Source organism: Pyxicephalus adspersus, chromosome 4 (genome assembly GCF_032062135.1).
Source record: "Pyxicephalus adspersus chromosome 4, UCB_Pads_2.0, whole genome shotgun sequence".
Lineage (NCBI taxonomy): Eukaryota > Metazoa > Chordata > Amphibia > Anura > Pyxicephalidae > Pyxicephalus > Pyxicephalus adspersus.
Genome location: NC_092861.1, coordinates 52,787,482 through 52,859,570, shown reverse-complemented (window position 1 = coordinate 52,859,570; position 72,089 = coordinate 52,787,482). Strand labels below are relative to the sequence as shown.

General features: G+C 37.5%; 2 protein-coding genes across 5 annotated transcripts in view; one reads left to right on the top strand and one right to left on the bottom strand.

Annotated features, from left to right (window-relative positions):
* Positions 1-11,672, top strand: part of DCUN1D1 (defective in cullin neddylation 1 domain containing 1) — a 12,430-nt gene extending 758 nt beyond the window's left edge. Inside the window, exons 1-7 of one of the 2 annotated variants that reach the window (XM_072408159.1) lie at positions 1,659-1,967; positions 2,452-2,668; positions 4,319-4,487; positions 6,069-6,199; positions 9,098-9,180; positions 9,604-9,700; positions 10,352-11,672. In XM_072408159.1, coding sequence (XP_072264260.1) covers positions 1,938-1,967; positions 2,452-2,668; positions 4,319-4,487; positions 6,069-6,199; positions 9,098-9,180; positions 9,604-9,700; positions 10,352-10,431 — 807 coding nt within the window. In that variant the 5' untranslated portion in view covers positions 1,659-1,937 and the 3' untranslated portion in view covers positions 10,432-11,672. Of the gene's footprint in view, positions 1-1,658; positions 1,968-2,451; positions 2,669-4,318; positions 4,488-6,068; positions 6,200-9,097; positions 9,181-9,603; positions 9,701-10,351 lie in introns of those variants that run through there. The other variant, XM_072408160.1, reaches the window with a different exon arrangement.
* A 10,502-nt stretch (positions 11,673-22,174) lies between these two features.
* On the bottom strand, positions 22,175-69,339 carry ATP11B (ATPase phospholipid transporting 11B (putative)). Of its 3 annotated transcripts, XM_072408156.1 has the most exons (30): positions 69,147-69,339; positions 52,549-52,659; positions 51,858-51,947; positions 50,519-50,599; positions 49,825-49,932; positions 49,613-49,741; positions 47,821-47,924; positions 47,360-47,407; positions 47,114-47,178; positions 46,403-46,484; positions 45,654-45,804; positions 43,482-43,679; positions 41,551-41,709; positions 41,063-41,238; positions 39,957-40,025; positions 38,409-38,482; positions 38,222-38,325; positions 37,330-37,511; positions 34,938-35,141; positions 34,081-34,234; positions 33,892-33,994; positions 33,585-33,730; positions 32,992-33,051; positions 31,982-32,109; positions 30,062-30,200; positions 28,616-28,639; positions 26,999-27,064; positions 25,041-25,144; positions 23,997-24,162; positions 22,175-22,787 (listed from the first exon to the last, which is right to left on the bottom strand). In XM_072408156.1, exons 1-30 carry the CDS (start codon positions 69,195-69,197, stop codon positions 22,698-22,700), a joined length of 3,366 nt encoding a protein of 1,121 aa, XP_072264257.1. In that variant the 5' UTR covers positions 69,198-69,339; the 3' UTR covers positions 22,175-22,697. The 3 variants fall into 3 exon arrangements, with proteins under 3 accessions (XP_072264257.1, XP_072264258.1, XP_072264259.1); XM_072408157.1 differs by lacking the exon at positions 28,616-28,639 and having other exon boundaries at positions 22,176-22,787; XM_072408158.1 differs by lacking the exon at positions 22,175-22,787 and having other exon boundaries at positions 23,137-24,162.
* Positions 69,340-72,089: the final 2,750 nt, after the last annotated feature.

The window sequence follows — 72,089 nt, the reverse complement described above, 5'->3', positions numbered from 1 at the left end:
GTATAGAAGCCATTGGCCACCATTAGCCCCTGTACTTGCTGGGTGGGCATGAGCGGCTGCCCCTTGGTGGACGTGGCATCGCTGGAAGAGGTAAGAGTGTGTTCTGATACCAACACATTATGGTAAGACCGCCCGCAGCAGCCACATCACACACTTACTTTTATTTTGGATGCCTTGATGACATTTCTCTTTACGTCCTGTACTGTAGACTAAACATGAAGTGAGAGGAAATTTCTCCAAAATGAAAGAATTTGTTTGTTACCTTAACAAGTTTACCTATGGGAAGCAGGGTTCTCCCCGGTACTTTTCAGTGAACATCCGGCTGTTTTTGGTTGGTTACTGAAGAGTTGGGTCACAATACAGAGGCTGCCACCCGCCTACAATTCATAGAAATCTCACACTTCCTGTTGTATTCCCAGGCAGAAGGTAAAGAGAAATCTCTGAAAAATAAATTGATGTGATCATAGTGCTTCTATATGTAATGACATTGGCAGTATATGTATCTATCTATCATGTGTGTCTATGGAAACATTCCTTAGCAGTGAATAAGCTGTGGCACTGCAGTGTATACAGAGCAGTGGTCGCTCTGTCAGTACGCTGCAAACACCAAATAAAAGTCCCAAGTGGGACGCAGGGTTCTCCCCGGCACTTTTCAGTGACCACCCGGCTGTTTTTGGATGGTTACTGAAGAGTTGGGTCACAACACAGGGGCTGCCACCCACCTACAATTTCTTCCCACCCAGCTTAAAAAAAATTCTGGGTTCAACCCTGGGAAGAATTTTGTCAAATTTTGGATATTCCCTCTCTAGCTGTGATTATAGTCACCAGGACAAATATAAGAAGTGTGTAAGCTTCACCCCTTTTCCAAATCCTATATTTAGATATAATGTAAAATTCTCAGTGTTCTTTTTTTTTTTAAGCTGGATGGGAAAAAGCTGTAGGAGTGTGGTGGTCTTGTATTGTTGCCCAATTTTTTTAGTTAGCATCCAAAAACAGCTGTGTGATTACTAATAATTTTTGTGTGGTGCACCCAAAGGTCTGGGGAGAACACTGACCCTGTCTGTGGCCTTTGTAAACTGATGATACGGGATTCCCTAATCTTATAGACATGATCACACAATGTGAAAGGTTTATTTATATGCTCACAAATACCATAATCATCAGAAGTCTCTGTATTCTCAAGGTGTATGTTTCTTGTCCTAGTTAGGACCTGTTGGACGGGTTTCATTATACCTGAAATATACACTCCGACATATAGAGTGTAAGACCTATGGTTTGGGTTAGGAAATTTACTCACCTGTGTTCACCTGTGTATGTTCTATGGGAAAATAATCACACAGACTTGTACTGCTTTTGGTAATAAAGAGACCCTGTCATGTACTAAAGCTCTAGGCAAAGCATGGATCTGTAAAGAAAAGAATAAATACTTTCCAGCTGTCTGTGTTGTAAAATCTTTTCAACCAAAGGCCATCAGGAAACAGAACCTTCAAGGATAGCCCATCTTGATGGTCCCCACAGTTCTCAGTGGTTTCTTCTGCTGATTTCCTCATTAATGCAGGAGAGAGTAATGACCGAAAAGTCAGAGGAGGGAAATGGAGAGCTGTGGGGTCCATGAAGATAAACACTCCTATCAGACTTTGGAGGACCAGTTCTTTATAATAAAAGAGCACCGAGCACTGCAGCAAAGGTAAGTTTTTGTTCTCCTTTTTAGAGTGATATTATGTGACAGGATTCTTTTAAAGATCCTAAGCTGACAAAAATCAGTGAGCTGCGCATGCACAGCTCAGTGTGGGATTCTGGGATACCCGGCACGTCTTGGCTTTCCCTGTCTGCTGGGATTGAATGAACTCCTGCATTCTCGAGCAGGATTTACATCTTCCCAGGCTGGCCAATCAAAATGGCCAAGGAATGAAAGGAGGAAGAGAAGAAGGAAGAATATGGCATCTCTCACAATGGAAAGAGGACAGGTGAGTGCTATTAAAACTTTGAGATTAGACAGGTAAGGTTGTTTTATTGCAGATGAGACATCGCCTGTCCCTTCTGCAATAATGGAGCTGCCTTTCGCATTTTTTTTTTTTTTTTTTTTTAGGTTTAGCTGTGCTTTAAGGCTAAATTCATATACGCGAGTTCTAACATGCATTCATTTCCATTGAATACTTTAAAATACACATGTGTGCAAGTGAATTATTGTGTGTTTCTTGGTGTTTTGTTTGTTTTTATATCTGTAGGCATGCAATATAAAATGGGTTTTATGTTCTTCCATTGATTTCAAACACATATGGCGAAATACAAAGGAACAGTCCATTGCAGCCTCTTCTTAATGATTGCTGCTTTATAGAGCAGGCCCTTAGGGAAATGAGATTAAATTGAGGTTGGTTGAAGCGACACAGCTACCTAAATGTCCTTTAAGTGATATAAATAAATTTGTAATGTTTTGTCTTCTTTTCACAGAACAAGTTGAAATCCTCGCAAAAAGATAAAGTTCGCCAGTTTATGATCTTTACACAATCTAGTGAAAAGACCGCAGTAAGTTGCCTGTCCCAGAATGACTGGAAGCTAGATGTTGCCACAGATAACTTTTTCCAAAATCCTGAACACTATATCCGAGAAAGTGTAAAAGGAGCTTTGGACAAAAAAAAATTAGAACAACTTTATAACAGATATAAGGGTAAGTATGGAAAGAAATCTGCAAATCATGGCAGCTGTGTGTTCTAATGCTCTATTTCCAGCAAATGTGTTTTTCTTTTGGCAACAAGTTCAATTTTAGTTAATGCTTTCTAATGGAAGTGAACACTCTGCACTCTGCAAGGTCATAAAAAGAATAGGAAATGTTTACTCTTTTGGAAGGCAGTTTTTGTTTTAGAATCATTTTTTTTGGTTTGTGTTTTTTGTGCGGCATGGACTCCTGTCCTTGATATTGTGCAAGTTTTTAAATAGAAGGACACTTTAAATCAACCCTGGCACCACCTTTTAGAATGACTAGTAAATAGTTATCTGCAGCATGCTGCATTTGGTCCTTTTTTGGGGGGAGGGGGGTGGAGAGTGGAGTATGTAACTTCAGTTAGCAGCACATGCAGACTTATATTGCAAGTAAAAGTTCATGTCACTACCCTGAAACAAGCATGCATGAAATTACTGAAGTTAGATACATTTGCATACTGCAGGCTTGCATATACAGCTCCTGCTTTGGATAGTGAGCACAGTTATACAGGGTGTCCCAAAAGACACTCTACACTTTTAAAGAATTCCTAAAAATGGAAAGAAACTAGTTTATTCAAATTTTTAGCATCAACAAAGGAGTCATTGCAGTTTTACTTGCTAGGCTTGCCATCTTGTTCAAACGCCTTGAAGACTAGTTGTATACCTCCACTTGAGCGCCTCTAGTTTCGAAAACTTTCAGCCACCTTCAGATGCAAGCCTCTTCGACGTTTTGCAGCATCTCTTCCCAGGTGTAGAAGTGATTCACACATTTCCACACAAACATCATAATTTTCTGCTTGAAATTTTTGAACAATTCGAAGTGGATACGGGTATAGCTTTATCACTCTCCGACACATCAACTGAATCAAGTTTTTGTTGATCCTGAGTTCCAGTGCAGCCCTGCGGATGGACTTTTCCTGGCTTTGCCTGAACGCCTGCTCCAGGAGTTTAGTGTTTTCATCAGTGGTGGTAGTAGCAGGCCTTCCGCTGCGTGGTTTTTCAAAAACAGATCCTTTTTCGAGAAACTTGCCTTGGATATCGATGGATACCTTCCACTTAGGAGCAGTTAGACAACCATAAAATTTCTCAAACTTGCACTGAACTGCAGTCGGGGACTGCAAAACTTCTTTCAAAGTGCCAATTTTGTAACTGCTCCAATGTCAATTGGCGAGCCATGGTAAGGGAATGATACACTTACAAAAACTGCAAAGCCTAAGTTGTCATATGATGATGGCCTCAAGTCTCCCCAAATGATACCTGGAAGGAAATAGAAAAAAGGAAGTGTGTAGTAACTTTTGGGACACCCTTTATTACTTAGTGCACACCTTACAAGACGTGTTTGATAATATGATATTTCATACCAGATATACAATTTTTTTCTCTTGTACAATTGCAGTAAGCTGTAATCCAGTAAATTGTGATGTGTCTGCATGTTGAACACTTCTTTTGTGGTTTGTGCTGCCATAATGAATATGTCATACTTTTTCTATCCTACTTAGCAGTTTTTAGTTTCATAACAATCATCCATATAGACAAGCTGTACACTCAGCCCAATCCATTCTTCCTCTGAGCTGTCTCTTCTGATATCTAAGAATGCTGACTTTTTTTTTCTACACAGACCCTCAGGATGAAAACAAAATTGGAATAGATGGCATCCAGCAGTTTTGTGATGATTTAGCGCTCGACCCGGCCAGTGTCAGTGTGCTGATTATTGCATGGAAATTCAGAGCAGCCACACAGTGTGAATTTTCTAAGCAGGAATTTATGGATGGAATGATAGAATTAGGGTAAGTTATACATACCCAGTTCCTCACTTTTTAATATTTTTGTTCCTGTTGTAATCTCATTTACATTCTCCAAGGAGAAAACTGATGTATATAATAGTTGTGTAGACTTTTCTTTAATGGCATCTTTCAGCAAATGTTAAGGGACCTCTTACTTTTTCCTTCCTTTTCTTTTTATATATTACATACTAAGGAAGAAACATTTTTTGATGTATGCTAACTCTGTTGTCATCTGCATCTTATTTGCAATATGCAGCTAAATATATATTTACATGTCATGTAAATATGGATATTTACATGTCATGTAAATGAGAAAATGAAGGTGTATAGTGGAAGAATTACTGCTGCTCACTGTGTGACTCCGACATTTCCCTAATATTATTTGGTATTTTGTGTCGGAACGAAGGTCATGGTATCCTGTGATTATATAACCAGGACAGGGGTTTGTTTAACAGTAGAAATTAAATAAGTAAGAGAAAAGCAGTGGTTAGCACCATGTGGCAGGGGGCGTAATAAAGCGGACCCCTGTGAATGTGTTTCTATTTTTTTTAAAATATTGCTTACCAGAGGGCAGTATGCAGAAGGGCGGAGTTTTTGACAACAAGACAAATTTATTACAATATTTGCAGCCTGACTGTATTACATTAGTAAAGTAGAACCAAACTAGCACAGCAACTTCCTCCTCCTAGAGACGAATTTTGGTCATCTTGATTTGCTGTGCTGCGGATGATGTAACTCCAGGGCAGGGGTGCAAGAGTTCAGTCATCCCTGACACGCATGCGCAGCTCATCTTTTCACCAGAGACCTGTAAGGGTCAGTCAGGTAAGAAACATTATTGCAGAAGGCTCATAGCCTGTTCCTATCTGCAATAAGGACCTGCATGATCAAGCATTTGTGAAAATGGAACTTTAGTGTTGGATTTAAAATTATTTAAATTTTAAAATGCATTTAAAGTGGATCCACAGTTACAGGATTTGAGTGTAAATCTTTTTAAAGTAAAGGCCTTTGAAATTTGGGGGATTTTTCCCCTCTATTTCAGTTCTAGAGATTACTCAAAATTTTGGGTTTTCCATTGCTGTTAGTCCCAGGAACACCTTGATTACCAGGACAATTACTGGGGACTAAACATTAAAACTAAGGCCCTAACCTTTCCCTACTCAAAAACTACAACAAAATCTTTAGAAGCATCTTGTTTTTATGAATATAATTTTGTCCGGTTGCTTTTTCTGCCCAGAATTTGGCTGTGATGTGATCAGTGCAATATCTTTACTGGCTGCGTGTGTTAAAATAATATAAGAAGTGCAAATAAACGTCAGTATCCTAATATTAAAATCTGTTTAGCTTGTACTGCCGTGTCTGTTACAAATCCAATTAATGTCACAGCCATATTACTAATGCAGATATTCATATGGAGTTGATTCTAGCTGCATCCATATTCCACCATATGTTAAAGCCTGCAATATGCTCTGTTGTTTGGAAGTTTCTGCTTTTGTCAGTGGAGACATTTGGCTCATTTGATGTTTCACAGGGTGTCTTAAAGTAGATTAATGTTTTTGGTTTTATTTCTCTATGGTTCGTTCACAGGTGCGACAGCATAGAAAAATTAAAAGCACAACTACCCAAAATGGAACAAGAATTAAAAGAACCAGGGAGGTTTAAGGATTTTTATCAGTTTACATTCAACTTTGCAAAAAATCCTGGCCAAAAAGGTTTAGGTATGTTGAAATGACAACTGCTATGTTTTAGCTGGATGTATTTTACACCACAAGGGCGGCAATACATTTCGGACCTGCATACTTGTTTTAAAGAAGACTGGTTATGGCATTTTAAAAATGAATTGGGATGACAAATACAGGTACTCCCCGAGTTAAGGTCATCCGACATATGGACGACTCCTAGATACAAACGGGGCTTCCCTGCTCGCTCGTGTGCAGGATGGAGACCTGAAGAGGGGAGGGGGCGGTTCGCATGACTTGCAGAAGAAATCTTGTGCTAAACACAGCTGAGGTTGTGGGTGATCTTAGGGGGGTGAGCTCTTTCTGCAGCCCCTTGTAACCCTTTAATGACCAAGACAAACTCTGCATTTATTTCTTTTTGCATATCAAACCACAGCTTGCTTCAGAAGTTAATGAATGTCTAGGCTCTATAAATAATTTTTTTTTTTTTGCTTTGTTTGTTAGGATTTTATACAGTAACTGACACCATGCTGCCTAATATGTTGAGACAAACATCTGTCCTAATTGTTTTTATTAAAATAATGTACCTGTTCTGACTTACTTACAAATTCAACTTAAGAACAGACCTACAGTCCCTATCTCGTATGTAACCCGGGGACTACCTGTACAGAGGTTGGATAGATACTGCATAGATACTTTTTCATGAATGTACATATATAATAGTTGTGAAGTGCAGCATTTTCTTTGATACTTTTCTTGCAATACTCTTGTCATCAGCTTGTCAGGTGGAAGCCATTGGGTGCTACAGGTTGTGGTACAAGTTTTTTAAAGGAATCTTCCTCCTGAATAGCTGTCCCTGGAAAATTTCTCTTTATTGGAAGATATCCAATTTAGAAGTCCTCTCACTTTTTTAATGAGACCATGGTCTCCAGAACAATAAAAGGAGGACACTCTTCCTGATGGGAACACAGCAATAAAAAATGTTAGTGCTAACCCTCCCCCATCCAAAATTAGAAGTTTAGAGGCTTGTAGCTTCTATTCGTTGACTTGAAATTGGCAAATTTGTAGCACCTACTGAATATTTGGTATAAAAGACGCTGACCATTTTCTAGACACTAGTTCCCCTTCATGTTGAATAATTAGAAATGTAAGGCTTTGGGGATAAATTTCTATGTTAGAACATCTGCACAGCCACAACACATTGTGATAATGTTAGGTTTGATTCAAATGTGCTAAGTTTTGTGCAGGAAAAACAATTAAAAAAAAAAAAAATACAAAAAAAAATGTATTTTAAAGTGGCAGTAACTAAAGCGCGTCAAGTATCAAATATTATATGATTATCGGAAAGTCATTTGCTATACGGATTGCTGACTTTCATTCTGCCAGTGTAAAATTCTAACACATTCTTGATTGGCTTTCTGCTGCTGCCTCTATACAAGGGCTGTCTGACAAGTAGTGAGCCTAACATATAAATCTTAAAAATATTTGTAAAAACTCTGTAAATTAATAAAATATAAAGCCTTAGATGAAATTTGACCAAAAGTATATCTATTATAAAAATTTTTTAAAACAAATATAAAAATTGTATGTTGGTGATTTTTTTTTTTTCGGATTTGGAAAACATTGAGCACAGAGCAGTCATCAAATTCCTTCACGTAAAGGGCCTAAACACTAAGGAAATCCATAAAGAGATGCAAGAAGTGTTAAAGGATGATTCTCTTCTTATTCCACTGTCAAAAGATGGGTCGTCGAGATTAAACAAGGTAGAAAAAGCCTTTGTAATAAAGAAAGGCCTGTAGCACCCAAAGTTGTCACAACCCAGGAAATGATTGACTGAATTCACAATATTGTCCTCCAAGACAGAAGACTGACCACTAGAAGCATTGCTAAGAGTGTGGCCATTTCAAATCAAAGAGTTTACCACATTCTTACTGAAGAACTTGGAATGAGGAAACTTTCTTCAAGATGGATTCCGAAACTTCTGACTCCTGACCAAAAGGGCGGGCGGATGAGATGCTCCAAAGTCTTTCTCGAGCATTTTAACAAAAATGAGCAGCAATTTCTTGAAAAATCCATACCAATGGATGAGACTTGGATCCATCACTTTGATCCAGAGACAAAACAGCAGTTTCAACAATGGAAACACAAAGGTTCTTCTACCCCAAAGGCAAGGATCACAAAGTCCTTAATTAAGGTCATGGCCTCTGTCTTCTGTGATATTCATGGTGTGGTGATGATTGACCTTCTTGAAAAGGGTTAAACAATCACAGGGACTTATTATTCCACATTATTATGAAAGTTTAAAGACAGAGTTGAAGGTGAAAAGATGAGAAAAGTTAACAAAAGGCGTTTTTTCATTAGGACTATGCGCCAGCACACAAGTCAGCAGTTGCAATGGCCACAATTCATGAATGCGACTTTGAATTGTTAGAACACCCACCTTATTCGCCAGATATGGCCCCATCGGACAATAGTCTATTTGTAATTTTAAAGAAATACCTTTAAAGGGAAGTAAATAAAGGGAAGACATTTGACTCTGATGATGATGTCATCAAGGCTGTTGAGGATTTCCTTGAGGGACAAGATGGTTGAGTTCTATAAAAAGGGTATAAAGGCCTTAAAAGAAAGATCTGAAAGGTGCATTCTGCTTCACAGAGATTATATTGAAAATGTATGGAAAATAAAGTTCCTAACTTTTGTCTTATGGTTTGGCTCATTACTTGTCAAACAGCCGTTGTATCACTATACAGAACATCGATCACTATGAGAAGAAATGCTTGATTCTTCCAGTGTTTTAAAATGTAATACTGTTGCTGATGTATATGAACTGGAAAGCACGGAGTATTGCACACTTGTAAAATTACTGATGGGTTTGCTTTAATATTTTACACACTGAAATAAATGCTCAGACAAATGACTTTAACTGTTACTTTTCAGATTTAGAGATGGCAATTGCCTACTGGAATTTAGTACTAAATGGAAGATTCAAATTCTTAGACTTATGGAACAAGTTTTTATTGGTAAGATTTTTTTAATATGTGGAATTATAGCTATGTGTTACTAACTGGTTTTACAGTATTTGCTAGCAGACTAGTACAGAATAAGATTAAGGTCTTGTGAATGTAATGTTTTCTGGACTATTCAGTAAGGTATTGGACACTGCCCGGGGAATGAATCCACAGTTACAGTCAGAAAGAATCTTTTATCTTTGCACTCCAGTAAACATAAATCTGGTTACCATATTTAGGTCTTTGTACCACCTTACTGAGGGTAACTGTATTCCTTCAAATGAAAATGTGAATTAGCTGATTTATTACAGTCATGTATGTTCATATGACCAAGGGTATCAATGTGTTAAAACCTTGATGCAGATTTGCATGGTATGCTTTATGACAACTGTCTTTGAATATTATTTTCAATAAAAAAATGTTTTCTTTTCTCAGGAACACCACAAACGATCAATACCTAAGGACACTTGGAACCTTCTACTAGATTTCAGCACAATGATAGCAGATGATATGTCAAACTACGATGAAGAAGGTATGATTTATTGTCATTCTAAAGAAGTCTGGTGCCCTCCAGAGGTGTCAGTATAAATCACATGACACTGCCTGCATCTTCTAATGCAGCGGTTGCCAACGGGTGGCCTGTGAGAAAATTTTGGTAGTCCATGGCTCTGGCCAGCGCCGCAGTACATGTCTCCCGGAGACATGGCAGGCTCAGGGCGGGTTGTGTCTCGAGTGGGCCGGTTCCGGTATCATTACGTCACTCAGGGGAAGTTTCTTCCCCTTTAAGTGACACACTGCTCCCCGCGCATGCGTGGTCTGGAGCCTTTGAGTTTAGTGATCCATGGGTCCGAAAAGGTTGGCGACCACTGTTCTAATGTGTTTCTTAAGCCCAAACAACTTGGCATTGTGGACTGCAGTCTTGCAGTAATGACAATGTACTACAGAAGTGAAATATGGCAGCAGGTCAGTGACTTTGGTTACATTTGTCAGTGATCCAATCTAGTGATCCTGTTTCTGTAGGCTTATAAAAAGGCTCTAAGTGTGATTTATATAACATACTCGCCCTTCTAATTCTCCTTCTTTCGGTGTGGATCAACAAAAGCCTGATTTTGTTTTTGTTTTTTTCATCTAAACTTTTGCACTTTCTGCTTTTTTAACTGACTGAATTTTTTTTGTTCTGCAGGAGCATGGCCAGTTCTCATTGATGACTTTGTGGAATTTGCACGTCCTCAAATTGCAGGGACAAAAAGTACAACAGTGTAGCACTAAGGAACCTTGTAGAATGTACATAGCCTGTACAAATTAACACAGCAGATAATTACACAGTCAGTTTCTTCTGGCTGGACTGATTTGAAGATCAACCCTAGCAGCATCTCCAGGGGGTTGAAAGAGACATTTGGAGACATCTTATAAGACCATATTCTATTTCATTCTCTTGGTGGTTTGGGCCCGTTTACTAGTCCTGGAGAGCAATTTCCACTTTCCACTTCATGTTTGCAAGTCATGGATTCATCACATATCTGTGGAACATCCTAGTTTGTCATCCCTTTTAGATCCCGTGGTTTGTTCACTTGCATAAAGCACAGTGCCACATTCATCTGCTAACTTCATCATAGCCTTGGTGATGCCTCTTTGTTTGCTAGTTCCAGAGACTATGCAGGTAGCACCTCCTCAGATAATGTGCTATTGTCCCCCCATAAGGAGACAAAGAAAAGCAATGTTAATCATCATCATCCTCATCTGTTTTGGATCTCACTGTACGTGGCGGGCAGTGCGCCGTTGTCGATACCAAAGCAAGTGTTTTGCTGGAATTGTAGAGGACTTGAAAAATCAAACTCTTGTGATTTATCCCCCCTCACCAGTGTTGTGAAACCTCTGCTGAAGATGGAAGAAAGCTGCACCCATTTCTTGCTGTAGAAAAACAAGTCAGAGGCCCATCGCTGGTCTGTGTTGGAGCCTCCAAGGATGGTTGATTCCTGTATGTTCAGCAGTTGTTTTTGTATGTGACTGTAAACATATTCATTTTAATGCCGGTACTTTTCTAGGAAGGATAAATCTAACATATCAGTGTTTGTGTATCATCTTGCTATTGTCCTCTCATGTCACTTGTAAAACACTTCTTTGTCATCCTGTATCAACATGCAAATGCCCTTTTTTATTCTATAAAACCTATGACCCAATTTAAATTCTACAGCCGTTGAAGGTGAATGCTTATGTGGTATATTCATGCACATGTAAAGTACATATCTGCATCAATATATAAAGAGAAGATGAACAGTTAGAAGTCACAGAATGAAGTTTGCCTGAAATATCAAACAGCATAACCTGTCCTTCTGTCAACTTCGTATAAAATCTGATCTTATTTCTTTTAATAATTGCACTCCTTCATAGTTTTGTACTCTCTGCAGTTCTGGTTTCTTTTTAAAGAGCTGGAGCTATCAGAAAAAGATTGAATATTGCATTTTATTTGTGACATGCAAAATAACATTTAATTTATCTAAAAACGTGCATTTTTGTTGTTGATCATCCCCAGTTTAATACAAGTTGAAAGTCTGTGAATTGTTTAAACAAAATATTCTATGGTAAAAGAGCCCTGGTTTGAATGAGTTCTTGAACCTTATTTGCCAAGCTGTAATTATTACAGTCTGACAGTACATTTCCCTTTAGATCTACAGATAACTAACTATGCTGTGCCTTGCTGAATAGTTTAGAAAGGTCCCTCATATTACATTGTTGTGGTAAAGCTGTAAATTATTGTAACATGTATAGTGAGTTATTGATAATGACCAAAACCTAAAGGTTTCCTGGACTTTCCATACAGGGTCACAGGCATTGATGATGTTTCTACACATCTAGCCTGTGACCGGCCTTGTTTGACTGTCAGCTACCCCTGCCTCTGGCTTCTTTGTAATTGTGTTCTTTGTTGTTTCTATGGAGAATCCACTGGAGTTTCAGGACAAGTTCTGTATATTGTATTGTGCATCTAGAGGACGTCACCAGAAGTTTGCCATCTGAGAAACCATAGGAGTTAAAGGAGATTTTTGTGCCAGCGTCCTGGGCAGTAGTGTAAATCCAGCAAGGATCAGGCACTGTCCTATAGCACCTAAAAAATTAAAAAAAAAATACATTTTTGAATCTAAAATTCAATGTAATTAATTGTTTTGAATATAATAATTGTTTTAAATGACTGAGGCCTCATTGACGTGGAAGATTTTGGCATCTTTGATTACTGCTTCTGTTAGCTGCAGTTGGGATGCTCCATGCAGCAACCCTTTGGGAATAAAGGTGATGGATGACTACTGTCCACCTTTTTCCCTTCCAAAAAATGGGTTGTCAACACATGGTAACTGGCAGGGTTCCTGGTGGCTGGGAACAGCCGCTCCAGTGATGTGAACCAGGCCTTATGTGGGAAATCACCTAATTTTCAACACTTGTGAAATATTAAACATAGAGTATGTTCCAGTGTGATATACAATAATGTGTGCAAAGCAAGAATGCTTTCACAGATAGATTATTTTTATGAATTATCAATACAAAGAGAATGAAGAGAAATCTAAATGAAATTGATATTTAGTGTGACCACCCTTTGCCTTGAAAACTGCATCATTTCTTCTAGGGCCACTTGCATGCAGTTTTTAAATGAATTTGGCAGGTAGGTTGTTCCTTGGAGAACTAACTACGGATCTTCTGTGGATGTTTGTGTAATCCCAGACACACTCAATGATGTTGAGATCTCAGGGCTCTCCGCAGACCCTGTGATCTTTCACATCCTTACCTTGCCAGCAGAGTTTGGCTGGTCCTCACTCATTTTAAGCCTCATACCCAATTGTTTTTGTCAGTTAATGATGTTACAACTTCCATATTACAGTAATGATCATTTGCATCTGTTTGCTTTAATTGGTTAATCATACCGCTGATTATATTCGTACAACATCCTTGACTTTCTGCAAGTGTACCTATATGAAGTGATGCTGGATGGAAGGCATCAAATCTTGATTTGATTTATATTTATCTTCTGTTTGCTTACTTTGCATATTGTAAATTAATAGGAATATTCAATTAGAAATTTGTTTTTGAATCATTCTTAGGATATGTTCAGACTGGCTGTGAGGTTGCAGTGCAGTTACCATTTTCTCATGCCAGTGAACCATTGCCTCTTGGAAGTTAGCTTCTTCCGTGACAGCCCGATTAAAAAAAAAAAAAAAAAATGGGGGTAGCAGTGATCAGTACAATAGTACTTGCTTCTATCAGGTGAGAACCAACTATGTGACTAGGTAAGGTGCTGAGAGCCACGCAGACTCACTCAATCCCAAGGAATTTTAAACTTTTGCTCAGAATTGCATATCCATACAAAATTCTCCTTTACATAAACTCCAAATATTCCCTAGCTTAATGGGCACTGACCTTTTGTAACTCAAAATGCCACAGTAATGTATTGTGTATTGTGTAGCTCTGGCTTATAATGGCTGTGGGTCAAGTTCTGGTGCCTTTCTACATTATTCATGTACAGGGAGTTTATGGGTACAAGTCATATAAGGCAGCACTCAAAATGTAAAATATAATGTAATGTCATTGCTGATGCATGCTGTCACCTTTTTAACAATTGAAACTTTTTATATTTGGGGATAACATTTTGCCTGCTGGTTGGCATCCTTCTGAGCAATGTATTTTATGTCAATGTTACACGGATATCTACATGCAAACTATCAGCGAGTATTTGTTTTCTCTATTGTTTGACAGTAAGCGAGCTACATATATGGAGGTACTGCCATTTTCCAGTGCAATGAACACAAGTTGGTGGGGAAAAAAAATTTAATAGAAGGTGACATCTTCACCTAATAGCCAGACTTCATTACTGCTAGCAAGTTCTTCCTCATATGCTGGGACAAAAGGAAGTATTTTACCAGTTTAGGACTTCTGTGTTTGTTCTTCTTAAAGCTATTCTGAGATTTAGGCAACATGAATATGGGTCTTACATTTGACAGGCCAGGTGCGTGAAACTAATTTAACAGCCCACCATGTGGCTCCTGGATAGGTAGATTTGTCACTTTGTTTTGGGGATCACTGACTTGGTAGGACAAGTGAATTGGCTTTGTGTTGTTATTCCTTTAAAGCTAGTGTGTTATTTGCAGTATCGGCACTATTTTACACCCTTTTTTTTTTAATTGCTCCAGTTAGTGCAGATTCTTGCCTCCTGGTCTTGGGCAAACCGCAGCATACTTAAGAGCCCCCTATTCCACCTTATCTTTGGGCCCAGAATTAGAAGTAGCTGAAACCAGGGAGGACAGATACAGTGAACAAATGCCAAATCTCAATAACTCAATCTGTTTGACTTTCAGATCTTTTAGTTCATGGAGTGATAATTCTATGTGTGAGTCCTCTAGGAAACCATATGCCTATCTTTTTTACAGCACATGATGGTAAATATTTTAGTGGTAAATTCCTGGGTGATAGGTGATATATTAGTTAAGAACATTTGTAACGTCGGTTCTTTGTGTTAGAAAGGATAAAGAATTCAGCTTATAATTTACTGCAACTTTTAATGTGATGCATTTTACAGAAACATCTACTTCTGTAAAAATTCTGATAAAGCTCACGTTTCCCCGAAATTGCAGGAATTTACCCGCTGAATACCTTGTTCTCTCTGAATGACATATAAAGTACCTTCCATTAAAACTGTTAAGGCTGCCTCCTTGAGTGATTTCCCAAGGCTCCCCTGGCTGGCACCTTGCACTTGCATGGCAGTGCTGGTTCAAAAACAAACATATGGCATAATACGAGCTATACTGAAACCCAGGAGTAATAATTTGCTTTCTGTAAAAATAATTTAAAGAAATTGGAAAGGTTTAAATATAATGAACGTATAGGTAAAGTCTGCTCGGTTGGGACTGGCTTCTCCAAAAGCCAACTTTCGAGTGGTTCATCTTCTAATGTTACTACAGTGGTGTTCCTGGTTACCAATTTGTTGTATTAAAACCCAAAGGCATTACTGTGCGCTATTCAAGGTCCTACTACAGCGCTTCATATCATTAAAAAGTAAGGGTTAAAAAAATCCGGAATTAGCTAATCATACAGTGTTATTTAGTAATATTAATATTACTGTATAAGATCTCATTTTCAGCAGCAATTTCTCCAGTAGCTAACTTCCTAAAGAGGAGAACTTTCATAAAAAAAAATATGAAAGACCCCTTTACGGGTGTAAAGCCATTGATGCCTCTGCAATCTCGCTGCACAAGTGAGATCAGCACTTTTTATTTTTTACATTACCTTCTGGGATCAGGCATGTGCAGGAGCAGCCTGCAACCTCCTGGGATGTCACATATGTATCCGAGGAGGCTGTAGGTTTACCATTCAGTCCTTACTGACAGGACTGAAAAGACAGAAGGGAAAGAGCTATTTTATTATATAGGGTTAGCCATCATTTTATATAATTTAGACAATGTGGCAACAGGACCACTTTAAGTAATTGAATTTAAGGTCCCCTTATATCTTCTTTTATTCTTTGCATTAACATGTACTTAAGGAAGCCTATTCATTTAAATAAGTGACCAATTCACCTTGATTGGCAAAAAACAAGAAAAATGGCACTCTAACCTTTCCCCTCCCTGCAGTCTACCACCATGCAGAATAGAGTTTCTTTTAGTGGTGGTGTATGTGGTGCCTTCCCCTTATTAGTTTGTTGGGGTGTCTCTAAAAATGAATGGCAACACAACACGTATATTGTGTAGGTGTATTACAAGGCATAGGCGTGGAATGGGCCATAAATTATAATTGGTTTTACCAAGTTTCAGTTTGACTGAAACCAGTTAAAAAAAAAGAGAAGTAAACTTTTTTTGTGGGTTGCAAGGGACTGACCCTAAGGTACTTAGGTTTTTAAGCTAAAACAGCCAAAACAAAATTTTAGGAATTATATCTCGTTTCTTCTTCTCGTTTTGTGAATTTTATGTCATTCCATCATTCAAATTGGCAGGAAACTGAATACTTTCACTACAGTCTTGAGGAAAGAGGGAAATCTGGATCCGGGCAGAATAAAGAGGCAGAAAGCTCATGTGGATATGTATCAGAATCTGAACACTGACAAAATCATTCCTTATAGGTCCTCTATTAGCCACTTGCCAAAGACTGGCGTCGTCTGTAATACTGCACAACAACGAATTTCCTACCTGGGAATAGCAGGTGCTGATTCCAAATCTGGAACTCAGAATTTGCCTATCACGTACAGATTTTAAGTTATAAGCGTGCTTTAGCTGTTCAAATGGTTGGTAAATGGGTAATGTATTTTTACATGCGAACATTATAACAGTTGCAGCTACCACTACGCCTGCTGCCCCCTCTGAATCATGTCCCCTGGTGGCATGCATGTTGAAGCAGGGGCTGGGCATGTCTGGGCAAGTAAGTGAGCTGACGTCCGAAATAGGTATATAAGGCTAGATGGACCAAGGGCTTGGCTCTAGTGTGAAAAATTTTTTTGGGATAGTACAGCTAGGCCATAGTGAGTCTGTTTTGAGCTAAAGATGAGTAGGCACAGCTGTGTTATTATACCGGACGATGTTTACTACATTTATGGCAAATATACCCCGTGTGATCAACGCAAGAACCTAACCAAGAGGGTGAGATTTGCTTAGGATGTGAAATTGGAAATCGGGATAAAAGCTGGGCGTCTTATATCAGCTGTTAGGTGTGTTACCTTAGCCTAACACAATGGTTAAAAAGGAAAAAGAATAAAATGGCTTTTGCTGTGCCTATGGTTTGGCGTGAGCCAAAGGACCATTACTCGGACTGCAACTTCTGTATGAGTAAAATTGTCAAAAATCATCTATCCTGCCTGTGAATCTGCCCTGAAGCCGGTGCCACATGATGCAGAGAATCCAGTGCCAGTCCCTCCTACATCTGTTGTTACTGACAGTGACATGTCAGATGAGGAACAGGAGGATGATGTCGATGTTAATAAATGTTATGAACCCCAATTTGAAGAAGTTAAGCTCCATTTTTTTTAAGACAATCAGATTTAGATGATCTAGTAAGGGACCCGTCTTTGTTGAAAGAGAAGTCTGAACTGTTAGCCTACAGATTAAAGGAGTAGAATTTACTACAAAAAGGAATGACAACTTTACACTCTCGTGATCGTCACACAAAGTTTGCAAGTTATTACAAGTTGGAAAACGACATTTGCTTCTGTACCGACGTGAATGGTCTTATGATGGAGTTAGGCTGTGAATACATACCAGAGCAGTGGAGAATGTTCATAGACTCAAGCAAAGCAAGTTTGAAAGCTGTACTTGCTGCATAAAGGTAACAAAAAAACTTCCGTTCCCCTTGCTCATACCGAGGGAATGAAAGAGACATATGAATCCATGGAGGTCATTTTGAAATTGATTACCTATTCAGAACACAAGTGGAACATTTGTGGTGACCTGAAGGTGGTGGCACTCCTTAGCCCGCAATTGGGATATACAAAATATACGTGCTTTCTCTGCCTGTGGAACAGTCGTGATGACAGCAACCATTACAAAGTGAAAGAATGGCCATCCAGACCTGAACACACTGTTGTTGGCCAGTACAATGTGAAACATAAATCACTCATTGATCCACAGAAAGTTTACCTTCTGCCACTTCACATTAAACTTGGAATAATGAAAAACTTTGTTGTTGCAATGGATCATGATGGTATGGGTTTTCAGTATCTGAAGGACAAGTTTGGAAAAGTTATACCAGATGCTAAACTGAATGCAGAGATTTTTGTTGGTTCCCACATGTGCAATTTGATGCATGATGGCACATTCAGAAACAAACTAAACCCACTTGAACTTGCTGCTTGGGATTCATTTGTGATAGCTGCACAAAACTTTCTGGGCAACCAGAGAGCTGAAAACCATGCTGAACTCGTGAACAACATGCCAACAGCATACCATCAACTTGGCTGCCAAATGTCACTTAATAATAATTTCTTACATTCCCATCTGGATGACTTCCCACAAAATTTGGGTAATGTGAGTAATGAACAAGGGGGAAAAGTTCCACCAGGACATTTCTGTTATGGAAACAAGATATCAAGGCCGGTGGAACCCCAACATGAAGGGCGACTACTGCTGGTTTCTGCAACAGGAGACAGCGAAGAGCCACAAATGCAAAAGCAAGTGCCTGAAACACTTCTGTGTGTTGAACAAGGCCTCAGGTGAATTATGTGTAATTGTATATGTTGTTACAACATAAAACTATGTTTTTGTAATGTCATGGAACTATGAGGCAAAAGTTAGTTATGTATAGAGATTACATAGTAAATGTAGAAAGAAAGAATGTAGCTAATTGCGTCTATACGCGTAATTAACTTAAGATCCTGATGTCCTAGGCAGAATCGAACTTCAGATTTGGATTCAGCACACTTGATTTAGTATAGGACACATGGATAAAACCAAGTAGCAGACAATATTTATTTTTTTTGATGCAGTGTAATAGTGAAAAGGTGACATCAGGAACTGGCATACTCATCTTATGGGCAGAGATTCAAGGAAAAGGCTATATTTGAGATAGACAAATGAAAAGGTTAACACACAGACATCAGACCTTGGATAGCTGAAAACTGTAATATGTTTGAATATGTAAGATATACAGGAGAAGACACGATGATGATGGAGTACTTGAGGCCTTCTGTCATGCATAGCAGTGAAATGTAATGGTCTGGGGATACTTCGGTGTTGGTAAGATTAAATATTTACAGAATACATGTCACACTATGGGAAGGCAATCAAGCAAAACTTTGTAAAAAAATTCATTTGGTATAGCGTGAGCCCTGTGGGTCAATGAAAATGTGGGATAAATGCTTTGGGTATGTCAAAGCCAAAAATACTTCAACAAGAGATGGAGGCAAAGCTTAATATGCACTAATAAAACAATTAGATTAATGGTTACATGTTATTGCATCAGTTTTATTTGTCCAGTCACATAAATTAGTCTTTGGCTTTACTCAAATATGGTTTGCATCATATATGACATCACATTTAGTGGCCTTGGTCCCTAGCCCAGCCATTCTCATCCAGGGTTCCTCCAGAAGTTTCCAGGGATTCCTCAAGCTGAGACATTTATTTGCCATGTGATGGTGCCTGATAAGCTCCAGGGCCAGTTGGTAAAGCCAGCAACATGAGCTAATGACCCTTTTAGCTGTCATTTGTCCAAATAACTGATTAGAGCAGGGGTTCCCCAACACCTGAAAATTGTTTTCAGGTCCCACAGAGGTAAAATGTTTGGGAAAGTCAGCTTTATCTACAAGGGACTGCACAGAACCCGCAATCTTGATATAGGGCAGTAATTCTATGAATATATTCCCTAGTAAGTCTATGTTAAAGAAAGAGGTACTTAAATACCAGTCTAGTGTTTTTGTTACCTGACTTTTAAAGGGTTTGTCTTTATCATCCGTTGAGGGACAAAGGAAATCTTTCACCGTCTGGTTTGCTACAAACAAATTGACTGAATACACAAGCAAAAAAAATCTGTTGTCCACCCTGGGATAACCTCTCCTAATACCAGAATGCCAAAGCATGAGCAAACAGAGGGGTGGTAATCATGTTCCCGATTGGACAAATGATTTTACAGCAGACTCAAAAAATCCTAGTTTCTTGTCCATTGGAGGAGACAGAAAAGCCTTGGAACTTCTAAAAGTAGTCCAACTATGGTTTGGCCAACACAACTATCAGAGAATCTGGAGACTACCTGAAGACCTTACACCAAAAGGTGGTATCAGCATAGGCCATACCATCCCCTCAGCATGCCTCTGTGTTTTTCTAGCACCCTGGAAGGGCAGAAGTATTTTCTTTCACTCTTGTGCTAGCTAGTTAGGTGGCTGGGTATTTTTTAATTTCCTCATCATCATGCATAGAGTTAACAATAGAGGACTGAGTGCTGAAGACATTTGTAGTTGTGTGTGTACACTGTGCTTTCTTTGCAGCCACACAATGCAGAAGAAGCACCTACCTGCTGTTCCTGATGACTACCAAGAATGACCTGGTTGTGGACCCTCCACTGCTATCATCTATTTGTGTTCTGTGAGTACCTAATCCTTTTGTTGTACCCCTATCCTAGGTTGTCAAAAAAACTAACATGTCTGGTTCTAGTCACAGAAATTTCTCATAAGAAGTTGTTTGAGACTAAGTGACTATCAATGTGATCTGGCAACCTTTTTCAAAATCTCCCCACCCTTTGCACTACCACCAAAGCTAAAAAATAAATAATTAATAAATACATTGGGAGAAGTTTCCCAGATAAGCTACATGCTCCGCTAAACATCAATGTGAACCGGGCATTCTTACCAGCCCTTCCTGCTGGTCCATATCTTCCACTGTATTATCTGCATAACCCAATGTAGAACACAAACTGGACAGTTAAAAAGCAGCAGCATGCTGATGGGATCATCCTTTTGCAACTGTCTGACTGCTCTGGCCCATCCTCTCCTAGTCAATACAGGGGCCTAAAAATGGCGTATAATAAGAGATTTATGTACATGCATAATAATTGGATTGTAAGTACTTCTTTTTAATCCAGAGCTTTGTTTCTCTTTCTTTATAAAATCCCATCAGCCTTCTGTGTTAAATGGCGCACAGCATTATTAAGCTAAGAGTAAGAACATATTGTGAGTATGGGGCATCTCTAGCCAGCCAGCTAAGGTGTGACGCCATGGCACCTTGCTCACACCTGTAATTGTGTAGAGTGGGGCACCCAAATCATCACATTAAGGCTGCTCTGTGCATTAATAGGAACCACCTACTACTGCCATTTATAGAATATGGAATATCCAGGCTGATAAGCATCCAGCTAGAAGACTTATGGACAGTGCGGGTGGCTAAGCCTGGAGTTGATCTTTAATTTATTATATCCGTCTCGACATAAGCGTTCAGGTAACAAGGAATCAGTGGAATGTAGATTGTGTATACTTTGCAGCACCACTGACCCCCTACTGGATGAGAAATCATTTTGTAGGAAGGAGGAACTAGCTTTTGATATTCTTTCACTCTCCTTCTGTAGTCCGTGTAAAGGCATGGGGACCCAAACTGGGAGGAATTCCTTTTACACAGCGGGGCAGTGGGAAGAATGTCACCCTTACAGATAGCCAAAAAGATCAATTGTATCACATAAACTGACCTAAGAGGCACACAATGCTCATTAATCAAGGAACCTCTAGCAACTTCTAGTCTACAGCATCTATAACTACTTAAACTGTATTGGAGTTCTAAGATGTCACCAGTTTAGAAGTAAGCAGTGCTTAGAGGAGTTATTTAAGGTGCAGAAGATAAATCCTGGTCACTGTCATCTCTTAAATTAAAGCTGAAGGAGAAGCTCACTGTGACAACTTGCTTTTCACCCCATTCCCCTTGCTAGTAGTGAATGAAGGGTTTATGATGTCTCCTTTGAGCCTGTATATGGGAATAATTAGTTGTGTAAAACACCAAAAATTCATACATTTTTCACAAACAATTTGACACAGAAAAGCTCCATCTATAGTACATACACAAAGAAACATTTTAATTAAATTGTAAACACAAATAAAATAATAAAACCAGATACCTAGTGATTAATCTTTGGAAATAAAAGTTTTCTTCGATGCAAATATAAAGTAAAAGATTAGGGAGAGGAAAACCTGCATACAGAACCACATTTGCCTTTAAAAAAAAAATATAAAAAATACAGTACACATGCTGTCCACGTTGTACTTATTGGATCATTTCTAATTAGTTACTGCACTTTTTATGCTTAGAAATAGTGGTATAGGAGTATTTACATTAGAAATGAAATCTAAAATTTGGATAACAGCAGAAGTACTGAATGTCTGTACAACATGTATGAATACATTTGTTTGTGTGGCTTTTGTATTCCTATACATATATAGGGATGAAAACCATGCTCAAAACTGATCAAAAGAAGGTCAACTGCAGGTCCAATGCACCTGCAATTCTAAATGATCGGATGTCACTGACAGAAGCCCAAAGCCTGAATGTAAAACCCTCCCCTAGAGTGTTGCTTCCTACAGCTCTGTTGTCAAACCTGCGAGTCATAATTGTGAAAAAGTACAAATAACATAAATTTACAGTGAAACATAGCCTAAGTGTGAATGCACACTGAAAGCTTAAGCACAAAGAATTATTTTCCAAACAAATACCAATCAAAAATAAACTATAAAACACATAGCTGTCCTGCCTTTTGCAGCCTAGAATTATCTAGCATGCACCAAATATAGTTTTAATTGTACGTTTGCCCTCCATCAACAAGCGCTCAAACCATGCTGAGAAAAGTAACACAATAACACAGTAGGTCTGTTATCAGAGTGTCATGCTAGGGATTTTAACGCACGACATGCACTCTTATTGCAGGCTCTTGGACCTGGTATAATAAATAAATAAAAGGAATAGCAAACTAAACAGCTGGCAGCTCTGGCTGTTAACATAATGGTACTCATGCCTTGCTCCATCTCTGTAAGTGCTGGTTAGTAGAGCCTCAGCATGCATAACAAATAAAGTGGATGAGGAGCCTCCCCTCCTACTCTACCTAATTTTGCTCAGCTGATTCCTTGCCCGTGACAGAGGCTGCAGGGCGATGAACTCGTCACTTAATGTAACTCTGTTGGAATACATCTATAGGTGGACAGAAAAGTTATGTAACACACAGCACATCAATATGAATTAGTAATTTCATACATGGAAGAGGAACTTCAACACAAATAAAATGCAAGTACTGAAAAAAAACAAAAACTAATGTAAAATCCTGTGTATCATCATGCACAGTAAAATGTAAACATTAGAAATGCAATGCATTCAAAGTAAGTTGATTGCTATTAAAAACATTACTGTGAACAACGACTTGCTGGTCCGCCTGACTCTACAACGACATGCTAATTATTGGGGGGGGGTCATTCACATTAGTGACTTTAATATAAAAAAAATGAACTTTTACACAGTCTAAATAAAAAAACAGGCAAAGGTGTAGTTGGCAAGTGCACATTTGAAAACTTTATTTTGTTACATTACATACCCAGATATATTTATTGTTTTGGCTTGAATTACTGACATTTATTTGTAACAAATGCAATCAAATTCATGCTAGACATTTGCAAATATATTGGCATTAAGATAATGCATTGCCAAGCCAATCATATAAGTCACAATTTCCAGAATTCTGTTTCTAGATTATTCAAGTTTAAAATCATTCATATTGCTGGATTGTAGAAGTATTTACTTAGTGCAATTGGGCCAACATAAAAATTACCCGTAAAAATGGATCCAAAACATTAAAGGCTGTATTAAAAAAAATATCCACAGAAATTTTTTTTTGTCTCCAACTGTGGTTCCAATGTTAAAATTCCTTCCAAATCCTCCAAGAGTATGACCCTAGACCCTGTTACTTCTATTCCTCATTTATCCAAATGTTTTGCTTAGAGTGATGTCCCATAGAATGTTTAGAAGGCCTTAGAAGGGAACTAGTGCAATAATGCCGAGTCAATTGTGGACAAAGGACAATGATGTCAGAGACATCCCTGATCATTAAAATGGCAAAACCAATTTACAGCAATGAAGCAGTCTGTAAGTAACAGGACAAGCATTTAGAAAAGGCAAAAATGTGTGCGCACACAACATTCCTTTGGCACATTTAATATTTTGTGTTTTACTTTTTACAGCATATTACCAGCATGACTGCTATGGCATAACTGCTGAACATTACTATTAGAAAACTGCATTGTGTACAATGCAATTTCGACTTTTCTTCCTAATTCATTTAAATTAAAATCCTTGCTAGAAAAACCTCTCTGAATAAACAATCTGATGGCCATGTACAGTTCTTGATACCTGTGCCTTCTCTGTACTTGTAGGATAGAGGTGCCTGTACACCACTTTCTTCATGACATCAAGAAACAGACAAGCAGTGATGATGATGATTATGGCAAACCATGCAGATCCACTGGAGAGCAACTGGACAAATACAAAGTACATGTCTTGCGTGTGCAAAAATGGCCTGTTGTATAGAAAGAGAAAACAAGAAAAACATACTTGTCCATTACTGCAGCACATTATCGTGAAAACATTTTACATTGTACAAGAAGTAGCATTTGTGTAAAACAACTTAACACGCCAAGTTCTTTATACTATTCTACAGACATTCCACCATACCTAATGCCATACCTAAGACGCCATAAGTGGCATCAATGGATCTCTTCTTTCAGCATGTGCAAAGGTAAAGCTTTATCAGACAGAATGAATTTCCAATAACAAAAAGATTTTGTTTCCTTTGTTATGTGCATTAGGGTAAAAAAAGGAAAAACCTAGCTGCCATGGATAGATTTGAGATAAACCTTTCTCATATTTAGATTTCTAAATGCAAAACGGTTGTGTTTTAGCGTGAGGTATGTGATTGCTATATTGCATAGTAGAATATAATTAGAAATAAATATCCAGAATATTTATTTCATTGTAAATGGCAAGCACAGGGGGTGACCCAACATTATGATGTTTAGCCTGTAACTGTAGTACCTCAAAAGACAACAAAAACATTGTTATTCAAGCAATCAAATGTAGACATTTTGTATCATTAATTACTACTAGCAAAAACAAAACAAGCAAATTATTTGTGAGCAATATGAGAATAAAAATAAAATAAAGACAAAAGTATGAATTTATATATCAGATGAAGAACATTAGCTTGTGCTTTAGTTATGAGCCCCAACTGCCAGGTTTTAAAAATAGTGGGACACCCCCTTAAAAATATACAACTTCCTCAAGAATGCAGCAGATACATGTGATATTTAATAACTGGGGTCTTTGGGGTTCATCCCAAAACCTTATTTGGGATCCTAGTAAACAGACTGTATGAGCACAGATGAGGTTTGTCCTTACCAGATGATTCCACCATAAAATAAGGAAAATATAAAATAAAATGCAATGGAACCCCAGGTGACAAAATGATTCATCCATGTCCAGAACTTAGTTTCAAGAGCCATCTGGAATACAAACAAATTTAGAGTAATTTATCACCCACAAACAGTAACAAATATCACCATATTCACCACTTTGAAACTTCAAAACCTGGCATCAATCAGAGAATTTTTAGAATTCAGTGGTAAGTGCTTGGTGATATTAGTCAGCTCTTTATTTACTTATATTACATTAAAACAATCTAATATCCAATAGCTAATTAACCACCTGGGCGTTACACTGAGGTCTAGATTTCTGTACCAAAAGCGTTACACTGTTTTTCATGAAATTTTTTTTTAAATTGTAGACCTGTAACTTACAGAAATATGTCCGAATAGGGGTCTAGTAGATATAATGAATATAAAAAATGTTTGAAACACACAATCATGTAAAAAAAAATTACTTTTTATAAAATTAAAGGAAAAACACAAAATTCAGCTTAAACAAGAATACATAAATAAATGAAAAATACTGAAAATGCGATAATTCGGTATACTGTATAGTACTATATTTTTCTAAAACACCTCCTTAGTGTCCGTCACATACCTATAGACAAAACCACATAAATATATTTTCTATTATTTTGTATTGGATTGGATACAGGAGTTTGTATTCAATCCAATACAAAATGAGAACAAAATTCAAACTCTCATTATGTATTGGATTGAATACAAACTCCTGTATCCAATCCAATACAAAATGAGAGTTTGAATTTACCAATTACATACTTTGTATTTTTTTTGTATTATTTTGTATTGGATTGGATACAGGAGTTTGTATTCAATCCAATACAAAATGTTTGAATGAGTTTCAATTTGAATTTTCTGCACACGCGCCGACGTCATCACGCACGTACGCAGGGAGAAGCCGGCCGGCTTTTTTTTCTCCGCCAGCCGGCTTCTTGTTTCAGAAAGCACCCGGCGCTGGAACGAGAACAACGCTGGATGATCAGCGGGACCAGGTAAGAAGCCTGCCGGCACGGCGTTACCCAGGACTATATCAAACTGGAGATATTAACTCTCCAGCATCTATTACAAAACATAAATGATTGTCTTTGAACATATCACATCTTGTACCTTCCTTCCCCTGTATTTATTTTGCAAAGTCCCTTGAATGAAATCCTAGTGGCTAACTAATAATTAATACCAAAAATCATCATTATTGGTCCAATCTGGAAAATCATTTAATTATAACAGCATGGATTATAGTAATACTAACTCTAAAATATAGAGTGAATACTAAATGTGAATCACTAATGTATTATTTTTTTGATATCTGCGCTTTGTTTCCACACTAAACAAAGCGGGGAATGGATTAAAACCATTACTTACTATTGTTATTCAGAATGTTATTATAATCAACTGATTATATGTAACATACTTGAATTGGGATCCTGTAATTTTTTTTTTTTTGGTTTTAAAATGATCCTTGTGATGTTTTTTAAGAAATCTGATTTATTTAGAACCATTTCATTATATTTTATATAGATATGTAAAATCATTGGACAATCCACCTCTCTACTATGGATTAGCAGAGGATAGACTGGGTTGTTTAAATTATTATCTGTCTCTCACTTATTTATATAGTACTGACCGGAGGAAACCCACACAAACACAGGAGAGAACATTAATGCAGATAATGTCCTGGCTGAGATTCGAACCTGGGACCCTAGTTTTGCAAAGGCAAAAGTGCTATCTATTGAGGAACAGTGCCTTCATCATATACTGGAACAATAAAAGGGTGACTGGCTGCAGTAGTCATCCATTCTATGTTCCCTTTGGCTACCTTTTATAAGTTCAAAAGTGTGGCAACCACAACAAAAGCTTTTGCAGATAGTGATGACCATACAAGGAATTGGACTCCCTATAAGAAAACCTTACCTTCATGGTAACTGTTAAAACCATTACTGTAAATACCAAGGTCCCAAATGTCCAGTTTCCAAACATCTAGAAAAAAAAAAACAAAAAGGCATCAGACCACATTCCATTAATAATGAAATCTATGCAAGTGTTATATACTTACTAAAGGTACAATAATATGCCAGGACCTATACTAAAGGTACAATAATATGCCAGGACCTACAAGAACCAGTTACCAGTTTAGTCCAGGTAAACAGCAAATTGCTTATTCTCAAGAGACTCAGCAAAAATACATATGTATATGGCAAAATACTTAAAGCGGATTTGAAATCGATCACCTTATAATAATTGTTTTGTTTTTACACAATACAGCTCACAAAATAGTTTTTTCCACTTCTTTTCGGGTCCTTTTTTTGGAATCACTGAGTGACAAAATAAAGTGTTATACAGCCACCTGCAGAAGGATTGGACACTGTAAATATAGGCCAGCCAAGGGTATATCCTACTACCACCTACTACTGCTGCTCAGTGCAGCGCATGTGCCACAACTCTGCTACGGCGGCGGGAGCAGTGTCCCCACACAACCTCTTTCTTGATTGGCTGAAGGTAGTAAACACTGCTGACGCTTGAGGCATCATCAGTGTTTACCTTTTTCAACCAATCAAGGGAGAGGTCGTTACTACTGGAATCCCCAGTGGAGCATTGGCAAGTGTTCTCCACCCACGTCGGCACAGGACACATGCAAAATCCCCGCTAGAGATTCTGGGAGCAGTGTGCACATACAGGCTGCCCCCATATGACCTCTCCAATCAATGGAGAGTTGAATGGGGAGAGTTGTATGGGGACACTGCTCCTGGCAGACTTAGTGGAGCTTTGGCAAGTGCTCTGCACCCACATGCGTGCTAGGGATTCCAGAAGCAATGGTCTTGTACAACCTCCCTCTTGATTGGCTGAGAAACACAAATCACATATAAACATACTTTACCATTAAAGTCTTGTCTGAATATTTATAGATAAAATTGCCCCTTCAGTGAATGAGTAAGGGGTTTTATGTATCGCTGTACTCATTACCTAGGGTTAAAAATAAAACTCCTATAAACATTTGTATAAAATCACGGCAAAACTTGTCATAGGCGTTTATACACTGTTTTTAGGCACGCTTTAAAATGCATATAGTACACATATAGTAAACCAAACAGTAAAAGCGTTTATATCCGTTTTAAAAACAGTTCATGTAGACCCAACTATAACAGAAACTTGTGTGTCAACTTGCATGTCCAATAACAGTGTGTGTATATTTTTGATCAGGCCTATGTGGGGAATTTCCATTATGATTTAAAAGGGGTACACAAACTGCTTGGTCTGAGCACTTCCACTAAATAAAAAAGGGTACTGCATCATCAGCTACATTTTCTAAACAATTGCCAATATTTCTTAAATTCTGTCAGGGTATGTAAATTTATGAGCACAACGTTACTCCTCATAAAGGAGTACCCAGGTTCCTTCGTAACAGACTCCGCAATACAGTAAGCATTAGCTTTTTAGCACAGTATCCCTTTCAGATAGAAGAGTGCCAACTGTTAATGTAACAGTAAACAAGTTGGAAAACTGTTCCTTATCTTTCAGCGATACTCTTACCAGTTGCCTGTTAGGCTTCATTATCTGATGGCATGCACAGCATGGAAAGAAGGAAAAAGGAAGAGAAGTAGAGCCAAGAGATAAAGCAAGAGCACAGCAGAGATGAACATATGAGACGAGGGGAAGTGTCACTAGCTTTGTGTTAAGTAATCCAGAATAACCTGCAGTGGTATTAAACTTGCCAGAGCAGAAGCAGGACAGTATGTGAAGCTTAAGGTTTAGAATTTGTTACAAAAAATAAAATGCCAAATGTTATTAGAAACAATTGACAAATGACAGATGAAACATTTTTTTGTAAAGAACATATATCTGTTCAATTTAAACTAGTAATACTTCCCCAATAAGATTTCAGAATTAAACACAAAAACAATGATGTTTAGAGATGTAGAATGTATGGTTAAAAGCTAAGGTACAGCTAAGCACACGCATGCCTGTTAAAAAATGTGGGCACCCTAAAATTATATTCAATGTGCAGCTAGTTATTTGTCTTGATATTAAAGTGGGACTCCAGGATAGAATTTGTTACATTATTAAAACAACCCAATAAATTGCTAATGAGAAACTGGAATGGGAGAAATATGATTGTTTGTTTTCTTTTTATATATGCTAGCTGCTATGCTTATCAAAATGATACAATAGTTACTGACATACAAAAAAGTTCAAACTCCTTATCTGTCAGTTAAATGATATAGAGAGAGCTGAAGACATAGGGTCATTCTGACAGCCAAGCAGCCAGTATTTTAAAGGAAGGTCAGCATTGACATAAAGGGATTCCCTCAGAATGGGTTTCTTTTGTTTTTTTAATATATTTATCTGGAAATTTTAAAAATTATCTCTAGTTACTTTAGATGTGCCTATACCAGATCTGACATCCCATGTTAATAAGATATACTATATCAGATCTACTCATTCTACTAATTGTTACTAAAAGGTGTTAAACTTTAGGAGAATGAAAAATTTATTTCTGAAGTTATTATATTTTACACAAAACACACACTGACAAATATTGTACTTGCTTTTCATGAACTTTTTTTCACAGTACTGGTTTATTGTATGTTAACTTGCTCTTTCTTTTTGTGCAATGACTCTTTCCAATTTTGTTTAATTAAAAAAAAAAAGCAGGGGGAGATCAGCAGGGGGTATTTGTAGACCCCAGAAAGCACTACGCTAGTTGTCAACACCCTGATCTGGAATTGCATTTCTCTTTTTTTGGCTCAGAAAAGAAAGCAGAATGTCATGCAACAGATGTCAGGAAATCCCTTTAAGAGCATTACAAGAGTTCTGCAATCTGACAACACAAGTAAAGAGAGGACATATGAACTAGTATCCTTTGCAATTCATTCAAAAAAAAAAAATCTGTGGGATTTTCTAAAATAGCTGTTTATTTATAGTTCAATATTTATTTTCTACAAAAACAGAGCACATAGAAAGTAAAGTGTTACATACCTGGCCGTTTCCAAGAAGAGAAGTATCTTCACCCATTAGAAAATATGACCCATAAAAGAAGATGAAGGCATGCCCGAAGCCCAGGAGGGTCCAGTAAAGGAACGGTTTGAATCCAAGTAGGGCATTTTTACTAATGTCTCTGTGGAAATTACAGGAACAGACATGCAATTATTACATGCACTATTATTATAAGGATTAAACAAATGTTCATAGACAAAACTACACTAGTCAAAAAACAAAAAAAATAAAAAAACTCATCTGCATCCACTAACACTTAGCTGGTACTGAGGAATTAAAAACTGAACCTAAAAATTAAATAGAAGCCCATTCCATACTTTTGGATAATGCACCAAATTTAGCTTTAAAAGCTAGTGCTCTATATTTCATGGCAAAACATTAAACACATGTCAAGGAATTTCTCATTTAGGAATTAGGATATTAGTGTTCTCCTCAGACCCTTTTAGCTGGGCACACCAGCCGTCTCTTTTCAGTAACGCTGTTTTTGGGTGGTTACTGAAAAATTGGGTCACAATACAGGGGCTGACACCCCCCTACAGCTTCTTCCCACCCAGCTGAAAAAAATTCAGGGTTGAACACTGTTTTATGTATTGAATAAACTTCACCTTATAGGAGCTTATCTGCCTTGATCTAATCTAAAACCACAAATATGGGTTTCTGGTCTCATTCAGCAGAAATAGCAACAATTTATAACAAATAATTTGTTTGTGATTACTAGAACTTTGTTGAATCTGTGTCACAAAGAATTTCAGCAATTCAAAAGATAACTAGGTCCTATTAAGGTGTACCTAATAAAGTGCCGGATGAGTGCATTGTGAGCAAAGAAAATGAATCTAGATCCTAAATCATTTTGTACTAAGTATACTTACAAGCAACCTGTGTACCTAGGGCACTCTGGACTGTACAGTTTTTAACCCTAGATCTGTCTCAATGCTGTAGCATTGCACCCTAAATACCAATTTAATAAAAAACGATAGATGTTTCCTACAAACTTGCAGAAACTGGACAAGTACTGACTCTACAAGTGTTGGGTTAGCACAATTTATTTAATATCAATTATGTCTCACCAACAATAATGCTTTATCAGTATATACTGGTAAATGTATACCATATATGAGGTCATCCTAAAGGAATGCAGCATATCCTTCAACTGGTGTCCTTATAAGGTAAAATGCTGGTTAAAGGATGATCATTGGTCACTACTGGTCAAACACTGGCCATTGTCTTAGTTCCTGAATAGTTAAAAACACAGTGCCATACCTAATGAACTAGTCTTGACCAGAACTAACTGTATGCAACATGTTTTTGATCATCTGCCAAGTCATTAATTTGGAAGACTGCTTGGATGAATGCAACTCACTTCCGTAGTTAAGTATTTTTGTTATATCTAAGTCTTTGTAATTGCATTGTTTTAACTATCTGTCTTTATTATTAAATAGTATAATCTTTCAAGTCTTTGTGTTATATCTCCTTGTACACTTCAAATTGAACCCCTCAATATTTGCATAAACTGTCACAAATTATATTCGTGACATAACAACAAGCAGAAAATTTACTGCTTGTGCTTAAAGTAAACCATTTGTGAAAAAAATATGAAGGGTGCTGTTATGGACCTCTCATCCTGAACACCTTAGATCCCAGGCTACCCTACATATCCAACAGATTCAATACTGAATCAATACTCAAAACAAATATTTACATTAGAAGTTTTTAGCTAATTTATGTTGATGCATTAAAATTAAAGGTTAGTAAAAATGAATTCATGGAACAAAAAGTTAAAACATTTTCTACAGCTTAAGTGTACTTATGTAACTAAACGTGTTAAACTGTATTCTCTGCATAACCATAATTATCATTATTGCAGAACAATAACAAATATAAAACCAGGGAAGATGTACTCACCTATAGAGACCAGGTTTTGTGTGTAACACATGTGGATGCACATGTTGCTCAAAGAGACTATACACCAGGATAGGTAGGGAAGTGAAACAAATATTGTACAAAGTCAGGTACACACTGTCATACAGTGTCTGCAAAACAAACAAGGAACATGATTGAGAAAGTGGTAATTACTTCACAACAAGAACCGTTAAATATATATGTTACATTTTTTTTTCAATGCACATTAATGCAGTTTTGTATTTCAGACTGAATATTTTCCCCCAAGGATTCAAGAATTATCTGTCAAAACATTGTCTTAATAGTGAACTAAGACTTTATCTTTACTAATTACCAGAGATTCCTGTTTTCAGGGAGCTATGTACAGCAACCTGCCTACCTCCAGTAGTGAAAATCTGCTAGCAGTGCACAGGTAACCACAAAGACCTAGTGATGAATAATCGTATTTACTCAAAAATATATACAGCATATGCCATTAGAAAAAGAATCTTGGTTTATATGTGAGTGGCACCTATTGGCATGTTCTAAAACTGCATTTGTCTCTGGTTTGACAGGTTAGAATTGTCAAAGAAAAGCTGCTTGTGACGTCCTAGAGCAGTGGTCGCCAACCTTTTTGGACATACAGAAAACTGAACTTACGGGCTCCGAACTGTGCATGCGCGGGGAGCTGTGTGTCACTCAAACTTACCCTAGTGATGCCAGAACCTTCCATCGCAGGTCTGAGCCTGAAATCTGTTTAGAGACACAACCCACCCACCGCCCTGAGCCTGCGATCTGTACGGGAGATATGGTCTGCGGCTCTAGCCGATGCGCACCTCCGCCCCAACCGGAGTCTTTCTCCTGACCCCACCATATGTTTTATGCTGCTGTTTTTTTTGATTAAATGAATACAAACATGACAAATATATGGAGGAAATACAAAAAAATTAAATTGTCAGCTCAAACAATAATATCACAATAAAATATAACAAACCAAGTGTGCAATCAATAACATAAAAGATTATTAAACTTACTTGCTGTGAAAATAAACAAAAGAACTGATACAAAAACTGTGGTGTGATAAAACACACATTCTGCAAGAGAAAATAAAACACTGACATCAGTAAAACTATGCATATTAAAAATAACAAACATAAATCCATATACCGACATTCCTCAACTGCATAGTGAGGACCTTAAAAAGGACCGGTCACCAAAATTTTTCATAACATAAAGGGGTAGATAACACTTTTAAATAAAGTAAAAATCAACTTTTTTTTAAACATCTTTTAAAAGAAAAAAGGGAAGCCCCTACATCCTTCTGTCTTTTACTACCACAGCTGTAAAGACTGAATGGGAGCGCACGTCAGGCATCCCAGAAGCTAAAAAAAAAGCGATCAGGCAGTATGTTTATTTTATTGCAGGGATATTACCTGTCCCTTCCTCAATGAAGGACCTACTGCTTGAATTTTTTTTTAACTAGCTCCACTTTAAGAATGGCTAACATACAAAGATACTTCTACCAAAAAATACCGATTAGAAATACATGTAGTTGTTGTTTGCTTTATTGTGTTACAACAGCTGTCTTATAGTATATTAAAAAAAGACAAACCTTTTATGCACTTACCTTATAAAAAAAGTACTGTACAAGAGTAGCTACTCTAATATAGTAGTAGTGACCATGCACCAAAAGCAGTTTTGAGAGGAATTTAAACCTCGCAATTGCATAGTCACTGTTCCTTACAGCTTGTCTGCCCTCTTTTCCCATGATCCCTGAAAAGGAGAAGGTACATGAATTGCACTAGTAAGTGACAATGAATTGCATGCATACAAAATTACCATTTAACTACATTCATAAGTGAGGTGAAGATGAGGGTTAAGAAAGATGTGACGTTAAATATGCTCTTTTAGTAAAACAAAGATTATGAGCTTACCTATGCCCACATGGGCTTCCTGGATCATGCTGACATCATTAGCTCCATCTCCAATAGCCAGGGTGATGGGTTTTTCTGGTGAGATTTTTAATAACCTAACCACCTGCAATGTATAAGCAAAAATTGGCATTAATTAAACATCTCTAATTTTACAAGTATTCTAAATTTTTCTAAATTCCCTCTTTATACCTTTGCTTTCTGTAATGGTGCCATACGACAGCACAGAACTGCAGAGCAGCTTCTGCAGACGTCCATGAATAACTTTTCATGTTCCCTGAGTGCAAGAGAGAGGCTGGCACCATCCACAACCAGCCCATGTTGGATCACATGGTCATCTTTTAACCTAGGAAAAGCAAAAATCCACAATTTGAAGATTTTCTTTAAAAGCACATTAAAAAAAAAAACTTTTAACACTAATTTTTTTTCACATAAGACATTTGTTTTACCAACATAGCAACGATTTCAATTGAAGTTCTGCCTCCAGTGTATACTTACCATCCTTTCACTCTACAACTGCTCTATTCAGCCACATGTAAGCAAAAGTTGCCAGAGTAATGGCTTTCACAGGGCTATGGAATCCACATGACATCCATGCCTATTCTAGTGCTGTCACATGGCTAAGGCACATGCGCCTTCTCACTGGGTATTGCTTTCAGTTTCTGGTGCTGAATAGAGTAATAGTAAAGGTGATAAAAACAGTTAGGCATGGAAGGCTAAAGTATATTCTGAAAGGAACAATTTAATGCAGTTACTTTCTACTCTGTGAAATAAGGTTTTAGAAATAAATTGAAATATTTGTAATTGAGAAGGTTAATCTCCTTGATAGCACAAAATTAAATTCATATTTTCTAATTTGAAAATAATTGCATCTTATTGCTTTTAACAGAATAATGTAAAGTTCCATTCCATGAGCCAAACTGTGGGCTAGAACCATAACTTGCAATATTTTTTTGGTGAATAAACTGGACACAAAAGACACCAATTTGCAAGATCCTTTTAGCTATTGTTACATAAGCTTCATTCTCACTCGGAATTTAATAACTTACCGTCTGGCAAGCTGTCGTAGCTGTTCTGCACACTCCCGATCTGACTTTTGCTGTACAAGTTCAAGAATATTCATGGTTCGATGGAAATGTCCACATGATAGGCTTACACTAACAGCTGTCTCATGTTTGTCTCCTGTTAGCACCCAAACTTTTATCCCTGCCAGCCGAAGAGCTTCAATTGTTTCCTGGACTTTGTCCTGGAGCCTAAAAATAAGTAAGATACTGGTAACAAATAAATGTATTGTTCTCCCCAGCATCTTTTAGCTGGGTGCACCACTTGGCACTGAGGACACCCACAATACAGTTTTTTCCTACCCACCTCAAAAAAATTCTGGGAGATACTGCAAATGAATCATTACATCAAAATTCTCCAAAAGGAAAGTCTAGCTTGTTTTTTTTTTGTTTTTGTTTTTTTTACAGAAAGATCACCCTGTTTTAATTACTGCCGGTCTGATAATTGTGCATCATCCCCTGCTGTAGCAATAGTTGTACTGGTATTCCTTCTCATAATTCACGTTTATTGGCAAAATGACTAAAAACAATACACTTTACATGTGGCCAAATTCACTGCACAACAAAGATTTTGCTACTGGGAATAACACATGTAATTTACATGATATCAAGTGTGCGGATTCTAAATCTGAATTTGCCTATCACGTACAGATTTTAAATTATAGGTGTGCTATAGCTGTTCAAATGGTCAGTAATTGGGTAATGTATTTTTACATGGGAACATTATAACAGTTGCAGCTACCACTATGCCTGCTGCCGCCTCAGCTGAATCACGTCCCCTGGTGGCATGCATGTTCCAGCAGGGGCTGGGCTTGTCCGGGAAAATCAGTGAGCTGACGTCAGAAAGAAGTATATAAGGTGAGATGGACCAAGGGCTTGTCTCTATCGTGACACCATCCTACAGCTAGGCCATAGAAAGTCTGTTTTGAGCTAAAGATGAGTAGGCACAGCTGTTTTAACTGCCCTAACGGTAATCCCAAGATTTTACTTGCAAAAAGCGGTAATCCAGTCACATTCAGGGGTCGCTTTAGGCTAAAAAAAAACCCCCACTTACCTTGCACCGTTGTCATCCTCCGCCGTCCTTCTGGTCCCCGCAGGTCCTGGGGACAAGTCTTCACCCTCTGATCTCCAGGTGCGAAGTGAAGAGCCGAGATCTACGGGGTCTTCTGTGACGTCAGTGTGGGCACCGGTCCGTGCGGGCAGAGCGGTGGGAAATTTAAATCATTTTGTATAGGATTCAATACAAACTAGCTGTATTGAGTCCAATACAAAGAAATTTTCATATAATTTATATATAGTGCAATCTCCATGCATATATAGTGCAATCTCCATGCATATATAGTGCAATCTCCATCTGACTTAGTAAAGCAGGCCTGAGATTGGAACACATTTCTGCCATTTCCAATGTATGCCACTAATTCCTATACATGTATGCCATTTGTGAAGGGACAGACCTCTGGAGGAACCCTAGTTGAGAAAAACTGCCCTAGATGAATATCACCCTAGATCAGTGTATGCAAACCAGGATTCTGGGGAATCCTAGGGTTCATCCAGAGGTTGCTAGGGGTTTCTTGAGCAAGGAGCAGTTTGTGCCTCTCAGGTCAATTTAACTGACCTTACACCAATTATATTTTTAAATACTTGTAAGGGTGGCATTTTTCCCAACTGCCACCAATAAAAAAATGGATTCCTACTGACTACCACACTAATGTACTTTGGGATGTGGATATAGTAATTATAGAAAGGGCTCCCCCAAAGACCAGAACGGTATTTCAAGGGCTCCTCCATGTTAAAGTTGAGAAAAAGCTGCCCAAGATGAATGATCGTGATCGTCTTAGGTGAAACTCTGGCATGTGCACAGCGGTGCACATCTAAATGATTGAGTAAGAACAAACTTCAATGCCCTATGAAGGAGGACAAAACCTCCAAATCCCTATGAGGGAGGACAAAGCCTATGAGGGAGCCAGCCACTCTACCCTCCCCTCTGCATAGAACTGAAAAGTGCTGTCCGTTGTTCTAGTGCCACAGGAAATGATCAAGAAAGAATGTTTCAAGCAACAGAAATTTGCTGTCTTTATACAGTTTAAAGCAACAGATCTCTTTTCACATCCAACACTGAGTAATTGTTTTGTAGTCTGTGATATAACAAAGGAAGTGTCCACAGGACAGCTCTGAATAATATATATAGATTTTTTTTTCTTTTGCTAGGGTTTTCTAAACTTTTATGTAAAGTGTAAATTCTGAGTTTAGGTACGCTTTAACTTTGATCCCCTAACACAAGAAAAGACCACACCTCACAATCTGCCTAATACAATTTTAATGTTATTAATTCTGCATTTCCCCAAGACTGCTATGATTGTAAACACGTTATTGATCTTACTTGTCTTCAACACCAGTTGCTCCCAAGAGCTCCAGGTCTCTCTCAATGATATTAAATACATCAGCCAAACGCTCCTCTCTCTGCTGTAGTGCAGTGCGGGCTTCATGAAGCTGCTGATCTATCTCTTGGTATTCATCTGCTGTGAATCTCCTGTAGGCTACACATAATGTCCGCAGTCCTTTCTGATTTAGCAAATAAAAATATTTAAGGCAACATTAGCACTAATTATCAAGCAATAACAATTAGTCTCATAATAATATACACTGTAATGGTATAGTGAATCTGATGTGCCTTAAAGCTAAACTTCAAGCAGACATAACAGATATAAATACAACAATAAATGCAAGCAGTAAAGGTACCTGCATGGGACCTGGTATCAGTTCATTACAAAACAAGGAGAGAATCAGATTTGCTGCAGTTGAAGGAGCAGAGTGACTGATAGATGTGCTCATCACAATGCTGCTACTATTTCACTCTCCACTCAAAAGATGGCCAACAAACAAGACATGTGCTTTCTGCTGTTACACAGGGCTCTGCTGTGTGGCAGGGCTGTGTAAATCTCAAGACTGGATGTAGAACTAAAAATCTTACGATTGGCAAAATGGCTCCCTTGCATGAAATTTAAGTGTATTTAGTGGTTTGTCTGGTGCTCAGCTTTTAAATGCATCATGCTGAAGCGCAGACAACATTTTTAGATTTTAAAAAGAATAAAACGCTGCCCAATATGCCAAATCAAACTATTTCAAGGATTTCATAAACCAGAAAACACTATATTTTTTGACAGGATTATTAATATTGAATGAATGATACATTAATAACTTAGATACAATTACATTATGTAAAGTATATCCGAATGCATTTTAAAGTAAACCAGGCCAAAAACAAAACTTACTGAAGCAAATTCATCTACGTGCAACCTTGTTCTTTCTATTTCTCCACTTTTGGCATTAGGAAGAATAGAAGACTCTGCCCCTTTGGTAAAAAGAATTTTGTCCCCTAGAAAAGCAATAAAAAGTTATGACATATACACAATATATTAACAAAATCAGCTTAACATGCAAGTTACATGTTAAACTTACCAGAAGGACTCTGTACAATGACACTCATGCGTCGACGATTTGCATCAAACTCCAGGACGTGAAGAAGCTTGTACCTTGATAAGAAAAAAGAAAAAAATACACAGCTTTTTACAGAACTGTCCAATATGAGCCTACATAACTGTACAGGGAAAACAGCATTATGTCTTACCAGAGATGTTTTTAACTACAATCCTTTAAAGTGTTTGTATAGTCAATTTTTAGCTAACTCTACCAGTTTAATTTTTGATGTTTGTGTACCTTTAGGTAAATTTCTCCTTACTTCCTTAGAAGAAGGGGAATTACCCTCGTAGCCAGCTTTCCCTGGAACATTCCCTCATACTTTTTGATTGTGGCTCACCCTTTCATTTGGTTACAAAAGTTATTGGGTCAAAGAGAAGTATTTGGCAGGGGATCTAACCTTTTCACCACTCTATCCGATACTAAAAAGGTAGTTTTTCGATTATATACATTTTAAAGTAAATTTAGAGATACACAGTTGAATTAAATATTTGTATACTTTACTTACTAAAGCATCTTCGGCTTTTTGCCCCTCTAAACTATTTTCCTAGTTTTGCATTTAGATATTGCTTGCTTGGTAGGTTTCTCTATCACCCATCTATCTTCCGTCTGCTAATCAAATAATAAACCAGCATTGTTCTCTATGTCCTGTGGGTAGAAACCTGACTCCTGACTCAGGAAGTTGCATTGCTTAACCAGGAAGTAACACAGCAATCACCAGGTGTATATGTGAAACAAGAATGGGTGGCTTAAATGACAAATCTTTTAACAGGTGAAGCGGTGAATATGTCTCCTCCCTAAAATGTATATCCTCTGTGAAAATGAAGTACTATATGACAGCACTGATTTATGCAAACTCTAGATAAACACATTTAAAGTAAATACAATTTAAGTGCCATGACCTATAAAACTTCACTAACCAGCTGGTCAAATAAACAAGTAGCATAAAACCTCCAAAAAGGAGTTCCTAACATTTCAAAACTGAAATCCGTGCTTCCCAACATTCAGATTTACTGAAACTGTATCGAGGCAAGAAGCACAATAGTGTTCAAGTGTCCTACTACTTTGTATTGAGTCATGGGCACTTCCTTTAGGAGGCTGCTCTCAAATCAGGATTATTGGCTTACTGCCCTGCAAAAACACACCTTCTGTTTGGGCACTCTGTCTTAAACTAGGATCAATGAAGAGATAAGGTTATGTATTTTTAAAAACTTTTAAACGTTATCATAAACTTCTCTTTTGCCACTTTTCTTTGCACCCAATGGCCCTATTCTCAATTTTCATTTCGCTAATTTCATATTTTATATTTACTTTAATAACTATAAGCCTGCTTGGTTTGTGAGCATTTTGTTGTAAACAGAGCTACATGTTTCCTTGCTACTTTATTAGAACCTCCAGTCCCTATAGTGTACTGATGAATTTTACTTTCTTCTCTAGATATTCTGAACTGTATGAAAGGTTACTAGGCTAGCCTAAAGCCATTACTTTCTTTTGCTGGCAAGTAACTTGCTTTAATGATTATATAGTTACCTTTCAAGTTTTCCAAGTATTTTGATTTCCATTACATCACCACAGGTTCCAGAAAAAGCAACACCCATCCTGGAACAAAAAAATGCAATTCTAAATTTCAAACTTTAGTTTTTAACAGGAAAAAAAGACATACATAATTATAAATCATTAATGAAATGGTTGCTGTGGGACATAGAATATTAGCTAGGTTAAATTATACTGGTTAGGGATTATAGATGTATTTACTTTTTACAGGTCTGAAATATACATCATCCAGACAGATTGAAATGTTGTGAAGCTTTTGAAAGCATTCCTGTTCTTGCCAGGCTTTTTCACCAAGCTCCAAAGATTTCTGAACAGCATAACAAAGTTGGGAGTCTCAAAAAGCAGGAAAGTTGTGAGGGGGAGGGGTTACAACTGCTATTTCTTACTAAATAGATCTATGACAATAACCGAGCAGTGCATATCAGTTTTACACAACATTGGCATTTTAATTCTTTGTGGTTTCCAGGCACTGTGGCGTGGTAATGTCTACAAGATCAGTCTTTGTAGCTTCAGCAATCCAGTGCAGTCCTGTCAGAAGGGGACTAAAGGAAGTCAGTGCCCATAGAGGCTCCTGATTCTGCAACATTAATCTACAACTTGTGGACAGAAATGGGTTAAATACACAGGTAAATATGATTTGTGTTTCTGTGATCCTGATCAGGGTTCATTCATCTTTGCTACACTTTAGAACCAGGAAGAGTGTCTGGTTCTGCCTAAAGAGGACCGATCATCATTTTTTTTTAACATTATAAAAAATGGTGGCTAACCCTTTTACAAAAAAAAAAACATTTTTTATGTATAAAAAAAAAAAGGCAGCCTCCTGGCACACATATGTGACTTATCCCAGGAGCCTGTGGGATGCTAAAAAAATGCTATTGTTTTTGCAGGAGGAAAGAGTATAAGTGTAAACATTATCAAATATAAGAAATGCGGGTGTAAAGTAATATGCCACAGATTTTTTTTACTGCATTGATTATTAATATACACAAAGCATAATAAAAAAATTATGTTTTTGCAGATCCAATCAACACTGTTGGAATAAAAACAGTGAGTACAGAACTATATAGATCACATTTTCTCACCTCTTTGAAGCTTCTACAAGTGCCTTTTCATCGGGTGAAGATGCATAGTATTCCATTTGGGTGGATATACCATTGGAGAACCGAAGGCCATCAACACAGCTATCGTTTTGGTCGTAACTTATTTGTACTGTGTGGCAAAGGGAGACTGCCTTAAAGAATATCTCTTCTTCAAAACTCTGGTAAAAAAAGATTATTTAAAAATCAGAACGCCATCCTAACAATGTAATTGTTGTCTTGCAGCTGTCTGTGCCTTAGACCAATCAAGCCTTAGATCAATCAGCCACAGCTTAAGGAACTCCTATGGTTCCACAGAACCCTGGTTGAGAATGCCTGTGGTAATGTGTGCAGAGAATCTTAGATCTACCAAAACAAAGAAATCAGACTACTAGCCAATCTAATTTACCTGTAACCAATCAAGTTGTAAAACATGTACTGAGCTCTACATGTCTGGATTTTCTGTCATGCATATTAAAGAAGAAATATTTTACCAAGCTTGTAGAGGCTCCATCAGGAAAATCCAAAGTTACACCTTCTGGCACAAGTTTTCCGTTAATCTCTTGGTATTTAATTCCATTTACTGAGCACTCCCTAAATTGCATCTCATTTTCTGTCAAAGTGCCTGTTTTGTCTGTAAACACATATTCCACCTAAAAACGATCAAAATAAAAAGTCATGTCATTTGCACATGCAATAAAACCTTTTCACTTTTGTAACAGACAGCAGAGAAAATTTATCTGTTTTGCACAGGTACTGGATAACCAGTTCCAAACCTTAACCCTGCTACACGCCAGAATTTCTGAATGCACAGCTGTTCTACAAAAGTCATAATATATTATGAAAATGAAACCAATTTAAAGAGGCACAATATAGGTTTTAGGTCTTTAAATTTGCAAGTAATTTAAAATTGTGGCCAGAGACATGCAAATCTTTCCTTTATGTCCCATGCACAACTGTGAATCCAGAAATTTTGATGTTTAGTATTAGACACAGCCCACTAACATAAAAGGTATTTATTGCAGCTCATACAGTTGATTAATGAATATTGGTGATCATCATAACAATTCATGTAAACAAAGGCTTCTATGAAGTAGGCCTTAGAGACCTAACACCTCAGAGAAAGGGAGAGGCCAAGTCATCTGCTTCCAGCTTATTCCTGCCCCATCATTTTTAAAGCAAAACAAAAATGAGCGCCGCCATCTTTCTTTGTCTTCCAGCTTCTGCTATGTCATCTGATCTCGCATTGCGCAAGCATAAGATCAGGAGATGTAGCCTACTGTAAATAGGAAAAATAAATGCTGATCCTAGTGCACATACGTGAGATTGGCTTTTTTTCCCTGTAAAAGAAAAGGCTCCTTCCACAGATGCCCAGGATTGCAAAAACAGAACTTTTTCCATCAAACCTTAGAAAACAGGTGAACTTTCCAGGCTTTCTACCATTTTAGCCAATTCCTTCCTAAAATTGGTACAAAGCCAGTCAGCATTCTGAAAGCTTAAGCAGCTCATTAGACCAATTTAATTTTCCATGAATGAAGATGTCAAATAACAAGTGGGAAAAAAAGTAATTCTTGAATAAATTTAAAAAAAACTGACTATAACTTTATAGTCTAAATCTTTTACTAACATGTTTTTTTTTCTAAAAGGGCGGAAAACACACAACATACAACACATTTCAATCACTACAAAGAGAGTGATTGGTGTTCAATATCCTGCTCAGTAATATTACAGCTATATATAAGTGGTGTCCGTGTTTGTCAGTGTCACCTTTATCTAGAGCCAGCTTGCCAAAAACACCTAGGAAGCCACCTACCCGCTTACATTTCCTGACACCAGGCCAACCACCTGTACCCCCCCATATTATATGCTGAATGCCAAGGAAGGAAGTTGGAAAATGGCTGGCGACTATAGGTACCCAAAAACTGATTCTGCTGGCAAAGGAACTAGCGGGAAGGTGCTTCCTCCATGCTGTATGACATAAGCAGAGAGGACTCCACTCAGCAGTTGATGTTAGCACTCGATCCTACACTACTGACCCCTTCTATACCACTTTGAAAGTGATTATGGAATGAAGCTTTTGTAATGCTTTAGTGAGTTAACTGGGAATGTGTTATCATCTTGTTGTAAGTGCTAAGAAATTGAGCTGGAAGCTGAAAAATAAATTGAAAATTGATGTGGTTTGAGCATTTGTTTTTTTTTATCTTCAAAAAAAAGGCGATAGTCACTTTAGGAATTGTCAAAATATACTTTAACACATTAAAAAAGGCAGCTTCCCTAAAAAAGTTGGAGAAATGCATAGTACATAAAAGGTACATACTGATGATAACTGTTCCATTTTAATACTAGATCTGACTTTTAAACAGTCTGTGTGAAAAACATGCATGCAAAAAAAAAAATCTGTTCATTTTACAAGTTGCCACATTACCTGTCCCAGCTCTTCATTCAGATCGGAAGTGTTCACCTGCGCCCTTTGATTACTTTCTTCATGGTAAAGGTCAAGGTCCCAACCAATAAAAAAAGAGCCAAGGAACTTCTGCATCTCCACCGTCACATAGAGTGATATAGGAATTATAAAATTATAAAGAACCAGAAATGCCAGGAAATCAGAAATGAATTTTAAAATCTGGTGAAAAAAAGGGAAATGTCAGTGCAAACAAAATAAACAATACCACAATGTAATTGAAGAAGGTATGCTCATATACAGACTAAAAGAAAACTACATCAATTGTTAAAAGAGCCTTTTCTTTAGAGGTTATGACATAATAGCAGAAGACAACAATGTTTTTAGGTATAGCACATCACCCATGTGATCACAGTTCATACACGAGATGGATAAATTATAGAGATCTATATATTGACTGTTCTTAATTTATGCAATTAAGTGTATATTGTATATCTGCACAGAACATAGAATTAAAGCTGAATTCCAGACCAATATAACAAACTCATACAGCTAAGTATACATTAGCACACATACTGACAAAAGAATTTTCAGAACACACGTGTGCGTTATCAATAAACATTTTGATAAAAGATGAGAAAGCAAAATGAAAAGAGAAATGCCACCAAAACAAGTAAGTGTCTGTTCTTTCACTGTCCAATAAACAGTCTGGAGTGATGAAACTATTCTATTTCACCTGTAGTTTGTAACTAACAAATAAAACAACCACTATAACTTTGAAGTGTGTAGTAACCCATTTAGCTGGAGTTCAGGTGGGTAGGCTGACCTAATAGAATAACTGCAAGCTTTATTTATGTCTTCCATAATAATGTCTGTTTTGAAAAATTGTCTGCATTCAGAATTATGTGAAAATGATTAAATGTAATGTAATGATTTAACTATAAATTGTACATTTTGCATAAAATGCTTCTATTGCAGGTTATAGCACATCATGATTTTGTTTTTTTCCAATAAAGTTAGTACATCAAGTGGGTCAGTTAATTTAGCTGTAGACACATGATGCAGACTTGCAGACACTGGCATAACCACATCTCACAGTGGGGAAAATATGAGGACTCGAATGACTACAACTTACCACCTGTTATTCTGTAAAATAAACTATGTTTATGTTGTTAGGGTAAAAACACAAGTGTAAATTAAATGCAGTCAACATGTGCTGCAACTGCTAGAGGAAGTACTAAAAACATCAATACAACATAATTTAATGTGTATTGCATGCGGTAATCAGGTGGCAAAATGAAAAGCCTTCATATGGCATTTAAGCTGCACGCTGCAATGGTAGCTTTACAAATGAGAAAGCTAACCACCACCTTTAGAAAATTGGACAGGGGCAGTATATTAGTGGAGCTGGTAATCGAAGACCTGTTTAAGTTGCCTAATGTCTGCACAACCTAGATTTAAAGTATGCTCTTACACACGTCAGACCTTTGTCGTTGGAAAAGATCTTTCACCATCCTTTCGAACGACAACACACTGAAAGATGCATGAACGAGCACTGTACATACAGCACCATTCAACTCCATGAGGAGGGAAGGGGGAGAACGAGTGAGCGGCACCCCACGTCATTCTCTCCCCTTCACTTACATTTTCGTGGATCCGCCAGGATGGATCCATGAATGACATCAGACAGCCACTGTACATATGTCAGGTTCTCTTCTGATACTAGCCCTAAAGCTATAATTGGACGAGAATCATCTGACGTCTGTACGTAGCCTTACCCTGACAGTTTGCAACATTATTCAAAGAACAGGAATTTGAATTTTAAACATTTAATACTGTACTGGCCTATGCAAGTTGATATCCCTGAGCAAAGCATGTTTGATTCGCAATACTGCACACACTGAATATTTACAAAGGTCAATTGAGGCTAGTTTTTGCACTCTTTGACAACACTGTTACTGGTCTTTTTGACCACAACAATCATAAACCCAAATAGGCCAATATGCTGACGCTACCATGTAGAACCAAAAGTCATAACACATCAAAAGAAGCAGATGCAGAAAAACACCTCATTGGTTAGGCATACATTGTATATTAATAAGTGTTTGTGTACTGAAGTGGTATGTGACCACACTAGATGTGGCATATTTTTAGCAATCAATCATTTATACATGCAATGATGAAATTTCTACAAACCTTACTGCTATTTCTGTCATGTTCAGTTTTCTGGTTGTACCATGGCTCATCCCATTTTACTTCGGCTTGCCAGGCATACTTCAAGATCGTGCTTAGGATGGCCTCAAACAGCAAGATGATCAAATATACCAACAAGAAACTGTTCATGGACCTACACATATTCATCAACACAAAATACAAACAATACTAAATAGTTTATAAAAAACAATAGTTAACAGTGTTTTTTTAAATAATCTTTGACAGCTAACTGAAAGTATACATTACATCACTACTACTAAGCCGGTTTACTGTCCATGATGTGCACTAGGGCCTACAACTTTTTTTTTTTGATCTATGTCTTATGCTTGGGTTAATAAATAGAATAGCTGATTTAAACACTTTGGGCTCTATTTATAAAACAGAGACTCTGACATTCCCTCAAACATTTCCTGTCAGATTCACGGTTTTATAAATAGAGCCCTTTGTGTCATATGTCAGAATCTGTGCCCTAACGTGTCCAAAAACATTAACACCACAGACAAATCTACAAAAACTGATCTTAAATCAGAACCTCTATATACGATCAAACAATTAAACCAGGATATAGAAGTGCTAAATTACAGTGGTGGGTATAAAAAATACCAACTAAGGGAGGTGTGAAGTCATATAAACAATACATTTTATTTAATACTAAATTTATTCATTAATATATTATTTAAGTTTTATTTATTGTTTGTGTCATTTAAAATGAGGATACATTGACAACATACTTCTCCACAGCAGAACGCTTCTGCGATTTACTTTTATAATTCAAGGCCATTTTTGCCTCCATTCCTGTGTATATAGCCACTCCTACAAAACAAATGCAAAGGAAATAGTTATAAGGAACCACATAAAGTCTAAAGAAGTCCTATCAATGACCTTACCCAAACAGTTCCATATGTTGTGCTACCAGTTTATTGGTAGATACCAGTACAATACAGAACAAATAAAGTATAGTTCAAAGTCAAATAATTATTTATAATCACTAGACAGAACTAATTTTAAAAAATCATTTCTCTTTATGAAAGCACCTGCTTTTCAGTACAAAACATACTCTAAACTATATTGTGTCCATTGAAAAAGCACAACAAATGGGTAGCACAGAGCTTCTATGATACAGAAAACAGCCTAGGCGCAGCTCCTACTGCTTTATGGGTGGTGGGGAGTTTGCCTTTTTTATCATGATGAAGATAAACACAGCAAGAGAATTTGATTCTATATTTGCTTGTAAGGATTGTAACATTTTTTTTGAGCTGTCAATAAGAACACTTTACCGGATAAAGTAAAATAATAATAATAATAAAAAAAAAAAAAAAAATAAAGATGGATGCAGCCTATTTTTGGGGTTTTTAAATGGAGTAAGTCACACGCTCTTCACACAATAAGTTGAGGCAAACTTGCCGAAAAATGAAGTAGAAAAATTAAGGGAATAAATGTACCAAAAATTTCCTTTGTGTTTTTCAACCTTGCTCCCCGAAGTAAAAGGTTTTCTGGCCCAAGAGATCTGTGGGGTAAAAAAAGAAAATAAAGAATGGACACACACACACACAATTATGAATTTCAGATATACAGAACTCTTTATTTAAGCACCCTTTAAATATGATCTACTTCTATACACTTCTATTGGTCTATACACCAGACCCATGGCAAGGGTCAATCTAAAACAAAACTCAAGAGAGGTTTACCTTACTATATCTTCTGAATGTTGTTGTATGGTTATCCTTCCAATAAACCTAAAAACAGACATAAGCCACTTTAGGTACAATTCATGAATTTCCAAGCTGCATTTAGTATGAAATAGCATAAACATTATATTTTCTAGGTAAAGATTAGGTGCACCAGTAATGAAATAGGTAGATTGAATCCTATCCAGCAAATTGTAACAGACAGTGAAGAGTGATATCCACTTTCTTCTAAATCGGACTCACTCAGATGATGAAAAAAAAAGTACTATTATGGGTAGCAAGACTCTACTTTTTATAGGACCAGTTATTATGTGCTTACAGTTAGCCAAAATACAAGTTCACAGGGGTTGTTAGGTTTATCTGCTAGAGCTGAGATGTACACTACCATTCAGTATTAATTAAGGGCAAGCATTTTTACCAATACAAACTTCATCTACTGTTGTGTTAAAAAGATTACTCACCTGTAAAGGTCTGCCTCTGGCTGTTGGCATTCTATGACTGCGATTAACGAATCCAGGTTTGCAACAGACTGTAATACTGCTGTTTCAGGAACAGCAAAGTGTGTCTGAAAACAGATTTAAACCATGAATATATTCACTTCTGTGTTCTCACAACAGAGGAGCAGCAACAAGAATGAAAGTCAGAAATTAAACTCCTTTACCAGCATACTTGTTTTGGGTAAGTAACTCACACATAACAGGCAGTCCACAAGTGGTCACTAATGGAAACCTGTCACTAATGGAAACCTATGTGTTTATTTTCGAACAAGTTTCTTGTATAAAAACAAGCAGCTATAGAGCCTCAGGACGCCTGCAGTGCAAATAACTTACATAGTACAAAAGCTAGTCACACCAATATTGTCTTCTCAAGACAAATCATACACACATTTTCTTCCTTAAAAACAATTACCCACATATACTAAGAAGCTCTAATAAAAATATCTTCTGCAAAAAGAAAACAAGACACACTGGTAATTGTGGTTGTATACATTGTTACCAAAATAGTTTCATACAGAACTGGCTAATATGCATATTAACAGGAATTTGTATGTTTTAGTTCATGTAATCAACCCTGTCCATGTACTTTTTTCAGCATAAGGGATTCAGAACTACTACTAAGAAAGGGTCTATAAGATAAATACCTACAGAAAATCATGAAAACATATACTGTTGGGTAACAGGTGGTCTGGACTTTAAGTTCCCCGATCTCAGTGTACATTTAGTACACTAACATTTAGCTCAAAGGGCTGTAAAAACTGATGTCATCTGTATATTTCTTTTGTGGTCACCTAAAATACAAGATCTTTTTTTTTGTGAGCTATACATATATACTCCATGTTAACCACTTAATTATATTCGTGAGGGCTACTCATACTACTACTCTTATTCCATGGCTGTGCCAAAATGGCTACACAAATACACACCATACATATGTAGAGAAGTAAACAAACAGCATTGAGTTACAAAATCCAGCTGTTTTTAGATTCTTTTTTTTAATGGGTTCTTTGTTCAGCCAACATTGGTGAGAAGTCCCCAGTACTTAAGCATCCCTTAAAAAAGACTGGCATCTCTTTCCCTGTTTTTGCTGGTCTATGCAGATGTGATTATCACATCTGTATAGTTACCTACTTTTTACCTGTCTGCATGCCAGCCTTTGCATATGATCGTAACAACTGTTTACATTTTAAGTGCAACAATTGGAATATGTTTTTTAAAAAACGATATGAGTTTCTGAATAGTTTTATGAGCTCTGTGTTTTTCAAGTTTTAGGCAAGCTTTTCATCTATAGTGCTGCACACTAACAAAAAGCTCTTCAAAACCGCAAACCTGAAATGGGTCTGGTCCAGTATTGAAAACATTTGCCAACTGATAGAAAATGATTTGTAAGAAATCGATTCCTGGTTTGTGGAATAACCCAGGTTTACGCTTGATAGTCCATCTTCTCCAGTCTTAGAAAGCCCTAAAAAATCAGGTCCAATGTGTTGATCAACTTTTAGGATGTGATGCAGACTTATTATTTAGCAGATGTCTACAGATATGTTCTGGGTTTAAAAAGGACAAAATGATTTCTGGAAGTGGTGACTAGTGAGTATTTTTTTTGTAAAGATTAATCTCTGTCACCAAGAAAAGTACCCCAGAAATGGGAAACATAACCCCCACCCCTCAGATGCAGCTATGGCTCACAAGTAGCAGGCTGCCTAAGCCTGCATTACTAGGGTAGGAGAGTAATGTAACAGGGACACCAATCACATACTTTGAGATTTGTCTCTCCATCCAGACTTGCAGTCGTCACATGGCAAGAGCCATTCACTCTGTCTGAAGATAGCAGCACCAGATCAGCAGGAAAAGTCTCATCTTTGGCTACTCTAACAATATCACCTACCTAAAAGAAAAAAATAAATAGTGAAAACAAAATCTGTATCCATGTGCTACCTAACCATATTACATAAATACACACACACGAACCCTGATGTTTTTTGATCTTGTCTTAACAAGGCCTCCACTACGGACAACATAAACTGGCGCTCCATTGACTTCATTATCTGCTTTGTGTCGCAACCAGTCTTCATAGCCCTGAAAATGCAGCAGAAGAATAAGTCACATGAGGGCTCTCTCAAAACCAACTACTATGCATTTCACACTGAGCTCTCATGTGGTTTCTAAGACAATTGATACAGGAAGACAAGAATATGACATCATACAAATGATCATGGTAAACGGATGCTGTGAAAAAAACGTTTTCAGAAAGTACAGCGATTTTTGGTTATTTGTCTTTCCTTAGGTGGGCATCTTTGGCAACTGTATTAGTTCCAGGATATTTCATATTGTCAAAAATAGATTTTTAGGACACAAAAGTTTGTGCATTGTTTACATATAAAAAAAAATGAACACAAATCTTATTATCCATAAAAACAAAGAGCACAATATGTACAGGATTTACCTAGGCAGGCACATATACATTATCCAAATGTATCTGTAAATACTTGTAGAAAATATATTCATTAGCTTAAAATTCTATTAAGCAATTTCATGGAGAGAAAACAGATTTCTCGAAGAGGTATTTGGTAAACTGGGCAAATCAGTGTGAGCAAGTAATTTGAATTGTTAAAGAAAAGACGAGTTGATTTTATATAAAGTTTCGGTTTTGGGTTTTATATACCTGTTTAATGGCTGTCACTGTAATTACAAAAAATAACGGAAGTCCGCTTGTTACTGGACTTGTTGGAGTATCGATCATAAGCTGCAAGTAGAAAAAAATATTAATGCATAGATTCTTACTATTCTCATATAAAACATTTGTGAAGACAAAAATGTTATCAAGGTAATCTAAGGTAAGTGGACATCTGTGAATACAACTACCTCTACAAGGAAAGTTCATTCAGTTAATTAACAATTTTTTTAAGACCTGAAAGGGCCAATTAACAAATGTCCATTAGCGAATGAGTCATACTTGTTCTAAAACTTAACTATTTTCACACAATAATTATGGCAATGTTCTAAGCAGTTTGTTTTTGCTGACAAAGAAAAAGAAACTGTGTTTAGGAAATTGCTTTTTATTGCTGCTAAATAGGCCACAGTTAAAATGCTGATTTAAATGTATAATAAAAAAAACCATATGAATTCAAATTTGACCACTTAGGCACTGTTGTAGAAGTGGGAGCACAGTGACTGATTAATTAAAATTTCAACCATGAATTTAAAAATTTTCACTGAATCGACATTCAGAAATTTTATCAGTGCCTGGTTACCATAATTCTTCCCAGCTAATTTCACCACCACATGATGATGCCACCTAATGATGCCTTCCAATATGTTTCATCCAAATTAATAATTTTGCAGGTATTTCTAACACATATTGCCACCTACAGTGCTTTATCCTATATCATTTTCTGATACATATATAAAAATAAATTAAGTTCTATATCATATACAGCTACTTTCAAAATAACAATATACATCCTGTTCAGGTATTTCTACCAGCACATAATACCACTATCCTGCAACTAACATACCTCTATTTCACACAGTGCTGATTAATTTTGGTGGATTGTGGTAATGAAAAATAACACAAATTTACAATCTAATTCATATATAACAAAGATTGGTGTGTTTTGTTTGTTGTACATTTGACCAGTAATTTGGGCATTCCAATAGATTTTTATGGAATCCACAATTCATCTAAAATGAACAAAAATCTTGTCAACACAAGTAATATTATATAAACTTAGTCAAATGTTGTCTCTCGCTCAGGCACCTAAGGTTTATCACATGCCAACTTACATTCAACAGAGTAGTTGTGGCTACAACTTCCTTTTAGAACATTCCCATGATTCCTAAAATCTGACAGCAGCAATGATACAAAGCAGAACTTTCCTTAAGAAGTCGATAAAAAAAAATCAAGATACCCTCCTTAAAGGTACAAGTATTTATTATATTATTACCCATGCCTATAAACCATAACTTTTTCATTATTTTCATGTACAATAGTACCAACTTACCTGAACTAGAAATATGATGAGAAAGTAGAAATTGGCTATTCTTCTAAACTGCTCAAACAAATTTTTGGGAACAAAATTTAACACGGTGTACTGTAAGGGGAAAAAAAGGAAAATATTAGAGAAAGGAATTACTCATATTTCCCTGCATTCATTAAGAATACATTTCATGGCTATAGTGCAGCCTGCAGCAGCCATTATGAATAATAGGTTGTATGTGTTTATGTTGTGGGGTAATGGGAGGTTGTATTGTATTTGTGTTTTTTTTATGTATTTTTTTTTTTTTTTGCTGCATTGTATGTGTGGAATTGGTGGGATCATGGGGGCTGAATTGTATGCATATTTGTAAGGCTGGTCTTTAACATCTCTCTGTACTAGGACTAGTGAATTAAAATAGTGTGATAAAATTGGCATTTTACATTTTGCAATTACATTTATGGAACTAGGAGACTTATAAATAGTCAGGGGATTGTGGTATTTACAGGTCTAAACCTTTACACACTAATGACTCATCACTACTCTATCTAAGCTATCTAGATTTTTACTAAGTCTCCAGTCTTAGGACCTAATCCTCACAAATGCCTTCACAGCATCTGACATACACTAGTGAAGGCTTCCCAGTCTATAAACCAAGTAACTGATCTATACCAGGTTATTTGAAAATCAGGCATGTGAAAATTAACAAAGTACCTACCTTGGAGGATATAATTCTGTTATCTGCAAATTTCTGAGGAACATAATGGCCATGTTGAGGGAACCTGTTTGCAACATATACTGTACGTGTTTCACTGTGATTCGGTGGGTCCTTCAAAAAAAAAAAAAATATTATATATATATATATATATATATACACACACACATATATATATATATATATATATATATATATATATATATAATTATATAATTATAACAAATATAGGTGTATCATTCAAAGAAACAAGCTTGAATAGTATCACAGGTATGAAGAGGAAATGACAGGATTGTCCAATTTGTACACTGCAACATATGTTGACAATTTTACATATAGATTTTTACTTCACCTCTGTCAAGTCCCGTGTGGAAGAAAAGCACCTATGGATATAAGCACAGCCAGACAGAGAAGATTTTGGGAAGTGTATGCGCGATGCTTAGTTTCTGCACAGATACTAACTTGCTGGGTTGAGGATAGGAGAGAATAGGACTGGGGGGTTGTCAAAGTGTACCAGTACAAGGGGTGCAGTTTCACATTTAAGTGATTCTATATCTTAACTAGTAATGTTGCTAAATGCAAGCCCTGTGCAGTACTTGCAAGCACCTTCTCTAGTCTACATGCCAGGTTCTGTAAAGACCTTTGTATTCCAGATCCAGGCTGTATACAGGAGCCCAACTTCTGCCCTACTCAGAATTGATGAGACTAATTTAGGGTACAGTAACTCAAACAGCAACATAAAGTGGAATTCCAGATCTTTTCTCTGTTTTACTTTGAGTAGAGAAGGAATGAACAATTTACTGATGTCTATACCTGCACAATATTCCCTAAACTTTATGTCCCACCACAACAGGAAATAGGATCAATCCTATTATCTAGGAAACCTAAATACTATTATCTAGGAAACCTAAATACAATTCAGAGGCCCTCACTGGTCTTTTGTAGCTACCCAACCCTTCCAAAAAATGTGTTGCTGAAGTTCCACTTTAAGAGGTCAAACAAATCATTGAATAAGGAATCAACAAGCACACAGACAGATAAGGGGAAGGAAGGCCAGATTCCCAACCAAGAAACCTGACACAGCCAGTATGAGATGACCTCAAATGTGAACGAATTGGTATTCCTAGCTAGTATTTCTTTTTTCACAAAAAAAAAAAAATCAAATTGGTAAATTATATGATAATGAAGAGGTGTTGTTGAAACATGTATTTCTGGCTGTTTGTATGGATGGGGGCAGTAATAGGGCTTAAAACATTTCAGCATTTTTCTTTTTTCAGCTAAGAAACCCATTTGTCCCTTAGTGGTTTGGGAGCTTATTATGAAGCTGATCTATGGAGACCCAAAGAGAAGATCCCCTCTCTTTGGACCACAATGGTTGTCTTCATCTATTTTAGGAAAAAGGAAAAGACAAAAGGCCTCCTACAGAAACCGAACTCTTTAGTCATATTTCATTACCCTGGGAAAATGGCTTTTTTATTTTTATAATGCTTGAACATATTCACATGGGTCTGAGTTTTCAGTGAATCCTCACAAAAAATGACAAAACCCTCACAATTCAAAATAAAGGTTGTGCTGAAATATCTAAGACATATTGGGGGTAGAATAATTAAATATGGGAAATCATTTTAAATACTTAAAAAATAAAACAGAAAAAAAAAAAAAAAAAGATACAAACCAAATATACTAAAGGAATATCTTCATTCATTTTATTTTTGTCCTAGAATGTAGAATGTAGATGAATTAGTTTGTCTGGCCTTAACCTGCCTGTGACCCCCCCATTGGGGATATTTTTCCTGTACAAGAAAAGTGGGTGATGTCTGTACAAAAAATGTAGGTGTCATCAGAACAGTAAAAGCACAAAAACCAACACTGTCAGAATTTTTTGGTTCAGCCCCTTTTACATCCGTTCACTTACATTGCATGTTTACTAGGGTGGCAATGCATTCTTGGTGTAATGTTAGTGGAGTGGGGAGATCATCCTAGAATGGTTTCCCCTTTGGGCAGTCACCCAGTAGATTGTCCATATAGTATTAAGCAGAAGGCCTGTCTGTCTTTACCATTTATTGTCTTTGGATTTCTTTTTTGGCCTTACAAAGTTACAGTCATCACATGTGGAATTAATATACAGCATCAAGCACACAATATATGAGTAATATATATTTAAAAAAATAATATGTTGTGTTCTGTTGTGGGAAAAGACAAAAGGTAAGGAGCTATAGAGGTGATAAGTTTTGCAAGTCCTCTAATTTCATGAGGGGTCTGGTAAAGCTTAGATGTGTAGTAAGTTTGTGTTGGTTGAACTGCATTGTTCAGATGCCTATGTACTGTTGTGAGCCCACAAAGTGTTTTGTCCTGCTCCATCTACAATTAAACTTCAGCTTTATCCTACATAGTTGTACAGATTCCTATACTGAAAATGCCTACTCTGATTTCCCTATCAAGCCAGCCTTTTTTTCTGGCTGATTTGCAAATAGCATCATCTGGCCTTTCCCTCTTTAGATCTACATTCCTTAGTCCGCCCCCTTTATGTATTGGATTTCAGTTATTGTAATCATGGACGCTCAGGGTCACATATGGGCATTACTACATCCGTTTTCAGGAAGCTGTGTACAGCACTCTGCCGTCCCCTCCCAATTGCCATGATCTGGCTGCACAGCAATTAGACGTAAATAAACCAAATAATGACATTGCTGGGTTTTTAATGAGGTATGTAATGAAAACAAAAAAGTTTTATTTTATTTCAACAACTTGTTGATGGGAGGGAAAAGAGGAAGGAAAAACTGCTTAAACTTCAGCTTGAAATCAGGGCTGTCTGTTATACTGCTAATCTCACGAATAAGATGAGAAAGAAATTCCAAAGCAAGAAAGGAAAATTGTACAGCTTATTCAATATATTAGGAAATCAGTTTTATCTAAATAACCCAAATCAATGTACGGGTGAGCTTTTGTCATAATGCCCAGGTATGCAATCCCGGATTTTTCCTCCTGCTCAACTGATGGGCTGAAGAGGTCGGAGTGCTGACCAAAACTTCTAAGAGCTGTCAAGCAGGTTGAAGCATTTATGGTATTAGATGATGAGATGATGAGGTCATCCTTCACTTAAAGAAACGCTGGGGGGGGGGGGGGGTGTAATAGGCGTGCAGCGTGTGGATTTTACAGTAGAGTAAAATAAGGGAAGATCTCAGAAACTAAGCTGAATACACACAGTCTGCTTTAAAATAGAACTAAAGCTTCACTTTTAAAAATGTTCAATCAGGCAGGTCCTTCTTACCTATCTGATATCTCTGTAGATCTGTCAAAAAGGCCAGGATACCGGGCAATCCCAGCTTCCCCTGCATTTGCCAGGACTGAATGAACTCCTGCACACCTGCATGGAAGTTCCGTTATCCTGATCCGGCCAAGGGATGGCCAAAGTGTACAAGGAGAAAGAAGTGGCAGGGTCTTGTGACAGAACAGGCGAGTAAATCGGGGTTTAGCTCTGCTTTACCTTAAGCCTATGTTCAGACCAGTGGTTAAAAACTGCAATGTTTCTGCTCCTGGGTGTCAAGCGGTCACCAATGTCCACCCAGAAGCGGTAACCGGCAGTAATCGATGCCTTTTTTTTTTATTTATATACTATTTTATAATATTTATACTATTAAAACTATAATTATATACTTTATATTTTAGTATGAAAATAAAATAGTTTTAATATTGAAAATTACCAAAGTACTGGGAAGCTAATAAGCTGACATTTACTTGTTCCCTCTCATCCCAGACATACACCAGAGAGTCAACCCACAGATCACTGTAAATGTCCAATGAAGCGGAATAGGGGGGTCACGTTTCTGTGCTACTAAAAACATCAAAGATTGTCTAACCAGGTGGAAATGGGACTAAAACTAACAGGTGCCTTTATGCTTTATATTTGAAAAGGAAGCAGACATTACTAGCAGGGTTGTTCTCAGTTTGCGAATACACATTTCTCTAAAACAAGATAAAAGTTAAAGCTATTTTACAAGCTGTAAAAAATCACCCAGAAAAATATTCATGGCTCTGATCAAAATTCATTATGCCCAGTTTCAGTCACAGGATGCTATGGCAGGGCCTCCTGAACAGACTGCCACAAATATGGTGACTCATTTGCTATTTTGCTTAATTGTTCAAATTTGCCATTTACAGCCCTGGCTACTGCTCTGTTCTGCAGGCAGAATGCTGCCAGTGCATGATGCTGTCACAGCATTAGTCTGTGATTAAGTAAGCAGGAAGACTACAAGTCTCATTACATTTTGCTTTGAAAGATCATAAAGTGGGACAAGCATATCAAGCAATTCATGTTTTCATCAGTATTATGAGCAAGACAGGATGTATCTGCATAGCCAGACAAACATACATGGATTCTAATTACCCATTTTTTTTACTTTACCACCTAGTTTTTTTTCTTTTTTCCTGAGCGTCCATGATTATTATTTTTATTTAATCTTTTCTCAAAAACAAAAAATAATTGACATTTATAATGTCACCATTTATAGATCCTATGGAAATATGCAAATGGATGGTAGGGGATTTAGAGCTGAACTCTGGACATGAAATGTCTCACCTTCTTTGCATTTTTTACCCTTCATCAGAAGTATTGTACCTTAACTTGGTATTTTTTTGTTAAAAGCATGAACACCTTTAATTCCTCCTGTACATCCAAGGTGCTAGCACTGCAGCTTTCATGCACCCAACTCCCTCCACTTCCCATCCATAAAACACACACTTCCAGAATTCTTATGTGAATAGCCTGGAGGAGACGGAAGAGGGACATGACAATTTCAACCTGTTTTCATCCCTGAACCATATCCATTCCAGGTTTGCTGGATCACCCAGGTTTTCCCATGATAGTCTATTCCTCTCCAGTCCTTGTGAGCTTTGATTAATAAGGCCCAATGTATTGCATCTATGAGCCATTTTCACACAGCATGCCTGCCTATCTCCATTATGGTGATCGACTGATGTAACAAATAGCTGAACAAAATCTAATAACGTCATGGGGTTTCTGCTAAGATTAACATTTATTTACCTCCAAAAAATGTTCTTGATCTCATAAATAAAATGAAAAGGCATTGAACACATACAAGGACTGAGACGCTGCAATTTAGTACGTGTTTAATGTAGACACACGTAACTACTACTTGCTGGCAGTCGCTTCATATATACAGCAAACTAAATTCAATGTACTGCTAATGAGTGGACTGTCAACAAGTAATTATATTTCTTCCTAGCAAAAACATTTGACAGCCAGTGTAGCCCCAGCTATAAACAGCTGATTAACACAGCAGACCATGTTTATGGAGAAAGTCAAATAATCACACTACACATATACCAACAGCTGTGAAGCAAGGAATTCTTTTACTGCTTTTTAAATCTCTTGCGACCTTTGGCATGGAAATCCTTAACATACAAATGCGAACTGACTAAAGTAAAACCTGTAATTCAAACGAAAGGCACTACTTTGGTAGATGAAGAATATTTTAACATCCCCTCATGTCTTCAGGCTAGACACAGACAGAAAGATGTCAACTATATATATTTAATATTTTAATACTACACATTTCTACTGTGATCAAGCAGCATGAAGCCTCCAGTAAGTAAGCCATTTGCCTCCACTAAGACTTTTATTAGGAGACCCAATGAATTCAAGAAAAAAACTTATTAAAATTACAAATGTAAGGTTAATAGGCCATGTACAATATCAAATACAACAACAATTTTTTGCTCCCCACTGTGTTTCCTGAAGGTGTTATAAACAGAATCTGATCAGTAATCAGATGTGGACAACAAATACAACTACTACTGTATTTAATTTCAAAAACTGGCAGCACTGTACATAAGTGTAAGCCATTCCGTGCCCACACTAAACTTCAACCGCAATTAAATACCACATACATACAAAAGAATACACCAAATAATTTACCATCAACCAGACTAATGTTTTGGCATAACTGAAAGAACTGACCAGAGTTTTGGAAACCTTAATTTGTCCCTCAATAACCAGAAAGGATCTTTCAGCTATGAATCCGCATTGAGTTTATAGGAGTGGACAGACTCTGAGCAGTGGTAGCTTTGAGGATATTCACAGATCACTTGGGGTAAGACAACAATATGCCACCTGCTGCCAAATGGGAAATATCTGATTATAATAAAATGGAAGGATCAGATCTACATTTTTCCATATTTCTATCGCACTACTAACAAAACAAAATGGTAAACAATTTAAAACTATATAACGCAATTTGGATGTTTTTCTCATGATAGCACTTTCCAGATGTATTAGATATGGAGAAATGGGCAGCCTCTAGTAAAAGCAGCTACAATTTATTCTTTGTTTTAAGCATTTCAACATGGAGTTCATATAGAATTATGTTAAGCATTATTTACTGATCACGTCATTGAGAGATCCCACCGAGGCATTGTAGCTACACATATATTTTCAAATATACACAACTAAAGCATTGATTTTTATAGAACAGTGTACTTGTTTCTGTTTCTGCCTAGCTGGGAAATGTTGTCTTGATCCCTATGGTTTTAACCATCATTCTCTATCAGCTGTTTTTATTTGATGATTTTATTATAATTAATAGCCAGGGAGTAACTTCTAGCACTTGGTTTATAAGGATGTTGGTTGTTGATAATGCACAATAAATTAAGGACTGGACACAGTTGCTAACTGCTTTTTTTATTATTATTTTTTTTCATAATTCTGTCTATAGATACATTTTAAAAGCAAAATTAAACAATGCAAATTCTAACAGAATTCAAGTGAACATCTGAATAAAATCTATATAGAGAAACGGTGGACAGTCATTTCAACCTACATAATGCAGGAGAAAACAATGCAAGGCTACATTTACCAGCTTCCTTCTATTACAGTAGACGCAGTGTGTCCATATGAAGAGGCAAGACTTGCATGTACAGGATATAGTTGGTGAACAAATGTAGGACCCCAGTCGGTTACCAGGAAACTAAAGTGCATGAAAGGTCTAATATTAGTGCAAATAGGTGCACATGTAGACAGGAACAGCTACAAAGCTCAGTTTTAAAGGTAATTCTTATATTGTACACTAATCAACATGATTGATTTGCAGGAATGTTTTACATTCCAAATAATTCTACTCATTAAGAGTGGGACTAGGCTGGCCTATTTGGCAATATTTCCCTCTCCTATATCACTGATCAACATACATGTTCTGAGAATTCATCAATGATTGATTTGCAGTGCAGGGTCGGTAGTCCCCCACAGCTTGAAAAAGTTGCAGGCAGGGGATCTGATTTGAGTAAATTTATTGTAACAATATAGGGGAAAAATCTGAAGGATGGGTTATTTACCTGTAGATACACTTTAATAAGATTGCAATATTGGATGTTTCCAGTGCAATGTGATAAATCAGTCCATGAAACCTAAGGATGAAAAACTGAAATTACATTTGTAGATGGCCTTTTAAAAATAATTAGGAGTGGATTTGGTGTGCAAATACAAACATCTGCCTATTATCTGGGAGGCTGATTAATAGGACTTTTATTACAGGGCCCTGCACACTTCAAGCCAGTCAGCAATTTATAAGCATATACAGCAATGCACAGATTGCAGTCTAGCCTGGGGAATTCCTGGAGAAAGGCCTTTCCACTTTAAAGTGCTTGGTTTAATAGCTGCGGAATCACAGACCCAAAATAAGAATGCAGATCAGGTGGTCAGCTATCTGCCACACAGTTATCGGTTTGCTTGCTTCAGGTGTGTGACTCAAACTGCCAAAACCAATGAATCCAAAGGCAACTTACATATTCTCTTACAGTATGTCAAAGTTAAAAGATACAGCAACGCACATTTACTGCAACTGTATGCAACAAACATCGAAGAGTGGGTAACTTTGCACTTAGCCAACCAATCCAATTGCTTCTCTGATCAGTAATCGGTCATAAGTCTCTCAGATAGAAAAGTGGTCAGAATGTAAGTTGTAAGGTATCAATCATTTGTACATTGAACAATATGTGAACTTGAATTTTATATTTCTGAACATGTTAGATTTACCCACAAGCGACTAAAGAGAGGAAAATCAGTTGGCTACATCTTGTCCAGGGATAGATGATTCCAATTTATTTTAAATGTAATTTATCAGATTGGAAATAAAAAAAAAAATCTGTCTAGGTGTGTTTGCTGGTGAACTTCAAAGTGTGTATAGCATTGTTCTGTATATTGCTCTGCCCATGGAAGCAATGACCTTCCTAATGGTTTGAAAAAGATAAGAGTGACTCTCACTGTCTATTGACAAATGTTACATTTGTATTTTTCTGATTGGAATGATTTTATAAGCCAGAAGGTCCTGGATGTTATAGTAGATGGAATATTTGATAGATGAACTGCAGAAGTTTAAAGAATGCTCGATAAAGCACCTGGTTTTATCCTAATTTTGTGGCATATTTCCTTGATACATAGTATGGTGTAGTTTTTAAACCCGATTTCTGGCCCCAACGGCAGTGCACACTAAAGAGCCTGCAGTGACATGCTTTGGTATCCCCATATAAGTTTATGGGAACCTAAAACCCATTTGCAGCAGGTCAATTGCAGGTGTCGAGTTGACCAACAGGAAATTGGCAGTAAGTTTTTTTAAATGATCTCACATGGATCTCAAACCCATGTGAAACTGTACCACTGACACAAAATCACCCTACAAAAGCCACCTAAACACATATGAACTAGAACTTACAACTACAAAATGCACATTTAGTTCCCCATGTGATTAAAATCTATATGTGGAGGAAACAGGTGACCAGCTGGGAAAATCCAACCGTCTACCGACTTTTGGATGGTAGTAACTACAAATACACAAGGAACAAATAAAACACATTCATTCAGAATCCAAAATATTCTAAAAGTCATAAGAATGTCTGAAGGAACAAGGGACATGGAAAAGGAACAAAAGATTAGGAAGAATTTGTGTCTTTAGTATACCTTGCTTTTTGAGTATATTTTGGTATATAGTAGCCTTTAGGAATTGACTTAAAGCGGCTACATATATAATAACAACTCTCATGTGCTCCTTACAAAAGCTACCGGGATAAGTGACAATCTAATGTCTAATTTAAGTGTACTGTTATATCTGAAAGAATAGAATACCACAATCAGAACAGAAGGGGTTTTCTTTGTTTATTTACGATCTATAAATCAACACTACACATCCTAAATCCCCAAGGCTGGCTAATAAATTGTCTGCTTATCAATCAGTGAGCAGTAATCGTTTACATCCACTATGGGAACTTCAAGGATAAAGCCTCTGCCTTACAGGTTTACTAAATATAAACAAGTGCAGAGACAAACATTTCCCTTCAAAAGCTGCCATAATATATATCACAAACGTAAAACCCACATTTCAATTTCACCAATGATTACATTTTTTTTCTAAATGACAGAGGCCTGTATTTACTACAGTCACATATGCTTGCTCTTTTGGCTCCTCCACTAGTAGACCATATGCACATCGTCATAATCCTATTGTCTGTCTCTCATTATAGTACTTAATGTCTATTTGGAGAATGAGTCCACAGCAGACACGTACAGAACTGGCAACACAAAGGACAGATTAGGTATATAAATAGGACCGACAACAAAATAGCTAATTATCACAAGAAATAGGAAGAACATTTCTATATACTGAAACAATCATAAAAGAAAAATTCTTTATACTGAAACTATCACGGTTATCAGTCTCCTTTTAGGATTAAATTTCCTTTACCCTGTGTGTAAGGAGTCTGTTAGAGCCAACAACAAGAGAAAGTTAGAGCAAGTGAACATACATCCTTAATGAGGAACTCATTAGATCTATTAGAGTACCCATGTGACATGCATGCAGCATAACTGTATTGAATTTCATATCTAGTCCTATAACCCATCTACTATAAGCCCTGATAGTATACACAAAAATATATTGCCACTTACAGTCCTATTTCTTTATTATCATCTGGTGATTCTGGAAAACATGAACTCCACTTTTATTAATAACTTAGTTGCAAGGTTTTGGAACTAAACTTTTTACATTCAAAGGACTTATTGTGTACCTATGTTCTTGTCTCTAGCTGGGCACCGATTCCCAGACATAAATCCTCTCCCAATTTAAGTTTCACGTTATAAGATTGAGGCCTACAACTGCTCACCATCTATTTTCTGTGACTAGAAATCCTGTCATTTCTTTCTAGATACATTGTTGCTAATGTAATTCAGGGGTGCCGGTAATGTAGTTTGGCATCTATTGTCCTGTCACATGGTCACATGAGAGCAAATTGATGTAATGCAGGGGTTGGCCAACTTTTTGGACTACTAGGCCATTTCAGAAGGTCAATAAGGCTTACTAAGCCAGAAGAAACAAGGTGCCCAAGGAAAGGATTTTTCCAACCGTGGCTGCAAGCAAGTAGCCCCAGTCTTCCGCGGTGTAGTCTCTGTACGTGTGTGCGTGCTTGGCATCAAAATGCCCTTTGAGATTCGACCGCTTCAAAACGCTGTTGGTGCGTTGCACATTAAACACAGGACTTTGTTGCCGCGTTGGACGAAGAATAATTCATCGGTCTATTTGGGGTTGAAGACACGATGTTCAAGGTCAACCTTCCGGAGACTGGAAGCTGCGCTTGCTTCTGCTCATTAGGCATAGTAACTGGGATTACAGTGTGAGAACTCGATGATACTGCGGGAACTCACAATAACGTGACAATTCAATTTAATATTAGAATTTGCCTTTTTCAATATTGCGTTTAGTGGAGTTTTAAGCACTTAGATTACCCTGTGGACAGTGTGGTTCTGAGTAAACAAAAGCTACTTTTGAATTGCTGGGGTCTGAAGATCTCAACAGACATCAAAATAGATCATGTCACAAATAATGTCTATGCCACCTTACAGTAAATCTACAATTTACCCAAAGGGAAGAAGCAATTTACCTCTAAGTCAGCTTTATACAAATTTTACAACCTTTATGTCAAATCTCTGCTGGTTTTTGATTTGTAGATACTGCAAAGGGCCCAATTAGCACATTTAGTTAAACATTTTAAAAGATAAGTGTACTTTACTTATTCTTCCTGGGCTACAAGTCGCATGCTTGCCTTTCCTCACTCTGTTGAGATATTTAGTAGGGGGCCTGCTCAGTCATACAAACAATGAAGATTTTGCCTATCCAACTCATGTGAGCTGTTATTCCCAATTATTCCAATGGGAATTCCATTTTCTACCCTTCTCAAAAACTGCCAAGAGTGAGGTTCTGAAACTCCAGCAGATTCACAAGACAAAGCTGATCTTCAGACTTCAGATGATCCTACAACCTGTTTTGCTGGGAAAGCCAATTACAGCAGTAGATGAGCAGGGGGTTGTTAAATTATCTTTATAGAACCAGTACTGTTGACATGGCTGCAATAATGAAATAAAATTACAAAAACACACACACAATGTAGGAGCTACAGCACCAGGACCTGTCTGGGATTATTTTTAAGCAATGACTATACAGTGTTGGGCAGGGCAATAGATTGTATCTGTGAGCAGAAGTAAAAGTTTATTCACAGCAGTAAACACAAAGACAGTGCTGAGCATTCCCTAAAAGACTGAAACTTCAGATCAGATTAGTTGTTTCACCACAGATGGGCAGCACAATAATGAGGAAAGGAAAGAAACGGGTTTTACAGACTTAATTAGTAATTATTAGTAATAATTATTTTGGAGAATATTAATAAAAGTTTTTAGCATGCTTATCACCTTGACCATTACCTGAAACAGTGAAGAAAAGGACTGCAGTGGGAAGAAAAATAATAATAGTGGCAACAAGTTTGTTTTCAATTAAAGTGTTACCAAAAGGGGAACAACATCACCATTCTGAACTGGTTGGATGCAGAGGGTACGTCTGGGGTGTAATAGACCACTGATGTCCTAATAAAGAGTATATGTAACTCCCCAGTGAGATCATATAGGGGCTTTATCAGCAGCTTCTGGTCATTAAAGTATTTAAAACCCCTGAACACAAATAGATTTTGTAGATTTTTTTTCATTTCGAAGAGTGCTAGAAGTCTGTGTCAGAAGCATGTTACAGAGCCAAAACATCTGTGGTCAAAAACAGGCCAAAAGAATAAACTAGTTCTGCAGGAATTTTGTGAGGGGGCTAATCACTGACGTAAGAGCAACATTGGCAAAAACTCAACTGAAGAGTTTAATCCTTTCTTTCAGATTTCCTATCACCGCCTGTCCAAGAGATGTGATAGGTTATAAAAGAAATGTTCTAAAAAGCGAGGGTTCTCCTTTCAGGCAGTTTGTTACCTGATGTATCCTAATCTCCTGTTCTAATGACAGCTCTAACATTTCTCATCTCTTCATTTTCTGTAACTTATCCTTGTGTAGAACTATTCCTTACAACAGTATTAATCTACCTAGAGAGGGCACAGACAACAATAAAACCCCGTTAGTGGTATAATTTTTTCCTGTAACTTCCAAAAGAAAAAAAGTGTTGGCTCTACACATACATTTGAATTATTCATCTTATACTTTGCACTAGCTATACGGGATCTGCTGATACAAACGTAAATCCAGCACAGCAGGAAAGTTCAGTCTTAGTGATTCTGTGCTAGTGTAGAATGAGGTTAAAGTATCCAAAGAAAAAAACTTAATAGATTGCAGCTTCTCAGTTCTTAGATGTGGTGACTGCATTCCTTCTCCAGGATTTTTTCCTTTATATTTATTTACATGGTGATCCTACCACTAACACAGTTCTGGTTCACAATTCATAGGATGACAATGTTAACTCAATTGCTCACTTTACTAATGAAGGAGCAGTTTTTCACCCTTGAACAAGAATGAAGAACACCATCCCTCATATTAAAATAAAGGGGGGTGTAGTTTACAAAGGACAGCTTAAAATAACTCGGGTATTACATTTTACCCCTAAATATCAGCTGTCTAAGGTAGCAAAACCTCTTCCTGTCCCTAGTGTGTTGGCCATACCAACATACAGGAGATGTCTTATTGTCACACTGATTATATGTGATAGAATACGATAAGGATTGATTTGTTTACTGTGACGTTTATTTTTAACACTTTTGTTAAAACAATAGTGGCTAATTCCAAAATGATATTCAGATTTCCTGCAGTTCTATTAATGATGTATTTACTGTTACAACATATCCAGCTGATGTAATGGCGAATTATATGACCTCCCCTGCTTGTCTCATGAGATACAGCAAAGTGAAGGTACCAATAGCACGGGACCATGCTGGACTAAGCAACAACAAGAGAGGAAGAAAAGAAGAAATCCCTGGAACTTCTCAAAATGTAATTTTTGGCATCCTTCTTTTTCGTAAAAATACAGATTGGCTATTTTCTATCACATTTGGGATGGTAGGGGGTCAATCCGTGGCCTGGTGTAAGCACTGACCAGAGGCACTGGAGCTTACACAGGGCTTCTTTCCATGCTGCAGGTGGCTGACTGAAATGCATGCTACTGGAGAGGAGGCCAATATTGTAGACCAGTAGAGCAAAGACAAGTTTGGATTAAAATGCCAACTAAGTACCCAATTACAAATTTCAATCTAGGAAGTGAAGTCCCCACTTGCTTTATTGCAGCTTTTTGAAGCCTTCAAAATGTACTCATAATGAAACAAACAGGCATATATCCATGTTTGATATAGTTATAACGCATTCTGCCACATTTCTCTTTGTAAAAGCCACATTTTCCTGTCTTGTCACGTGTTCTGAAGTTACCACAAAGTTGAAGCTTGCTGCAATTCCTCTCCTTCACATCTGAAGCATGCAGATAGACAGAGAAGACCAGGCCTAAGGTATACAGTATACTGATTTCAACAAAGTGCTATGCTAGAAGACCAACAAATAGGCATCACAAGTAGGACTTTTCATTACTCGGCACACAGCTACAGGAAAACGACAATTACACAGCTTGAGATTTAAAAGTAAATACATTCTCTGTACAGGAATTCATATATAATGAGTGTTGAGCAAACACAGTCACGGGTTCATTGAAGAATGAATGCAATGACAAAGTACTTGTCCTTTATCAAGAAGAGATGACACACATACTACTATTCAAGGCAGAAATGCATATTATTTATTGCTGGTTATACATCACAAGAGCAAAATTCAGGTATAAAATCCCCAGGACCCCTTACAAGTCAAGGTTTCCCCCAACTGGCTTAATACAAATCACGTGCTCTACACATAATGATAATACAAATAACATCAATAGGTAAAGTTTATAAACTTTGTTATACATGGTGCTTTATAAAAAAAAGTATAAAAATAATATTTCTACAATATAACAACCATATCTGATTACTCACTAAATTTCACTATAGAAGTCAGATTGAAAACAAACCCCTTACAGCCTCCAATAGCTTGAAATACCCATAAGGGCCCTGCTTAGCCAGATCACAATGTCAAGGAACAATGTAATATATTTTTCTACTGATTTGTTAAATAGCATACAAGTTAAACAAAGAGGACAAGTCCTAGTACACGTGGGACCTAAAAAAGTCATGAAACGCCTAGTCACCATTCTTTTACATGTGCGTTTCTGCACTCTGGGCAGATAAAAAAAAAACAGAGGGATTACTAAAGCTGATTCTCTAATAAAGTTCAAACTAAAAATCATATGCGAGCCCCAGAATAACTTTACATGTAGAGGTGATAGAGGCAAAAGAAGGGGCCTTCCTTTTGGAAAATTAAAATAGGTTTATACTTCTAAGAGTTACCAAATACATACAGAAAGCAACATTTATACTATTGCCAGACATCACACATCTCAAATAAATTGTGTAGAATTTAAGACGATCATCTTTTACCTGGAGCTGGAAACAACTGCCACTATTACACTACAAGATCTGTCCATTAGGATTCCTATTTCTCCATCATCCATAAATAGGAGTCTCTAAAAGAAAAAAAACCCTGAAGAAGCCACAAGGCGAAACGCGGCGCGTATAAGAGACGATCGCATTAAATTCTACACAATTGATTTGAGCTGTGTGATGTCTAGCAATAGTACAAATGTTACTTTCTGTATGTATTTGGTCAGTGAATGTACTCGTTACATCAGGACTACAGTTTCACTTTTACATTTCCATGATCAGACAGGTCATTATTGCAGAAAGGGCAGAATGTCTCCTCTGCAATAACCCCTTCTACCTGTACGATTGCTTTGAGTATCCACCAAAAAAGCTGAGTTGCACATGTGAAATGCCAGCTTTGGTCTCCAGGATATCCAGAGATCCCAGCTTCCCCTGCAAGTGCCAGGAATTAATGAATTCACGCAAGCTCATCCCAGCCCGGCCAATCAAGATGAACAAAGATCGTTAACAAGAAAAGTAGAAAGAAATTGGACAGGCGAGTGCTGTGGGGTTTCATTCCGCTTTAAGTACAAATAATGCAAGTACCAGAATGTGACCTGGTATCAGCTTTCTGCAGCACCTATGCAGTATGGCTGAAATCCAAGAGGAAGAAGCAGCACAAGAAGCCAATAGGATTTAGCGGACAAGGAAGTAAACACTGTAGTAAAAGCAGGTTTAATATTTTATTGCTAAAAGGATTATTTGTATCTTCTTTTTGGCTGGGGCTGCTTTAACAAAGAGTGCAAAGGTAACAGCAGCCTTGTTTACAATAGATATGTCTACACACACACAAAGGATTTCATCACAGAAGAGTGACACAACCTTGATCCAGGAAATGCCACATTCGGAGGCTTTATTTCATGTCAAAAAGCCAGCCATGCTCAACGTGAGCCCCCTGTGCAGTGACGGTTGCCTCAGGGGTTCAATGACATTAGATGAACCCGATGTGTGAACTGCACACTACCATAGACAACACACAGGTACCAGCAATGTCATTACACACAAATGTCAGGAACAACCACAATGATCACTTCCCCTGCAAAAAGGAGAATTACAATATATGTGCATCAAACAGATATCAGCCATGATATTTTTATTGTCAACTTTGTCTTTGTGTGGACATCAAAATTCCCTGAGAGTGCTACTAGGTGCCACCATCTTGGAAGACCTGTGAGTGCTGGGACCCAGTGACACCGTACAGTAATCCCCTTTACTCCAACCCCAGCTGGGAGGTGATGAGTGGGGGAGCTGGGCCAGCCTGGACAGTCCAAAAAGAGGAGCCTTGCTTGGAAATGGCCATCTCAGAAATATTCAGACTGGCTAGACGTACATTGCAAGACAATAAAAAATCATTAGGGTGCAACAAAAAAGACAGGTACGGCTGGGCTGGGACGCCATTCACTCCTAATAGAACCCCAAAGGAGAGGGCCCGACGTGTCCCCCTACACATTATAGGAGAGGGCCCGACGTGTCCCCGTACACACATACAATGATAGTAGCTCTCATGATGAAGTGTTAGGAAAAAGTTGTCCAACTCTCCCCAGCCCCATGTATAATGATTTATGGTGCTGTCCAGCCCTCACCTGCTACAATGCATGGACATTACAACTCTGCCTAAACACAGCTGAGATTGAGGCCTACACAGGTCCCCGGGCTTTCCTGACACCGTGGCCCGGATCAATGCGCTAGATACGGAAGGAGGGACTACATAAGAAGCTACGTACCAACTGCTGCCAGACCCAGCGAACCAGAAAACAGTCCCTAAAAGAATCCATCGCCGGCTGGCGGCTAGTATCCCCGCTCTCTCATGGCCCCGCCAGGCACGATACGGATGAGCTTGGCGGCGACTCCCCCGCTGTGAGTCCGGCCCCGGCCGACAGACCCCTCCGCGATGCGCGCTCCCGCAAGTAGCATAGGACAGCGGGACCGCGCACTGGGGAGAGAAACTCGCCTCGCCTGGACCACTCCCAGCGCCTTCTACGTCATCAGATTAGGTGACGTCCAGCATAAGGCAGTGTGAGTTTAGCATTGAGGGGAGGCTCTGTGTATGGGGAGGGGTGCAGACAAGGTGTATGGAGCACTGGTAGCTGTGCTCCTGGTATGAGGAGAAGGCACCGGGCTACCTGGCTCCATGTCTGTGTTACCTGAGTTATGGGGAGGGGACCAGAGAGCTGCCACTGCATGGTTACCAAGTATAATAATAACTGAAGGACACCATCAGACAAGCATGCTCCGCACATGTGTGTACATGGCCAGAAAAAGTTGTGTCAGCGCCCTTCACCTGCTATGTGTTAGGGAAATAGGCGGACATTGAAGTCTGAGATTTTCCTACCAATGGTGTCAGTGGGGTGAGGCCCATAATTGGTGACAATGGGGGTAAAAAAATGTTTGGTGGGGGCATCATTGTCCCGGGGATCTAAGTTTAAATGAAGCTGCAGAATACGATGAACCCCACAATGAGATGGAATGCGGTGGTGCAATCTATATAGAGCCTACGCTGTTCTAGAACAGAATAAGAAGATGGTGTGTGGGTTGGAGCAGGTTAGACTGCTATAAGCTCATGATTTCCCCTAACCTAGCACTCTATTTTCTGTTCCTTGAAGCTGAACTAAACCCCGCTATACTCTCTTGTCCCTATTCCATCACAGGGCGCCGCCATCTTCTTCCCTCTTCTCTTCCTGGGTTCCCTTTGGCCATCTTGATTGGCTGGGTCGGTAAGACGTAACTCTTATGCAGGCTCATTGGATTTCATTCAGTCCTGGCAAGTGCAGGGGAAGTTGGGATAGCCGGGTCTTTTGGCAACCAACGCTGAGCTTTGGACAGATGGGCAGCAATCATCACCTGTCTCTTTCCGCAATAATACTCTGCCTGATTCAAAATCTTTAAAAGTAAAACTTTAGGTCCACTTTAAGCTCTGTATAAATGTCAGACATCTGTCAGATGATTGTTACTGGAAACCATCATGATCATTTACAGTGACAGATGAACAAACGAGCATTTTACACACAGCTTGGTTTTGTTCAATCAAGAAGGGAGGATGAGCAAGTGGCACCCCAAAGTACCACATAAACTGACCCAGGGGGCATAACTTGCAAAAGGAACCCCTAGCAACGTCTGGAGGAACCCTGGTTGAGGAACAATGGTCTAGTGGGTCCAAAGATATAAATATCAGTTTTGGTGGAAATTGGGTAAAAAAAAAAAATTTAAAAAGTTCAAATGTTGGTCCTGTAAAAAAAAAAAGCATTTAGAAAATCATTGAATGATATAACTACCTAACATATTTTCATATTTTTTATTTTAAAATGTAATGTAAATTATGTGGCACCATATATTTCTATGTGCAAATAAAAATTAACCTCTTAAATTGCCTAAAGTAAAAAAAAAAAAAAAAAACAATAATTGCAAAATAACAAAAAACAAGCATACAAAATAGAATGTGCAGAGAGTTAAACATAGTTGTTAGAGCAAAACTCAGTGGCTTACGTATGCAACACTATGACACTGCAATCTTCAGCAAGGCTTGGTCAACTTTCCATACACATTTAGGACAAATCTGTGTTGAGTATTTTCATGGAGATCTGTTTCTTTTTAAGCTTGAAGTATATTCTTAATTTGCTGCCTATTTATCCTGGAGGGATCTTGCAATAAAACCAGTCCCTGCTGAGGAATTGAAGCCAATGACATCTGTTCGCGATTCCTGTGCCAGTGATTCATTTTTTTCAACTGCCTTCTAATGAAGTTACAAATCAACTACTTCCTTCAGACAAAGACAATAATGTTAGTTATGTGATTTTTAATTATAAACTCTAAATTGTGATAATCTTTAAATAAGATTTATGTCTAATATCAGATTGGATGCGTTGAGTAAATACTGATTAGCTTACTAAAGAAATCAGAGACCTTGGTAAATGTACCCCATACCTCAAAACTACATGTTTTGATATTACTAGTCAATAGGAGTCATGAGGTAGATGTAGAGCATTTGTGAAATAAAAATACAGCATTAAAGTTACAGCTTGAGGATTCTATGAATCTTGTCAATTGGGTCCATATTTGTCTATAGGATCTCCCCGACTTTACTGAAGATTTAAACACCTCTGTCTATTTAAAGAATTTGCATCAGACTTTGCTTTAGAGAGGTGTTTCTCAACCGAGGTATTGCGGAACCTTAGGCTTCCTCCAGAGGTTGCTAGGGGTTTCTTCAGCAAAGAGCAATTTGTGACTCTCAGTAAGTACGCCAATATTCTTTTTGGCTATCTGAAAAGGTAACATTCTTCCCTCTGACCTGCAATGTAAGAGGAATTCTTCCCATTGACCACCTTGTAACTACTGTACATGTTGTCCCCAGGTTACATACGAGATAGGGGCTGTAGTTTTTTTCTTAAGTTAAATTTGTATGTCGGTAAGTCGGAACAGGTACATTATTTTAATAAATGCAATTAGTACAGATGTTTGTCTCCACCTAATATTAGGCAGCGTGGTGTCAGTTACTGTAAAAAATCCTCACGAACAAAGCAAAAAAAAAAAAAAAACTTTATGGAGACTAGACAAGCTGTGCTTTGATATCCAAAAAGAATCAACTGCAAATTTTTCTTGGTCATTAAAGAGTTACAAGATGTTGCAGAAAGAGCTCAGTCATTAAGATCACCCACAACCTGCAGTGTTTA

Coding starts and splice junctions, on each gene's coding strand:
- ATP11B (XM_072408156.1), bottom strand. CDS start 69,197: ATGGATTCTTTTAGGGACTGTTTTCTGGTTCGCTGGGTCTGGCAGCAG. Junction 41,710..43,481: donor TGAATGAAGAGCTGGGACAG/GTAATGTGGCAA, acceptor GATCGTTTTTAG/GTGGAATATGTGTTTACAGA. Junction 32,110..32,991: donor TTTGTTTATTTTCACAGCAA/GTAAGTTTAATA, acceptor TTTGTTTTGCAG/ACACTGTATGACAGTGTGTA.